Source organism: Macaca fascicularis, chromosome 19 (assembly GCF_037993035.2).
Source record: "Macaca fascicularis isolate 582-1 chromosome 19, T2T-MFA8v1.1".
Taxonomy (NCBI): Eukaryota; Metazoa; Chordata; class Mammalia; order Primates; family Cercopithecidae; genus Macaca; species Macaca fascicularis.
Window position 1 is genome coordinate 22374547 of NC_088393.1, and position 72089 is coordinate 22446635.

Genomic DNA, 72089 nt, shown 5'->3' on the forward strand with positions numbered 1-72089 from the left:
TCCTGCCTCAGGTTTCTGAGTCGCCGGGACCACAGGCGCCTGCCACCACGCCCAGCTAATTTTTTTTTTTTTTTTTGTATTTTTAGTAGAGACAGGTTTCACCGTGTTAGTCAGGATGGTCTCGATTTCCTGACCTTGTGATCCACCCACCTCAGCCTCCCAAAGTGCTGGGATTCTAGGCGTGAGCCACCGCACCTGGCCAGAATACTTACTTTTCTTCTAAAAAAGTTATTCTAGATAACCTTAAGGGATTTTTAAAAATTGCTTATTAGCATATAATATAAAATTTGCAGGGCAGTGGCAAAAAAGATTAAAATTATACAAACTCAGACTTAGGTTTACTTAAGTAAGCTTTAAAAAAATGAACTGACAATACCCCCCAGTGGCACAGAGAACTTAATTGTACATCGGCTGTACACTCTGCCCCAGCCCTGTGCATATTCACCCTTTTTAGAGTCCTTATTTATGTTTGGCTCTACCCTGGCTTCTTGCCTCACAGAACTGATTAGAAGAGATCAGAGTTTTGGGTCATGAATCCTGTTGCCTTTTTAGAGCTGCTGCTCAACATTTTCTGCAACCCAACAGATAAATGGGAAATATAAAGTATGTATTATAGGATCTTACTTTTCAAATTTTTTATTAAACCCAGTGCTTGCAGAAACATTATTTAGCAACTTGTTTTCTGTTCCTGCAGATCTAGTAGTTGATTCACAAGTCCCAAGAAAGTAAGTATAAACACAATAAAAATTTATCTAAATTGCATTAAACTCTTTCCATCTGTATCTCTTTCATCTGTCTATATTTACCTTTTATTCTTTGCATTTTTTGAAAAAATCAATGACAGATCAACAGAAATAGAAATAAAAATGCTGGGTCCTTTAAAGCCTTGGAATTATTGAACACGTAGTATCGACTCACAGGGTGTTATTAGGATTAAACCACATAATGTGCTATCACAGTGCTCTGTAACATCCTATTGAGCACATAGTACCTGCTTAATAAACATTGCATTAGTACATGTGCACATGTTGTTTTCCAAATGCAGACTTACTCAGAAATTGCTACCTTCTGTTTTCTCTGTAAACTTTAGAGTCAGCAAAGAGTATAATACTTTAGAATGAAGAATGATTGTCTTCATTTGTACCAGAAGTATTTGTGTTGTGACAAGAGTGCTGGGTTATCAGCCCAGGCTTCTAATGAGTGTCACCTGGCCATTTTGCAGAACTCTCTTTACTTGTGCCCTGTCCGTGGATTCTGTTTATTGTTCTGGTGGAAGCCACCATGTTGTTTTAATTAAGTGGTTCATGTGACTCTAAGGTGAGGTCAGAATCAAGTATGAGGAATTCAAAATACATTCATGAGAGTTAAGTTCCATCTTTGCATTAAAGGGTGGTTCAAGAACCCGTTCTGTTTGGATTTGGTAGGGACAGGACAGCGTGGCCCATATTTCCAGTACTGTAGTGGAAATTGCTGGTGCCTGTGTCAGGGGATGGCTCCTGAGGACAAAATAAAAGTGCATTTTTATCTCTGTGGAGCTACTCATTGTTTCTCAATCTCTTCTCCTATAAAGGACAGAAATGGGTGGAGTTTCTCTGTCTTGGTTCTTCTGCCTGTGGATGTGGTGACAGCAGGTAGACCTGTGGTGCTGACACTTTTAAAGGCATGTTCTCAAGATGCAGGTATAATTTGCCCAGAGAATTTTATCTGAGAAATAATCCTAGAGAAGGAGGAGAAAGAGGAAAAAATGGCCTTTTTTTTTTTTTTTTTCAGCTAAATATGTCTCAGATCAAGATCTGTGTCCACTCTGCTTCCTCCAGGAAACAAGTTTGGTACTTGCAAACCTGTACTTCTCTACTTGTGTTTTTCCTCCCTAATGAGTTTGTCTTAACTACTTTAAAAAATTCTTACAATAATCAAAGTCTCTGAAAAATATATTTTTCTATATACCAGAGCCTTCTCTACATTATGGCTTCTTATATGCCATGCAGAAATCTCACTATGAATTTATAATCTGCAATATTAAAAATGTCCCTTTGTGGCTGTTGAACATGGGAAGGTGTAGATACTCCAAATTCCTGTTGGGGAAAACCTGGGGTTTTTAGTGAAGACAGAGAACATGTAATGTTGAGGTTTCATCTGTGTTCTTTATTATGTCTATGCAGTACAGGATTAAGAAAATACCCATTGAAGCAGTATGGTATTTATTACCCAGAAAATTATAAAAAATTTGATAGGAGATAACTGCTCTTTACAGTGCTAAAGAAAGACTATTTAAAATCACTATTAAAAATTACAGAACATGGGAGATACCTGTATCTTGAACTTTCCATAAAACTAATGTTTCCTTATGGTTAAATTCAGACTATAATTTACCTTTCAGGGGGCAGTATCTCAGCAGTAATGCTGTGTCCTTCTGGGTGCATCAGGACATTATAAAAGTTTGTTCTAGTGTAGTTGATGTTAATAAATCACTTAGTTGATAAGCTCTCTGATACATGTTTTACTATAGAATTAATTATTTTTCTCTTCATTGTTAAGTATCTTTATGCAGCTGATGGGAACAAACCACCACATTTAATCTGGCAGCTGCCCTTCTTTCTTAGGTTTCCTTTGCATTTGTCTGTTTTTGGAAAATGAAGGCTCTCATCTTTATTTACAAACCAGAAAAACACAGGGTCATTCAATTACTGGATATTTGACAAAATAGTCTTTTTGGGCCAAAAACATTGGCATACTGATGAGCTTGTTAAAAATTCAGCAACTCAGACTTTATCCCTGATCTTCTGAAAAAAAAAAAAAAATCTGCATTAACAGGATCTCCAGCTTATTGTACACATTAAAATTTGAGTGATAGCTTCTAACTCAACATGTCTATTCCATCTGAATAATATACAAAAGTATGTCCATCTGAAAAATACACACAATTAATTCTTTTTTTTTTTTTTTTTTTGAGATAGAGTTTCACTCTTGTTGTCCAGGCTGGGGGGCAATGGTGCGATCTCAGCTCACCGCAACCTCCGCCTCCTGGATTCAAACGATTTTCCTGCCTCAGCCTCCCAAGTAGCTAGAATTACAAGCAGAAAGCACCATGCCCAGCTAATTTTGTGTTTTTAGTAGGGACGGGGTTTCTCCATGTTGGTCAGACTGGTCTCAAACTCCCGACCTCAGGTGATCTGCCCGCCTCTGCCTCCCAAAGTGCTGGGATTACAGGCATGAGCTACCATGCCCGGCACACGATTAATTCTGTATGATGTAAATGTAGCACTCAAAATTGTACATGTTAGTGTTTATGCCCTCAATTTTATACTTTATTATCCAGAAAAATACTATATATACACTGGTGTTATGGATCTTATAACACTTTGTTTTCTCAGAGTTAGAGAATACATTAGAGAATATTTCTAGTTGAAAACTATTTTATTGAATTATTTCAGTCACTCTTAGAAGTCAGAACCAGCTCTGTTTACTCTCTCCATTTTACGTTGAGTCAAAGTAAAAATTATGCCCATGACCACTTGGTAAATAAATGTGTTTGTGTGTGTTTTCCAGGGATCATTGACATTTCGGGATGTGGCCATAGAATTCTCTGTGGAGGAGTGGCAATGCCTGGACACTGCACAGCAGAATTTATATAGGAATGTGATGTTAGAGAACTACAGAAACCTGGTCTTCCTGGGTGAGAATAACTTTAATACGCAATTCCTAGTATACGCTATAGGTTTCATTTTGCTGCGGACTTTATTGGCCTGAACAAAGGAGGTTGAATGCAGGAATAAAGACAAAGACGGCACCAGGGGACTCCTTGCTTCTAGTGAACAAGGGCCGTGAACTTCTATAGCTCTTCATATTTATTGAGTAAAGGAGATAGGGAGAAGGGGGAGGTTGTGGTCAGCTGCTTGACTTAGTGACTGTATTCTTTGAACAGTACTCTCCAGATGTTCCAGTAGTTAACCTCAAGGAGCATGGCACCAGGGAGTGACTGTCCTCAGTGTACCTTCTGGCTGCATGAGCAGAAGCAAGTTTGCCCACATTCTGCATTCATGATAAACAATTTGCCGTTTGATTCATTCAAGTCCAGTGGAATGCTGAGTTGGTCACAGCCCTCAGGCTTTCGACTCCCAACAGCATTGCTCTTTTGTATAATTTCTTTTTGGTAATTTATGCTTCAGATTTCTGTTTTCAAGAAAATCATAGGGAGTTTTCCATAGAGAAAAAAATTTCAAGATGTTTCATCTTGACCTGAACTCACCACATTCTTGAGCTCCTCTCTGTCCTTCACTTTAGATTAATGGTAATTTCAAAATTTTACTGGCATAAAATATTATTGCTCACACTTTAAAATCTAATTACCACCACCAATTTTTAATTCAGTAGTACCAGGTGATAAAAGTAAGAACCCACAAAATTAGAGTATTTTCTAAATATTTAGAAATTTCTGTTGTAATTTAGTATTTTGGGATAAATGTATTAGAATATTGTGTTAAATCCTCTTTACTGAGCACATTATTAAGTTGTTAATTGGAGAATATGAGCAAGAGGCATGTTACTTATTTTTAATAAAACAGGTATTGCTGTCCCTAAGCCAGACCTGATCATTTTTCTGGAGCAAGGAAAAGAGCCCTGGAATATGAAGAGACATGAGATGGCGGAAGAACCCCCAGGTAGGTGAGAGTGAATACAACAGACAACGTGGATGACAGGTCCAAAGTCAAGAAGAAAGCAAGTCCCTAAAGTGATATGGGAAGCAGTGTTCCAAAAGAAATAGTTTCTGGAAAGCCTAATTTTTATTTTTATTTTTAAATTTTCTCTCACACAGGGGCATCTTCTCTCTTTTGCTTTTAAAATATCAAAGAATTCTTCTTTCCCTTCAGTAATCTTCCTTCAAGTTTACAGTGACAGCCAAAGTACTGTTCATGGCATACAAGAGAGTGTGCAATCTGAGTGTTTTCGTTTTTGTTTTTGTGGACACACAGATGTTTGCATAATTTTAAGACACTCCACGTTAGACTATCTTTTAAGTTCTCTTTTTCCATCATCTCTGAAATGTGTGAGAGTAGTGATTTCTGTATTATTGGGTGTTTTTTGTTCATTTTTCTGCACATTTCATCCGGTTTTTATTATAGTCTTGAAATATAGTTTGAAATTATAAAGTATGGTGTCCTTCTGCTTTTTTCTTTTTCTTCAAGATTGCTTTAGCTATTCACAGTTTCTTGTAGTTTCATGTAAATTTTATGATTGTATTTTTCATTACTGTGAAAAAAAAACACTGGAATATTGATAGAAAGTTTATTGAATCTAGAGATCACTTTGGATAATATGGTGTTTTAGCGTTTATTCTTTGAATCGATAGAGAAAATGTATTTAAATTTATTTGTGTTTTCTTATTTTTCATTGATAAATCTTTCACTTGAAAAGTTTTTCAGTTCCTCGGTTAAATTTGTCCTCGGATATTTATTATTTTAGTGCTATTTTAAATAAGATTGTTTTCTTCCTCTATTTTATCAGATAGTTTAAGTGTATGGAATCATAACTTGTATGTTAATTTTATATTTTGCTAATTTACTGAGTGTATTTGTTAGTTTTAAAAGGTTTTAATGTACTATTTATGGTTTTATTATAGAGAGCATTGCATGATCTACAAGCAGCAATGTTTTACTTGTCTTCAATTTCAATGACTTTAAAAATTTTTTGACTAATTTTTCTTCCACATACATCAAGTGCTGTGTTAAAATAGAAGCTTTGACGATGGGCACAATATACTTTTGCTTGGTGTCTCAATTTGAAGGAGCAAACACCTCAAAGTTTTGATAAACTGGTTTCAGAGGGTAAAAATCTTCCTTTCTTGGGCCCCCAGGGTGATAGAATGCCCTCTGGGTTTGTAGTAGAGCGGGGTTGTAGCTTGGTCACAAAGCTGCTGGCTCTGCACTAGGGTCAGCTTATCATAAAGGACTTGGGTAGTTGTAATTCCCATTTTACTTTTGGACACAGTAAATATCCTTCAGGACTTTGCTCAGTAGGATAGATGCTAGGGCAGGTTTCTGCAGTCAGGTCTGCATATGGTGGGCTTTATATTAGGATGTGGATTAGTATGGCTTGTACTGAGTACCAGAGAGGATTTCTGAGGTCACTGTGGGTTTCTACATAGGCAGAACTGGCGATGAACTGTGGCTTAGGAAGCTGGAACTGAGTCATGGAACTGTTATTGGGACCAAGGTCTGCAGGCCTGCCAGCTTGGCTCTAAATGGGTATCTCTCCAGGCTTCTGGAAGACCAAGACCTCTCACAGACTGTGGCTGGGAGAAGTTTGGGATGCTTACAGAGTAAGTACAAAATTCTCAGTGGGATGGAGTTGGGTGGGACATTTTCTGGTCTGTAGTCAAGAGCAGGGGTCCTGTAGTTTGCCACCTAAATGAAAGCTTGCCTTCTGAAAAGGGTGCTCCTCAATCTTGGGCTCAGCAAAGTTTCACAATTCCCTCCCTGGATCTCAAAGCTCTCTTAAAGGCACTTATTTCCGAGATGGGGTCTCACTGCATAACCCAGGTTGGTCGTAATATTTTGGCCTGAAGCAATTCTCCAACCTTACTGTACCATGTAGCTGTCATTACAGATACTAACCATGATGCCTGATTCTCTCATTAACACATTTTTGTCATGGATGACTGACAAACTTACTTGCTGTTGGGGGTTAAGCAAATAGGGCACCTTTTTCTTTTTATCTGCTTCTAAGAGTGTAAATGCTTTCTATCTATCTCTTACAATCTTTGTCTTTTTGTGGCTGACATTTCATTTTGCATAACGTTATCAAGATTTATCTTTATAATTGGTAGACTGTTTTCTGCTTTTTGAAAACTGAGTGATATTCCAGTATTTTTATATTTCAAATTGTATTTACTGAATGATTTGGTGACGGAAATTTGCATTGCCTTTACCTGTTAGCTTACAGTAATAATTATTGCTATGTAAATGACTCCTCATATGACCATACATGTTAAAGTATATATATATGGGTTGCATTCTATTTCATTAGTTTAATTTTCATCCTTATACCAGATTGTTTTAATTCTGTAGCTTTGTAATGTCTTTTGAAATCAGGAACTTTAATGCCTGCAGCATTCCTTTATTATTATTATTATTATTTTAAGATTGATGGGAACTCTTTTGCCTTTGGGGTTCGATATACTTTTGGGGTTGCTGTTTCTGTTTCTTCAAAAATACAATGAGAAATTTGAAAAACATTTCATTAAATTTGTAGATTACATTGACCAGGATTGACCAGGATGAACATCTTTACAATATTAACTATTACAACCTTTACATAAGAGCGTGCTCGAGTGTTTTGTTAAATTCCTATGTGTGTGTATATATATATATGGTTTTTTTTTTTTTTTTTTTGAGACGGAGTCTTGCTCTATCTCCAGGCTGGAGTGCAGTGGCACGATCTCGGCTCACTGCAACCTCTGCCTCCTGGGTTCAACCGATTCCTTTGCCTCAGCCTCCTGAGTAGCTGGGACTACAGATGTGTGCCACCAAGCCTGGCTAGTTTTTCACATTTTAGTAGAGACAGGGTTTCACTATGTTGGTCAGAATGGTCTTGATCTCCTGACCTCGTGATCCACCTGCCTCGGCCTCCCAAAGTGCTGGGATAACAGACGTGAGCCACCATGCCTCACGTTTTTTTTTTTTTTTTTCCAGTTTCTGTCTATTATTGTTGTATACTTGCATTTGAGTTTAGTCATATAAAATAATTCATAAAATTTGTTTTAAAAAATTTGGTAAGACTTCTTTTTTGGCCTAAGAGGTGGTCCATCAAGAAATATGTTGTATGAGCTATTGAGAAGGGTGTGTATCCTGATGTTGAGGAGTGCTCTCTATACCTCTGTCAGAAATATTTGTTTTATACCACCTTTAAGTAGTCTGTTTCCTTATTAATATTCTGTTTTGATTTTTTTTAAATTATACTTTAAATTCTGGGGTACATGTGCAGAGCGTACAGGTTTGTTACATAGGTATGCACGTGCTCTGGTGGTTTGCTGTACCTATCAACCTGTTATCTACATTAGGTATTTTTCCTAATGTTATTCATCCACTAGCCTCCCACCCCACCACAGGCCCCGGTGTGTGATGTTCCCCTTCCTGTGTCCCTGTGTTGTCATTGTTCAACTCCCACTTATGAGTGAGAACATGCTGTGTTTGGTTTTCTGTTCTTGTGTTAGTTTGCTGAGAATGATGGTTTCCAGCTTTATCCATGTCTCTGCAAAGGACATGAACTCATCCTTTTTTATGGCTGCATACTGTTACGTGGTGTGTATGTGCCACATTTTCTTTATCCAGTCTATTACTAATGGGCATTTGGGTGGGTTCCAAATCTTTGCTATTGTGAATAGTGCTGCAATAAATGTATGTGTGCATGTGTCTTTATAGTAGAATGATTTATAATTTTTTGGGTACCCAGTAATAGAATTGCTAAGTCAAATGGTATTTCTAGTTCTGGATCCTTGAGGAATTGCCACATTGTCTTCCACAATCGCCGAACTAATTTACACTCCAACCAACAGTGTAAAAGCATTCGTACTTCTCCACATCTTCTCGAGCATCTGTTATTTCCTGACATTTTAGTGATCACCATTCTAACTGGGATGAAATGGTATCTCATTGTGGTTTTCATTTGCATTTCTCTAATGACCCGTGATGATGAGCTTTTTTTCATGTTTGTTGGCCACATAAATATCTTTTTTTGAGAAGTATCTGTTCATATCCTTTGCCCACTTTTTGATTTTTTTTTTTTCTTGTAAATTTGTTTAAGTTCTTTATAGATCCTGGATATTAGCCCTTTGTCAGATGGATATATTGGAAAATCTTTCTCCCATTCTGTAGGTTGCCTGTTCAATCTGATAGTTTCTTTTGCTGTGCAGAAGCTCTTTAGTTTAATTAGGTCCCATTTGTCAATTTGGCTTTTGTTGCCATTGCTTTTGGTGTTTTAGTTATGAAGTCTTTGCCCATGCCTGTGTCCTGAATGGCGTTGTCTAGGTTTTCTTTTAGGGTTTTTATGGTTTGAGGTGTTACATTTAAGTCTGTAATCCATCTTGAGTTAATTTTTCTATAAGGTATAAGGAAGGGGTCCAGTTTCAGGTTTCTGAATATGGCTAGCCAGTTTTTTCAACACGATTTATTAAATAGGGAATTCTTTCCCCATTGCTTGTTTTTTTCAGGTTTGTCAAAGATCAGATGGTTGTAGATGTGTGATGTTATTTCTGAGGCCTCTGTTCTGTTGCATTGATCTGTATATCTGTTTTGATACCAGTACCATACTGTTTTGGTTACTGTAGCCTTGTAATATAGTTTGAAGTCAGGTAGCATGATGCCTCCAGCTTTGTTCTTTTTGCTTAGGATTGTCTTGGCTATATGAGCTTTTTTTCTGGTTCCATATTAAATTCAGTTTTTTCAAAATCTGTGAAGAAAGTTAGTGGTAGCTTGATGGGGATAGCATTGAATCTATAAATCACTTTGGGCAGTATGGCCATTTTCACGACATCAGTTCTTCCTATCCATGAGCATGGAATGGTCTTCCATTTGTTTGTGTCCTCTCTTACTTTCTTGAGCAGTGGTTTGTAGTTGTCCCTGAAGAGGTCCTTCACATCCCTTGGTAGTTGTATTTCTAGGTATTTTATTCTCTTTGTAGCAATTGTGAATGGGAGCTCAGTCATGATTTGTCTCTCTCTCTATTATTGGTGTATAGGAATGCTTGTGATTTTTGCACATTGATTTTATATCTTGAGAGTTTGCTGAAGTTGCTTATCAGCTTAAAGAGATTTTGGGCTGAGACAATGGGGTTTTCTAAATATACAATCATGTCATTTGCAAACAGAGAGAATTTGGCTTCCTCTTTTCCTATTTGAATACCCATTATTTCTTTTTCTTGCCTGATTGCCCTCATGAGAACTTCTAATACTATGCTGAATGGGAGTGGTGAGATTTAATTTAACATCCAAGTTAAATTAATCCTCCTCACCACGGATACCCCCCTCACTTAGGTGTCCCTTGTTCACCATCCTCCATGAAATCAATATCCCGCACAAGAGTGCTACTCTCCTCGCTCCGGGCCCATAAATCGTGGGGGTAGCTATAATGAACTGTATCCGGCATCTGGTTCTTTACCTCAGGGCCATATAACTAAGATCGCCCACACGTTCCCCTTAAATAAGACATCTCGATGGATCACGGGTCTATCACCCTATTAACCAGTCACGGGAGCTCTCCATGCATTTGGTATCTTTTATCTCTGGTCTGCACGCGACCCCATCGCAGAAAGCTGGTCCCGCCACAACACGTCCCGCAGAACCTGTCTTTGATTCCTAGTCCATGCCATTATTAATCGCACCTACGTTCAATATCCTAGCCCCACATAAGTTTTACAAGGTGTTATTTAATTCATGCTTGTAGGACATACCAATAATTACCATGTAATCCATTTTCAATCACACTGCAAATAACGCAGGAAACTATCAACAACCCCCCCACACCCCCATCTCTGACTTCTTCTCCAAAAATTTACTCTTGCCAAACCCCAAAAACAAAAGCTTTCACACACCTAGCCAGAGATCGCGTTTTCATCTTTTAGGTGTGCACAACTTCAACTGCCATTTCCTCAACTAACACAAAATTACTTCACTTTACCCCTCTTAACTTCATCCCACTCCTTCTCTTTCCTACTTCCTTGCTCTCATGCACTTGTTCACTACTAAATATGGGCCCTCATTGTCACAACCCGAAAGACAGCACCTCACAACTATACTTCTCTCCGTGCTTATGTAGCTTAATTCACCTAAAGCAAGACACTGAAAATGTCTAGACGGACTTGCACACCCCATGAGCAAATAGGTTTGGTCCTGGCCTTTCTATTAGCTCTTAGCAAGATTACACATGCAAGCATCCCTGCCCCAGTGAAGACACCCGAGAAATCACTACGATCATATGGAGTAAGTATCAAGCACGCACAATGCAGCTCAAGACACTTTGCTCAGCCACACCCCCACGGGAGACAGCAGTGACAAACCTTTAGCAATAAATGAAAGTTTAACTAAGCTATGCTACAATCTAGGGTTGGTCAATTTCGTGCCAGCCACCGCGGCCATACGATTAACCCAAGCTAATAAAAACCGGCATAAAGGGTGTTTTAGATCTAGTCAAATAAAGCTAAACTCCATCTAAATTGTAAAACCTTAGCTGATGTAAAATAAACTACAAAAGTGGCTTTAAAATTTCTGAACACACAATAGCTAAGACTCAAACTGGGATTAGAGACCCCACTATGCTTAGCCCTAAACTTCAATAGTTAGAACAACAAAACTACTCGCCAGAATACTACAAGCAACAGCTTAAAACTCAAAGAACTTGGCGGTGCTTCACATCCCCCTAGAGGAGCCTGTTCCGTAATCGATAAACCCCGATCCACCCCACCATCTCTTGCTTAGCCTATATACCGCCATCTTCAGCAAACCATAACAAGGTCACAAAGTCAGCATTAACTGTCCCCGCAAAAACGTTAGGTCAAGGTGTAGCCCATGAGATGGTAAAAAATGGGCTACATTTTCTACCCCAGAAAACCCTACGATAACTCTTAGGAAACCTAAGAGTCCAAGGAGGATTTGGCAGTAAATTAAGAATAGAGTGCTTAATTGAACCAGGCCATAAAGCACGTACACACCGCCCGTCACTCTCCTCAAGTGTATTTAAGGACTAACTTAACTAAACACCCCAACATTTATATAGAGGAGATAAGTCGTAACACGGTAAGTGTACTGGAAGGTGCACTTGGATAAATGAAAGCATAGCTTAACACTAAAGCATCCGGCTTACACCCGGAAGATCTCAATATCATTTGATTGCCTTGAGCTAATACTAGCCCTAAACCAATCTAAAACTAATACCAAACTAACATACACCAAACCATTTACCAACTCAAAAGTATAGGCGATAGAAATTCTATCCTGGTGCTATAGACACAGTACCGTAAGGGAAATAAAAAACATCAAACAAGCACAAAATAGCAAAGTTTCACCCCTGTACCTTTTGCATAATGAATCAGCTAGAAACAATCTCACAAAGAGAACTAAAGCCAGACTCCCTGAAACCAGATGAGCTACCCAAAAACAGCTGAAAGAGCGCACCCGTCTATGTAGCAAAATAGTGGGAAGATTTATGGGTAGAGGTGACAAGCCTACCGAGTCTGGTGATAGCTGGTTATCCAAGATAGAATTTTAGTTCAACCTTAAGTTTACCTGCAGAACTACCCAATTCCCCTGTAAACTTTATTGTTAGTCTAAAGAGGGACAGCTCTTCAGACATCAGGAAAAAACCTTGTATAGAGAGTAAAAAATCTGACCTCCATAGTTGGCCCAAAAGCAGCCATCAATTAAGAAAGCGTTCAAGCTCAACATCAATTATATAAAAATTCCAAACACACCACTAAACTCCTTATTCCACATTGGATTAATCTATCATTTCATAGAAGCAACAATGCTAATATAAGTAACATGAACATTTTCTCCGCCGCATAAGCCTAAATCAGACCGAAAAACTTCACCGATGCTTAACAGCCTAACACTAACAAACAGAAACAAGTCAGTATTACTCACACTGTTAACCTGACACAGGCAAGCTTTAAGGAAAGGTTAAAAAAAGTAAAAGGAACTCAGCAAACTTAACCCCGCCTGTTTACCAAAAACATCACCTCTAGCATTACCAGTATTAGAGGCACTGCTTGCCCGGTGACACATGTTCAACGGCCGTGGTACCCTGACCGTGCAAAGGTAGCATAATCACTTGTTCCTTAAATGGTGACTCGCATGAATGGCATCACGAGGGTTCAACTGTCTCTTACTTTCAACCAGTGAAATTGACCTGTCTGTGAAGAGGCAGACATGAAACAATAAGACGAGAAGACCCTATGGAGCTTTAACTTATTAATGCAATCAAACCTATACAAATCCACGGACCCTTACACCACCACACCTGCATTAAAAATTTTGGTTGGGGTGACCTCGGAGCATAACTAAACCTCCGAACAGCCCACGCTAAGACTACACAAGCCAAAGCGAACCAGCACCTGTAATTGACCCAATGACTTGACCAACGGAACAAGTTACCCTAGGGATTACAGTGCAATCCTATTCCAGAGTCCATATCGACAATAGGGTTTACGACCTCGATGTTGGATCAGGACATCCTAATGGTGCAGCAGCTATCAAGGGTTCGTTTGTTCAACGATTAAAGTCCTACGTGATCTGAGTTCAGACTGGAGCAATCCAGGTCAGTTTCTATCTATTCTATATTTCTCCCTGTACGAAAGGACAAGAGAAATAAGGCCCACTTCATAAAGTGCCCTCATTTCATAGATGACCTAATCTCAATCTAACAAAATAACACCAACCCAACCCAAAAAGAAGGGTTTGTTAAGATGGCAGAGCCCGGCAATTGCATAAAACTTAAAACTTTACAATCAGAGGTTCAACTCCTCTTCTTAACACCATGTCAATAGCAAATCTCCTACTCCTTTTTATGTCCGTAATGGCCGCCATAGCATTCCTCACACTCATTGAACGAAAATTACTGGGCCACATACAACTACGCAAAGGACCAAACACCATTGGCCCCTGCGGGTTGCTACAACCTTTCGCTGACGCCATAAAACTATTCACCGAAGAACCCTTAAAACCTTCAACATCTACCACCATTCTCTACATTACCGCACCAGCCTTGGCCTTTTCCATTGCTCTTCTCCTATGAACTCCCCTTCCCATACCCCATCCACTAATTAACTTCAATCTAGGACTTTTATTTATTCTAGCCACATCTAGTCTAACTGTCTACTCCATTTTATGATCAGGATGGGCATCAAACTCAAACTATGCACTTATCGGAGCACTACGAGCCATCACCCAAACAATCTCATATGAAGTCACTCTTGCTATTATTCTCTTATCAGTCTTACTAATAAGCGGTTCATTTAATCTTCACATACTTATCACAACACAAGAACACCTCTGACTCCTTCTACCATCATGACCCCTAGCCATAATATGATTCACCTCCACATTAGCTGAAACAAACCGAGCTCCTTTCGACCGCATAGAAGGAGAATCGGAACTAGTCTCCGGCTTTAACATTGAATATGCCGCAGGCCCATTCGCCCTGTTCTTCATGGCTGAGTACATAAATATAATTGTAATAAATGCCCTAATAACCACAATCTTCCTAGGCACATTATACTCTATTCATTCCCTAGAACTATTTACAACGTGCTTTACCACCAAAACACTTCTTCTAACCTCATTATTTTTATGAATCCGAACGGCATATCCTCGATTCCGCCATGATCAACTTACACACTTACTATGAAAAAATTTCCTCCCACTTACACTAGCTCTTCTCATATGGTATATCTCAGCACCTATTGCAATCTCCAGTATTCCTCCGCAAACCTAGAAATATGTCTGACAAAAGAGTTACTTTGATAGATTAAATGATAGAGGCCCTAATCCTCTTATTTCTAGGATTATAGGTATCGAACCTACCCCTGAGAACCCAAATTTCTCCGTGCTACCTACCACACTCCATCCTAAGTAAGGTCAGCTAAATAAGCTATCAGGCCCATACCCCGAAAATGTTGGTTATACCCTTCCCGTACTAATTAACCCACTAGCCCAACTTATTATCTACCTCACCATAATCACAGGCACTCTCATTACAACGCTAAGTTCACACTGATTCCTCGCCTGAGCAGGCCTAGAAATAAATATACTAGCTTTCATCCCAATTCTAATCAAAAAAACAAACCCCCGTTCTACAGAAGCCGCTATTAAATATTTCCTAATACAATCCACCGCATCTATAATCCTCATAATAGCAATTATCTCCAACAACCTACTCTCCAGATGCTGAACCACAACAGACAACATCAACCAACTTTCATCTCTAGCCATGACAACAGCCCTAGCCATAAAATTAGGAATAGCCCCCTTCCGCTTTTGAATCCCAGAAGTCACCCAAGGGACATCTTTAATTTCTGGCCTGCTCCTCCTCACATGACAAAAACTAGCTCCCATCTCAATTATATACCAAATACATTCTTCAACCAATACAAATATTCTCCTGACCCTCTCTACTCTATCTAATAGGCAGCTGAGGAGGCCTTAACCAAACACAACTACGCAAAATCATGGCATATTCTTCAATTACTCACACAGGCTGAGTAATAACACTAACCTACAACCCAAATATCACAATCTATTACCTAACCATATACACTATTATGACAACTACCGCATTCCTAACTCTCAACCTAAACTCAAATACCACAACTCTTATACTATCCTGCACTTGAAACAAACTAACCTGACTAATACCATTAATATCAATCACCCTCCTATCCATGGGAGGCTTACCCCCACTAACCTGTTTCCTACCCAAATGAATTACCATTCAAGAACTTACAAAAAGCAATAACTTCATCATCCCCTCCATTAAAATTACCATAACCCTACTCAACTTATACTTTTACATACGCCTAATTTATACCACCTCCATAGCAATACTCCCTACATCCAACAATACAAAAATAAAATGACAATTCGAAAATACAAAACCCATACTCCTCATCCCCCCACTCATTATCCTCACCACCCTCCTCTTACCAATTTCTCCACTAACCCTAGTCATCCTCTAGAAATTTAGGTGAAGTAAGACCAAGGACCTTCAAAGCCCTCAGTAAGTTAAGCCACGCTTAATTTCTGAAATATATAAGGACTGCAGATTCTACTCCACATCAAATGAATGCAAATCAATTACTTTAATTAAGCTAAGCCCTTACTAGATTAATTGGACTCAAACCCATAAAATTTTAGTTAACAGCTAAATACCCTAATCACTGGCTTTAATCTACTTCTCCCGCCGCAGGGAAAAAAGGCGGGAGAAGCCCCGGCAGAAATTAACTGCTCCCTTGAATTTGCAATTCAACATGAAAATCACCTCGGAGCTGGTAAAAAGAGAACTTTAATCTCTGTCTCTAGGTTTACAGCCTAATGCTTACTCAGCCATTCTACCCCCCTCCCCCACCTATGTTCGCCTACCGTTGGCTGTTCTCAACAAACCACAAAGATATTGGAACCCTTTACCTACTGTTCGGCACATGGGCCGGGATCATAGGCACAGCTCGAAGCCTTCTTGTTCGAGCTGAACTGGGTCAACCAGGCAGCCTATTAGGCAACGACCATATCTACAATGTTATCGTTACAGCCCATGCGTTTGTCATAATTCTCTTTATAGTTATACCCATCATAATCGGAGGTTTCGGAAACTGATTAGTACCACTAATAATTGGTGCCCCCGACATGGCTTTCCCCCGCCTAAACAATATGAGTTTTTGACTTCTCCCCCCTTCCTTTCTACTGTTACTGGCATCTGCGGCAGTAGAAGCCAGTGCTGGGACAGGTTGAAGAGTTTATCCTCCTTTAGCAGGAAATTTCTCCCACCCAGGAGCTTCCGTAGATCTAACTATCTTCTCACTTCACCTAGCAGGCATCTCCTCCATCCTAGGGGCTATAAACTTCATTACCACTATTATCAACATAAAAGCCCCTGCAATATCTCAATATCAAACCCCCTTATTCATCTGGTCAGTGTTAATCACAGCCATCCTTTTACTCCTCTCTCTACCAGTACTAGCTGCCGGCATTAGTATATTACTAACAGACCGTAATCTAAATACCACTTTCTTTGATCCTGCCGGAGGGGGGGGATCCTATCTTGTATCAACATCTATTCTGATTTTTCGGCCATCCCGAAGTCTATATCCTCATTCTACCTGGATTTGGGATAATCTCTCGTATTGTGACATATTACTCCAGAAAAAAAGAGCCATTTGGCTACATAGGTATAGTTTGAGCTATAATGTCAATCGGGTTTTTAGGCTTTATTGTATGAGCCTATCATATATTTGCAGTAGGAACAGATAGACACACGAGCCTACTTCACTTCCGCCACTATAATTATTGCAATTCCCACTGGCATTAAAGTCTTCAGCTGACTTTCCACGCTTCACGGAGGCAATATCAAATGATCTCCCGCAATACTTTGAGCTCTAGGCTTTATTTTTCTCTTTACCATAGGGGGCTTAACCGGTATCATGTTAGCAAACTCATCATTAGACATTGTACTACACGATACGTACTATGTTGTTGCACACTTTCACTATGTACTATCAATAGGAGCTGTATTTCCTCTCATAGGAGGCTTCATTCATTGATTCCCCTTATTTTCAGGCTATACTCTAGACCAAACTTATGCCAAAGCCCACTTCACCATCATATTTGTAGGTGTAAATTTAACCTTCCCACAACATTTCCTCGCCTTATCCGGAATACCCCGACGCTACTCTGACTACCCCGATGCCTATACCAGATGAAATATCTCATCCATAGGCTCTTTCATTTCCCTAGTAGCAGTAATACTAATAATCTACATAACCTGAGAAGCCTTCGCCTCAAAACGTAAAGTCTCATTAATTGAAGAGCCTCTACCAACCTAGAGTGACTGCATGGTTGCCCTCCACCCTACCATACATTTGAAGAACCAACCTACATTAAACTAAACGAAAAAGGAAAGAATTGAACCTCCTAAAACTGGTTTCAAGCCAGCCCTGTGACCTCCACAACTTTTTCAATAAGATATTAGAAAAACTATTTCATAGCTTTGTCAAAGCTAAATCATAGGTTAAACCCTATATATCTTATATGGCTCACTCAGTTCAACTAGGCCTACAAGATGCTATATCCCCTATCATAGAAGAATTAATTGCTTTTCATGACCACACTTTTATAATTGTATCCTTAATTAGCTTTCTACTCCTATATGCCCTGTCTTCAGCTCTCACAACAAAACTAACCAACACCAATATCACGGACGCCCAAGAAATAGAAACCAATTTGAACCATCTTACCCGCAATCATTTTAATCTTAATTGCTCTTCCATCCCTGCACATCCTATATCTAACAGACGAGATCAACTACCCCTCTTTTACTATTAAATCAATTGGACACCAATGATACTGAACCTACGAATACACAGATTACGGAGGATTAATCTTTAACTCTTATATACTCCCCCCATTGTTCTTAAACCCAAGAGACCTTCGACTTCTAGAAGTTGACAACCGAGTAGTTCTCCCAATTGAAGCCCCTGTCCGAATAATAATTACATCTCAAGACGTCCTACACTCATGAACAATTCCTACTCTAGGCCTAAAAACAGATGCAGTTCCTGGACGCCTGAATCAAACCACCTTCACCGCTACACGACCAGGTGTATACTACGGACAATGCTCAGAAATCTGCGGTGCTAACCACAGCTTCATACCCATTGTCACAGAATTGATTCCACTAAAAATTTTTGAGATAGGGCCTATATTTACCCTATAGACCCCCCCTCCACATCTCACTCCATAACTCTCTGCAAAATATTCTTATAATACACTGTACAGCTATCCTAGCATTAACCTTTTAAGTTAAAGATCGAGAGAAATACCCTGTCTGCAGTGAAATGCCTCAACTAGATACATCCGTATGGTTTACTATCATCATAACTATACTCCCCACACTATTTCTTATTATACAATTAAAACTACTAAACACAAACTACTACCCACCTCCCCTACAAAAGAATCCCAATACACAAACCTACAATAACCCCTGACAATTGAAATGAACGAAAATCTATTTGCCCCATTTACCTCTCCAACAATCCTAGGCCAACCTGCTGCAGTACTCATCATTTTACTCCCCGTACTATTTCCAACCTCCAAACACCTTATTAATAATCGACTAATTACCATCCAACAAAACCTAATCCAACTAACCCTAAAACAAATAATATCCCATAATACCAAAGGACAAACCTGGTCCCTAATACTAACATCTTTAATTATTTTTATCTCAATAACCAATCTTCTCGGACTTCTACCCTACTCATTTACACTCACCACCCAACTATCTATAAACCTAGCCATAGCAATTCCCCTATGAGCAGGGACAGTAATCATAGGCCTTCACTTCAAAACTAAAAGCTCTCTGGCCCACTTCCTACCACAAGGCACACCCACTCCCCTTATTCCTATACTAGTAATTATTGAAACAATCAGTCTATTCATGCAACCAGTTGCCCTAGCCGTACGCTTAACCGCCAGTATCACAGCTGGCCATCTACTAATGCACCTAATAGGAAGTGCTGCACTAACATTATCAACCATCAACCTCCCTATCACCTCACTAATCTATGCACTTCTAGTACTATTGACCATTCTAGAAATCGCAGTGGCCCTAATCCAAGCCTATGTCTTCACACTATTAATCATCCTTTATCTACGTGATAACACTTAATGACCCACCAATCTCATGCCTATCACATAGTTAAACCTAGCCCCTGACCACTAACAGGGGCTCTCTCAGCCCTGTTAACAACATCAGGCTTAATTATATGATTTCACTTTTACTCCACCACTCTACTAATGCTAGGCCTACTAACCAACGTGTTAACCATATACCAATGATGGCGTGACATTATTCGAGAAAGCACCTACCAAGGCCAACATACAATACCTGTCCAAAAAAGCCTTCGTTATGGAATAGTCCTTTTTATCATCTCAGAAATCCTCTTCTTCACCGGTTTCTTCTGAGCATTCTACCACTCGAGCCTTGCTCCCACCCCACACCTAGGAGGACACTGACCACCAACAGGAATTACTCCCCTAAATCCCCTAGAAATGCCCCTTTTAAACACCTCCGTACTACTTGCATCAGGAGTTACAATCACCTGGGCCCACCACAGCCTAATAGAAAGTAATCGAAAACAAACAATCCAAGCTTTACTCATTACAATCCTACTAGGCATCTACTTCACCCTACTACAAATTTCAGAGTACTTTGAAGCGCCCTTCACTATTTCCGATGGTATCTATGGCTCAGCATTCTTTATCACCACAGGCTTCCACGGACTTCACGTCATCATCGGATCTACATTCCTTATTACCTGCCTTATCTGTCAACTATTATACCACTTCACATCAAACCACCATTTTGGATTCGAAGCCGCTGCTTGATATTGACACTTTGTAGATGTGGTCTGATTATTCCTTTATATCTCTATCTACTGATGAGGATCCTACTCTTTTAGTATAATTAGTACAGTTGACTTCCAATCAACTAGTTTCGATACTATTCGAAAAAGAGTAATTAACCTAGCATTAGCACTGACAATTAATACCCTTCTGACCCTCCTACTAATAATTATCATATTCTGACTACCCCAGCTGAACTCTTATGCAGAAAAAACCGATCCTTACGAATGTGGCTTTGACCCACTAAACCCTGCCCGCATTCCCTTCTCCATAAAATTTTTCTTAGTCGCCATTACCTTCCTACTATTTGACCTAGAAATTGCCCTACTACTACCCCTACCATGAGCTCTCCAAACAACAGATCTTCCAACCATGCCTAAATCATCAATTACACTAATTATTGTCCTAACCCTAAGCCTAGCCTACGAATGAACTCAAAAAGGACTGGATTGAACTGAATTGGTAGGTAGTTTAAACAAAACAAATGATTTCGACTCATTAGATTATGATAACCATACTAACCAAATGCCTTTCATCTATATAAGTGTTACACTAGCATTTATAATCTCACTCCTAGGTATGTTAACCTATCGCTCACATCTAATATCCTCCCTATTATGCCTAGAAGGAATATTATCATCACTGTTTATTATAAGTACTCTTATAGCTTTAAACATGCACTCCTTACTAGCTAACATTATACCCATCGCCCTACTAGTATTTGCTGCTTGCGAAGCAGCAGTCGGTCTTGCCCTACTAATCTCAATCTCTAACACATATGGTCTAGACTATATCCACAACCTAAATTTACTTCATTGTTAAAAATAGTTATCCCCACAATTATACTACTACCAACAACGTGATTTTCCAAAAATAGCATAATCTGAATTAACCTTACCGTACATAGCCTAACCATCAGTATTATCCCCTTATTATTTTTCAACCAAACCAGCAACAATCTCCTCAACTACTCAATCCATTTATCTTCCGACCCTCTAACGACACCTCTCCTAATATTAACTGCCTGACTCCTGCCCCTTATAATTACAGCAAGCCAATATCACTTACATAATGAATCCCCCTCACGAAAAAATTCTCTCTCTCCATGTTAATTTTCCTACAAATCTCTCTAATTCTAACATTCATAGCCACAGAACTATTCATATTTTATATTCCATTCGAAACCAGTCTCATTCCTACCCTAATCATCATCACCGGATGAGGCAGCCAAGCAGAACGCCTTAACGCAGGCACATATTTCCTATTCTATACACTAACTGGCTCTCTCCCCCTACTCATTATGTTAATCTATACCTATAATAGTTTGGGTTCACTAAACATCATGCTACTCACGCTCATGGCTCAAAAACTAACAACCACTTGATCCCACAATCTTACCTGACTAGCATGCATAATAGCCTTCATAGTAAAAATACCCCTGTACGGCTTACACTTATGACTCCCCAAAGCCCATGTTGAAGCCCCCATTGCTGGATCAATAGTCCTTGCCGCAGTACTCCTAAAACTAGGTGGCTACGGCATGATACGACTCACCTCTATCCTTAACCCTACAACAGAACATATAACCTACCCCTTCCTTATACTATCCCTATGGGGCATAATCATAACAAGCTCTACCTGTCTTCGACAGACAGACCTAAAATCACTCATCGCATACTCCTCCATAAGCCACATAGCCCTAGTAATCATAGCCTCCCTCATTCAAACCCCCTGAAGCTTCATTGGTGCAACTGTTCTTATAATCACCCACGGACTCACCTCATCCATATTATTTTGCCTAGCAAACTCAAACTATGAACGAACCCACAGCCGCATTATACTACTTTCCCGAGGACTCCAAATACTATTTCCATTAATAACCTTTTGATGATTTGCAGCAAACCTTACCAACATCGCCCTACCCCCTACTATTAACCTAGTAGGAGAACTCCTTGTAATAATAACCTCATTCTCCTGATCATACATCACCATTACGCTTACAGGACTTAATATGCTAATTACAGCCCTCTACCCCCTCTATATATTTACCACAACACAACGAGGAATACTTACATATCACACTACTAATATAAAACCTTCCTTTACACGAGAAAACATACTAATATTCATACACCTTTCCCCTATTATACTCCTGTCCCTTAACCCTAATGTTATTCTAGTTTTCACCTCCTGTAAATATAGTTTAGCCAAAACATTAGGTTGTGGATCTAACCATAGAGGCCTGCCACTTCTTATTTACCGAGAAAGCTAGCAAGGGCTGCTAACCCATGTCTCCGTTTTTAATAAATACGGCTTTCCCAACTTTTGAAGGATTACAGTTATCCATTGGCCTTAGGAACCAAAAACATCGGTGCAACTCCAAATAAAAGTAACAACCATGTACACCTCCATTACCATAACAATCCTAACCACTCTAATTCTACCAATTGCTATTACCTTTATTAATCCCAACAAAAAGCACCTATACCCATACTACGTAAAAACAACTATGATATATTCTTTCACCATTAGCCATCTCCCCATAATCTTGTATATTCTCCTGGACCAAGAAGCAATTATCTCAAACTGACATTGAATAACAATCCAAACAGAATTAACACTAAGCTTCAAATTTGATTACTTCTCCATAATATTTATCCCAATTGCACTATTCATTACTTGATCTATTATAGAATTCTCACTATGATATATAAGTTCAGACCCAAACATTAATCAATTCTTTAAGTACCTTCTCACATTTCTCGTCACCATACTAATTTTAATCACTGCCAACAACCTCTTTCAACTTTTCATTGGCTGAGAAGGCATAGGAATTATATCCTTCTTATTAATTAGCTGATGGTACACTCGAATAGAAGCCAACACAGCAGCCACTCAGGCAATCTTATACAACCGTATTGGCGATATCGGCTTTATCCTAAGCATAACATGGTTCATCCTACATTACAACTCATGAGACTTTCAACAAATGTTTATCCTAAACCCCAACCCAAGTCTTCTCCCACTAATAGGTATTCTCCTGGCAGCAACAGGAAAATCAGCCCAATTTGGTCTTCACTCTTGACTACCTTCCACCATAGAAGGCCCAACACCAGTCTCAGCTCTACTCCACTCCAGCACGATAGTTGTCGCCGGAGTATTCCTGCTCATCCGTTCCACCCTCTAATAGAAAATAATACGTTAATCCAAAGCCTTACATTGTGCCTAGGAGCCATTACCACCATATTCATAGCAGTTTGCGCCCTAACACAAAACGATATTAAAAAAATCGTAGCCTTTTCCACCTCAAGCCAACTGGGCCTCATAATAGTTACTATCAGCATCAACCAACCATACCTAGCGTTTCTACATATCTGCACCCATGCCTTCTTCAAAGCTATATTATTCATCTGCTCTGGATCCATTATTCATAACCTAAACAACGAACAAGACATTTGAAAAATAGGAGGGTTATTTAAAACAATACCCCTTACTTCAACCTCCCTATTTATTGGCAACTTAGCACTTGCAGGCATACCCTACCTCACAGGCTTCTACTCCAAAGACCTCATCATCAAAACCGCAAACATGTCGTATACCAACGCCTGAGCCCTATCTATCACTCTCATTGCCACATCCCTAACTAGCGCTTACAGCACCCAAACTATCTTTATAACCCTAACAGGACAACCCCGCTTCCCAACCTCAATCTATATTAACGAGAACGACCCCACCTTATTAAAACCAATCAAACGCCTCACTATCGGCAATATACTAGCAGGATTTCTTATCACCAACAATATCTCCCCTACTTCACTCCCCCAACCAACAATACCTCACCATCTAAAACTCTCAGCCCTATATCTAACCACTCTGGGCTTTCTAGTAGCCCTAGACCTTGCCCTTATAACCAACAAACTTAAAATAAACATGCCATCACACACATTTAAATTCTCCAACATATTAGGATATTACCCTATCACAATTCACCATATAACCTCCTACCAAAATCTACTTATAAGCCAAAACCTATCCTTCCTCTTACTAGACTTAACCTGACTGGAAAAATCTATAACCAAAACAATTTCACATATCCACACTACCATCTCCACCATCACAACCACCCAAAAAGGCATAATCAAACTTTACTCCCTCTCCTTTCTTATTCCCCTCATTCTAACTTTATTCCTAATAACATAATCTATTACCCCGAGTAATCTCAATAATAATGTATACACCAACAAACAACGTTCAACCAGTAACCACTACCAATCAACGTCCATAGTCATACAAAGCACCTGCACCAATAGAATCCCCTCGAACTAACCCCGACCCCTCACCCTCAAAAATCACCCAATCCCCCATACTATTAAAGTTAACCACCACCACTAAATCATCAAAATCTGTAACTCATAAAATTAAGCCCACCTCCATCGCTAATCGTACCAGAAAACTCACAAAAACCTCAAGCCCCGATCCCCATGTTTCAGGATACTCCTTAATAGCCATCGCCATAGTATACCCCAAAACAACTATCATACCCCCCAAATAAACTAAAAACATCATTAAACCCATATACGCTCCCCCACAATTCAAAATAATCACACAACCAACTATACCACTAACAATTAATGCCAACCCTCCATAAATAGGAGAGGGTTTAGAAGAAAACCCCACAAACCCCATAACTAATGATACGTTTAACAAAAATAAAATATATGTCATTGTTCTCACGTGGACTCCAACCATGACCAATGATATGAAAAACCATCGTTGTACTTCAACTACAAAAACATTAATGACCCCAATACGCAAATCCCACCCAATCCTAAAAATAATTAACCACACCTTCATTGACCTACCCACCCCACCTAACATTTCTATATGATGAAACTTCGGCTCACTTCTTGCAACCTGCCTAATTCTACAAATTATTACAGGACTATTCCTAGCAATACACTACTCACCAGACACTTCCTCCGCCTTCTCCTCAATCGCACACATCGTCCGAGAGGTAAATAACGGCTGAATCCTTCGCTACCTCCACGCCAACTGCGCCTCCATACTCTTCATCTGCCTTTTTCTACATGTAGGCCGAGGCCTCTACTACGGCTCCTTTCTTCCCACAGAAACTTGAAACACTGGCATCACACTTCTACTCATAACCATAGCAACAGCCTTCATGGGCTATGTACTCCCATGAGGCCAAATATCATTCTGAGGCACCACCGTAATTACAAACCTACTATCAGCAATCCCAATACATCGGAACCAATCTCGTCCAATGAGTTTGAGGTGGATATTCTATTGAAAACCCCACCCTCACACGATTCTTTACCCTTCACTTTATCCTACCTTTCATTATCACAGCCTTTACTACTCTACACCTATTATTTCTACACGAAACAGAATCAAATAATCCCTGCGGAATTTCCTCTCACTCCGATAAAATCGACTTCCACCCCTATTACACAATTAAGGACATCCTAGGCCTAGCCCTCTTTTTCACAACCTTAATAACATTAGTATTATTCACGCCTGACCTTCTAAGCGATCCAAACAACTACATCCCAGCCAACCCCCTAAGCACGCCTCCACACATTAAACCAGAATGATACTTCTTATTCGCATATGCAATTCTACGATCCATTCCTAATAAACTAGGAGGGGTGTTAGCACTCCTCCTATCAATCCTTATCTTATTATTCATACCCACTCTCCACAAATCCAAACAACAAAGTATGGCATTCCGCCCACTCAGCCAGTTCCTATTTTGACTCCTAATCACAATTCTACTAACTCTTACCTGAATCGGAAGTCAACCAATAAGCCAACCCTTTATGACTATTGGACAAGTAGCATCCGTAATACATTTCACCACAATTCTAGTCTTAATACCACTTGCCTCCCTAATTGAAAACAACCTGCTCAAATGAACCTGCCCCCGTAGTATAAATAAATACACCAGTCTTGTAAACTGAAAATGGAAAACTTCTCCCTAGGGCAACTCAGAAAGAAAGTACTTAACTTCACCACCAACACCCAAAACTGGCATTCTAACTTGAACCACTTTCTGTCTTTTATGGTATGCAAGCTTTAAATGCAACTTAAGTATTAAACATTTCAATAAACTTTTATGTAAATCGTGCATTACTGTTAGCCAACATGAATACTATATAGTACTCTATATGTTTAACTGTACATAGCACATATTCTTACATACTTACTAAACACAGTCCCACAACATGCTTACAAGCAAGCACTCTAATAGATCAATCAACTGTAACACATAACAACAAGACTCAAAGCTCAAGCATCACAACCCGAATATCAACTAACCTATTGTTCATTTACAGTACATAGTACATTAAATCGTTCACCGGACATAGCACTTCCAAGTTAAATTAATCCTCCTCACCTCCTTGTCTTGTGCAGGTTTTCAAAGGGAATGCTTCTGGTTTTTGCCCATTCAGTATGATATTGTCTGTAGGTTTGTCATAAATAGCCCTTATTATTTTGAGATACGTTCCATCAATACCTAGTTTATTGAGTTTTTAGGACGAATGGGGTGTTGAAATTTATCGAAGGCCTTTTCTGCATCTATTGAGATAATCATGTGGTTTTTGTCATTGGTTCTGTTTATGTGATGGATTATGTTTATTGATTTGCCTATGTTGAACCACCCTTGCATCCCAGGGATGAAGCCAACTTGATCATGGTAGATAAGCTTTTTGATGTGCTGCTGTATTCAGTTTGCCAGTATTTTATTGAGGATTTTTACATCCATGTTCATCAGGGATATTGGCTTGAAATTTTTTTGCTGTTGTTGTGTCTCTGCCAGGTTTTTGTATCAGGATGATGCTGGCCTCATAAAATGAGTTAGGGAGGCTTCCCTCTTTTTCTATTGCTTGGAATAGTTTCAGAAAGAATAGGTCAGCTCGTCTTTGTACCTCTGGCAGAGTTCAGCTGTGAATCCATCAGGTTCTGGACATTTTCTATTGGTAGGCTAATAATTACTGCCTCAGTTTCAGAACTTGTTATTGGCCTCTTCAGGATTTATTTTATTTGTATTTTTTGAGGGTTTTTTTTTTTTTTTTTTTTTTGTCACTCTCTCCTTCTGTTCTGCTCTTAGTTATTTGTTATCTTCTGCTAGGGTTTGAATTTGTTTGTTCTTGCTTCTCTAGTTCTTTTAATTGTGATTTTAGCATGTCTATTTTAGATCTTTCTTGCTTTCTCTTGTGGGCATTTAGTGCTGTAAATTTTCCTCTAGACATTGCTTTGTCATAGTCCCAGAGATTCTGGTATTTTGTGTCTTTGTTCTCATTGGTTTCAAAGAACTTTTTAAGTTCTACTTTCATTTAATTATTGACCCTGTAGTCATTCAGGAGCAGGTTGTTAAGTTTCCATGTAGTTGTGCGATTTTTAGTGAGTTTCTTAATCCTGAGTTCTAATTTGATTGCAGTGGTCTGAGAGACTGTTATGATTTCCATTCTTTTACATTTGCTGAGGAGTGTTTTCCTTCCAATTATGTGGTCAGTTTTAGAATAAGTGCGATGTGGTGCTGAGAAGAATGTGTATTCTGTTGATTTGTGGCAAAGAGTTCTGTAGATGTCTATTAGGTCTGCTTGGTCCAGAGTTGAGTTCACATCGTGAATATCCTTGTTAGTTTTCTGTCTCATTGATCAGGCTAATATTGACAGTGGGATGTTAAAGTCTCCCACTGTTTTTTTTTTTTTTTTTTTTTTTTTTTGAGACAGAGTCTCGCTCTGCCGCCCAGGCTGGAGTGCAGTGGCCCGATCTCAGCTCACTGCAAGCTCCGCCTCCCGGGTTCACGCCATTCTCCTGCCTCCGCCTCCCGAGTAGCTGGGACTACAGGCGCCCGCCACCGCGCCCGGCTAGTTTTTTGTATTTTTTAGTAGAGACGGGGTTTCACCGGGTTAGCCAGGATGGTCTCGATCTCCTGACCTTGTGATCCGCCCGTCTCGGCCTCCCAAAGTGCTGGGATTACAGGCTTGAGCCACCGCGCCCGGCCTGTCTCCCACTGTTATAGTGTGGGAATCTATGTCTCTTTGTAGGTCCCTAAGAACTTGCTTTATGATTCTAGGTGCTCCTGTATTGGGTGCATATATATTTAGGATAGTTATCTCTTGTTGTTGCATTGACCCCTTTACCATTATGTAATGCCCATCTTTGTCTCTTTTGATCTTTATTGGTTTAACGTCTGTTTTATCAGAGACTGGGATTGCAACCCCGGATTTTTTTTTTTTTTTCTTTCCATTTGCTTGGTAAATATTCCTCCATCCATTTATTTTGAGTCTATATGTGTCTTTGCACATATAGACTCAAATACAGCACTTAGATGGATCTTGACTCTTTATTCAATTTGCCAGTCTGTGTCTTTTAATTGGAGCATTTAGCCCTTGTATTTAAGGTTAATATTGTTATGTCATTATGATGCTAGCTGGTTATTTTGCCCATTAGTTGATGCAGTTTCTTCATAGTGTCGATGGTCTTTACAATTTGGTATGTTTTTGCAGGGGCTGGTACCAGTTGTTCCTTTGTGTGTTTAGTGCTTCCTTCAGGAGTTGTTGTAAGGCAGGCCTGGTGGTGACAAAGTCTCTCAGCATTTGCTTGTCTGTAAAGGATTTTATTTCTCCTTCACTTATGAAACTTAGTTTGACTGGATATGAAATTCTGGGTTGAAAATTCCTTTCTTTAAGAATGCTGAATATTGGCTCCCCACTCTCTTCTGGCTTGTAGGGTTTCTACAGAGAGATCCACTGTTAGTCTGATGGGCTTCCATTTGTGGATAACCCGACCTTTCTCTCTGGCTGCCCTCAACATTTTTTTCATTTCAACCTTGGTGAATCTGGCAATTATGTGCCTTGGGGTTGCTCTTCTCAAGGAGTATCTTTGTGGTGTTCTCTGTATTTCCTGAATTTGAATGTTGGCTTGTCTTGCTAGGTTGGGGACATTCTCCTGGATGATATTTTGAAGAGTGTTTTCCAACTTGATTCCATTCTCCCTGTCACTTTCAGGTACCCTAATCAAACGTAGATTTGGTCTTTTCACATAGTCCCATATTTCTTGGAGGCTTTGTTCATTTCTTTTTATTCTTTTTTCTCTAATCTTGTCTTCTTGCTTTATTTCATTCAGTTGATCTTCAATCTCTGATCTCCTTTCTTCTGCTTTATCGATTCAGCTATTGATGCTTGTGCATGCTTCACGAAGTTCTCATGCTGTGTTATTCATCTCCATCAGGTCATTTATGTTCTTCTCTAAACTGGTTCCTCCTGTTAGCAATTCGTCTAATCATGTCATAAGACTGTTTGCAAATCACTTTTCTCTTGCAGCTCCCAAAATTCTCTTTTTGTCTGTAACTATTGAAATTGTGATTATAAATATGTTTTTGTTATAAATGTATTTGTGTGTATTGTAATTTGCTTTTTGAGCTTTTTAGTTTTTACATAGTTTTTCTTAATTTTAGAATCTTTCAATTATTTATTTTTGTATTTTTATCACCACAATTTAGATATTTTTGTTCTTATCCTCATTTTTCTAACTTTTTATAGTCTTTTGTGTTCTTGTTTCATGCATTGTTATTCCATTTTTAAAATTAGTATATAAATTTTTAGTGGTTTCTTTCTGAAATTTTAATAATATTTTTGGTGGGATTATGTTGCCCTATTTTGTATAGATTGTATGTAATCTTTGAGATTTGGACATTTAAAAAGGTTACCTGTCACAAAATTTATTAATGTAGCTTTGTCCTGGCATAGTCAGAAAGCAATGGTCTTGACTAGAGATTGTGTGGGTCTGTCAAACATGTTCTTCAGATTTGTGTTGTCTGAAATTTTGTGCTTACTTTTAGTTTAAAGAGATTATGTTTCTCCTGAAAAGTAATTACCTGGTACACCTGTTCTCTCTCTGCAGCACTGCAGTGCTCTGCTGCAGTGTATTTACCTTTGGTCTCAGCAGACTCAAAATGAAAGTATACCATCATTGATTTCAGCAATTTATGTCATGGGAGACAGAAACCAGTGTGTGGAAAGGCCAGTAGAAGACAGAAATTAAATTGTACATGCCAATATTTTACTTTCCTTTAAAAAAAAGCCAGAAGTTACAATTTACTTCTGAAGGGACTAGGTAATACTGAGGAGCAGAAAGAGTTGTAATGGGTAAATGTAACAAACTTTTGTTTTTTTCTATGTGGTTCTTTGCATTGGGTTTAATTCAGACACTGTACACACTTAACTCATGTATAAATTATCCACATATGTATTTTGGTCTGTATGTTTTCGTTACATTTATATGTCTGTGAAGAATTAGGGCCTGTGTCATATTGCAATGTAATCTTACTTATGTAGTTTGAATAATTTTATAGGTTAGATTTGGAAACTGTATTTATCTAATAAGTGGACTAATTTGTTATTTTTATTTCTTTTCAGTTATATGTTCTCATTTTGCTCAACACCTTTGTCCAGAGCAGGGCATAGAAGATTCTCTCCGAAAAGTGATATTGAGAAGATGTGAAAAATGTGGACCTGAGAATTTACAGTTAAAAATTGGTTGTACCAATGTGGATGAGTGTAAGGTGCACAAAAAAGGTTATAATAAGCTTAACCAGAGTTTGACAACTACACAGAGCAAAGTATTTCAATGTGGCAAATATGTAAACGTCTTTCATAAATGTTCAAATTCAAAAAGACATAAGATAAGGCATACTAGAAAGAAGCTTTTGAAATGTAAGGAATATGTCAGATCATTTTGCATGCGTTCACACCTATGTCAACATAAAAGAATTTATACCAGAGAGAATTCCTACAAATGTGAAGAAGATGGCAAAGCCTTTAACTGGTCCTCAACCCTTACTTATTATAAGAGAATTCATACTGGAGAGAAACCTTACAAATGTGAAGAATGTGGCAAAGCCTTTAGTAAGGCCTCAACCCTTACCAGGCATAAGGTAATTCATGCTGCAGAGAAACCCTACAAATGTGAAGAATGTGGCAAAGCTTTCAATCGGTCCTCAAGTCTTATGGAACATAAGAGAATTCATACTGGAGAGAAACCCTACAAATGTGAAGAATGTGGCAAAGCTTTCAACCGGTCCTCAAGTCTTACGGTACATAAGAAAATTCATACTGGAGAGAAACCCTACAAATGTGAAGAATGTGGCAAAGCCTATGGTAACTTCTCAACCCTTACTAAACATAAGGTAATTCATACTAGAGAGAGACCCTACAAATGTGAAGAATGTGGAAAAGCCTTCAGTTGGCCCTCAAGTCTTATTGAACATAAGAGAAGTCATGCTGGAGAGAAACCCTACAAATGTGAAGAATGTGGCAAAGCTTTCAACCGGTCCTCAAGACTTAGTGAACATAAGAGAATTCATACTGGAGAGAAACCCTACAAATGTGAAGAATGTGGCAAAGCTTTCAACCGGTCCTCAAACCTTATGGAACATAAGAGAATTCATACTAGAGAGAAACCCTACAAATGTGAAGAATGTGGCAAAGCCTATGGTAACTTCTCAACCCTTACTAAACATAAGGTAATTCATACTGGAGAGAAACCCTACAAATGTGAAGAATGTGGAAAAGCCTTCAGCTGTCCCTCAAGCCTTATTGAACATAAGAGAATTCATGCTGGAGAGAAACCCTACAAATGTGAAGAATGTGGCACAGCCTATGTTAACTTCTCAGCCCTTACTAAACATAAGATAATTCATACTGGAGAGAAACCCTACAAATGTGAAGAATGTGGCAAAGCCTATGGTAACTTCTCAACCCTTACTAAACATAAGGTAATTCATACTGGAGAGAAACCCTACAAATGTGAAGAATGTGGCAAAGCCTTCATCTGGTCCTGAAGACTTAGTGAACATAAGAGAATTCATACTGGAGAGAAACCCTACAAATGTGAAGAATGTGGCACAGCCTATGTTAACTTCTCAGCCCTTACTAAACATAAGAGAATTCATACTGGAGAGAAACCCTACAAATGTGAAGAATGTGGCAAAGCCTTTAGTAAGGCCTCAACCCTTACTGCACACAAGACAATTCATACTGGATAGAAACCCTACAAATGTGAAGAATGTGGCAAAGCTTTCAACCGGTCCTCAACCCTTATGGAACATAAGAGAATTCATACTGGAGAGAAACCCTACAAATGTGAAGAATGTGGCAAAGCCTATGGTAACTTCTCAACCCTTACTAAACATAAGGTAATTCATACTGGAGAGAAACCCTACAAATGTGAAGAATGTGGAAAAGCCTTCAGCTGGCCCTCAAGCCTTAGTGAACACAAGAGAATTCATGCTGGAGAGAAACCCTACAAATGTGAAGAATGTGGCAAAGCCTTTAGCTGGGTCTCAGTCTTCAATAAACATAAGAAAATTCATACTGGAAAGAAATTCTATAAATGTGAAGAATGTGGTAAAGAGTTCAACCAATCCTCACACCTTACTACTCATAATTCATACGGGAGGAAAAACCCTAGAAATGTGAAAAATGTGGCAAAGCTTTCAATTAGTTCTCAACCCTTACTGAACATCAGGGAATTTATCCAGAAGGGAAACCCTACAAATGTGAAGAACGTGGCAGATTTTTTAACTCTTCCTCAATCCTTACTAAACATAAGGTAATTCATACTGGAGGGAATTCCTACAATTGCGTGGAATGTGGCAAAGCCTTTAACCAGTCCTTAAGGCTTACCACATATAAGACAACTCATACTGGACAGAAACCATACACATGTGAAGAATGTGGGAAAGCCTCTAACAGATCCTCAATTCTTAACAGACACAGGCTAATTCATACTAGAGAGAAACTACAAACCTGTAAGATGTGACAATGCTTTTGGCAGCACCTGAAACTTTTCTGAGTATAAAAGAAATCATACTGGTGAGAAATCCTAGAAATGTGAAGAATGTGACAAAGCCTTTAAATGGCTGTCACACTTGATTGTAGGTAAGATAACTCATATTGGAGAAAACTAGTGTGAACAATGTGGCAAAACATTTAACCAATGCTCATGCCTTTTTGCAAAGGAAAGCATTTATACTAGCCTGGGCAACAGAGGGAAACTCTGTCTGGAAAAAAAAATCATTAATATCTTCTCACATCTTAGTCAATATCAGAGAGTTCATACTAAATAAAAGCGTTAAAAGTGCAATTGGTGTCAATAGATCTTTCGGAAAATATAAGCCCTTAAATTACAGAAGAATATTTATTTTGAGGAAACACATTACAAATATAAAGAGGATTGTAGTACCTTTACTTGTATCACAGGTTTTATTGTACACATTTTGTACTACAGGAAAACCCTGAGGTAGTTGTTCCAACTTTGCTCAACATCAGGGAATTTATATTGAAGAATAACCCTGCAAATTTAATGAATTTGGAAAAACATTTTTTAAAAAACTACAGATTATAAAACACAAAAGTTTATACTAAAATATATTTTTGCAGAAACAGTAAATATTTTAAAAATTTAATCCAAAATTAAGTAGAGAGAATCCACAGTAGAAATACCTGTCTCTCAAACTTCAGACATTACACTTACTCAGATTGCTGAGTATAGGAAAAAATTCAAAACTAAAGTTGGTAAAAAGAAAAATTATTTGTAAGTAACTTTAAAAGAAGTAGATCTTTGAAGAGTTATAATCTCATTTAAAGTATACTTTTGTCTTGAAACTGGAGATTTTTTTTTTGCCAGACACAGTGGCTTACACCTGTAAGGCCAACACTTTGGGATGCTGAGGTGGGCAGATCACCTGAGTTGAAGACCAGCCTGGCCAACATGGTGAAATCCCATTTCTACTAAAAAGAAATACAAATATTAGCGAAGCATGGTAGTGCACACCTGTAGTCCCAGCTACTTGGGAGGCTGATGCATGAGAATCACTTGAACCTGGGAGCCAGAGGTTGCAGTGAGCTGAGATGTTGCCACTGCATTGCAGCCTGGGTGACAGAGCGAGACTCTGTCTCAAAAGACAAAAAAAAAAAAAAAACAAAAAAAAAAAACAGCTTATTTGGAAACTGAATACTGATGGAATTCAACTCTTTAATTACTTCATGCTATTTCTTCGTTTCTGTTGTTTTCACATGTAAAAGCCTGTGATCAATTCTTTCTGCATCAAAGATTTGGGAGACTTTTATTAGGTGGTCATTATTTATTACCTTTCTTATGGATGACTGAGGACATTAAAATGTAAGATGCATGATGAAAATCTAAGTAGAAAAGCTATTTGTGGTTAACTTATAGAATTGAGTGATGTATGAGGTAGGCGTTCAGAGTAATATTCTTTTTTTTTTTTTTTTTTTTTGAGAGGGAATCTCGTTCTGTTGCCCAGGCTGGAGTGCAGTGGCATAATCTCGGCTCATTATAAGCTCCTCCTCCCAGGTTCAAGCTATGCTCCTGTCTCTGCCTCCCAAGTAGCTGAGATTACAGGTACCCATGACCACATCCAACTAATTTTTGTGTTTTAGTAAAGGAAGGTTTCACCATGTTGACCAGGCTGGTCTTGAACTTTTGACCTCAAGTGATCTGCCTGCTTTGGCTTCCCAAAGTGCTGTGATTATAGGTGTTAGCCACTGCACCCAGCCCTAAGTAATATTCTAATACATTATTATGAGAGAAAATCGTTCTTATAGTTTTTTTTTTTTTTTTTTTTGAGACGGAGTCTCGCTCTGTGGCCCAGGCTGGAGTGCAGTGGCCGGATCTCAGCTCACTGCAAGCTCCGCCTCCCGGGTTTACGCCATTCTCCTGCCTCAGCCTCCCGAGTAGCTGAGACTACAGGCGCCCGCCACCTCGCCCGGCTAGTTTTTTGTATTTTTTAGTAGAGACGGGGTTTCACCGGGTTAGCCAGGATGGTCTCGATCTCCTGACCTCGTGATCCGCCCGTCTCGGCCTCCCAAAGTGCTGGGATTACAGGCTTGAGCCACCGCACCCGGCCATTACTTATAGTTAAAATTAAATCAAAATAATTAGTATGTCATTTTACTAATTGTACTTTTATGTGATAAAACTACAGTTTTAAAGTTTTAAATTGTGTGTTAATTTTTTAATTGAACATTGATGACATGTTAAACACTGTTATACATTGAGCAAAGTGTTATTATGCCACTAATTTTAACCTATTCCACCTTACTCAAGGGTGTATTTAAAAGATGGTAACAATACACTATTTGGTAACATAATAGACTAACATTTCTAGTATTCTTCTTTTTCAGTGGCTTTAAACTGCAAATAAGTGAAAGAATATGGTTCCTGTGGGTTAATTTTTTTTATATTTAAATTTATTTTTCTTAGTTTTTGTGTGTACATAATATGTGTATATATTTTTGTCATATATGGTATATTTTGGTACAGTCATACAATGTATAATAATCACATTATGATAAGGTACCTATAACCTCTGGCTTTTCTGTTTTGTATTACAAACAATTCAATTCTACAGTCTTAGTTACTCTAAATTGTACAGTTAAATTGTTATTGACTACATGGTTGTTTTTATGGTATCATAAACATTATATATAAACACAAATAAAATCAATATATTTCTGAGTCCTGAATAATTTTCGAAACTTTATTATGTATTTTTTGAACATGTGGCCTCTGCCTGAGAGCACATAATGGAGTTTTAGTTTTGACTTACATACAGTTAAATATACACATCTATTAGTCTAAAGATATAACTTAGGTTTAAGGAGCAAGGGTGTTTGAGTATAAGTTTGTAACTGTTTTCAGAAGAAAAGGGCAATATTGAAACAAAGCAAAGCATTTTAACAAGATGTCTAATTTACTAGAAAACAAAAATCCTCAAAAATGCTAAAAGCAAATGTATACTCTGCTTTGTATTCAGTTTATTACACTATCTTATAGCTTATGATTTAGAATCTTTCCATGCAAATTTTCTGTTTTTACTTGCATGATACTCATTCTACACCCATAATCTTTTTTTTTTTTTTTTTTTTTTTTTTTCTGAGACCAAGTTTCCTTCTTGTTGCCCAGGCTCGAGTGCGATAGCATGGTCTTGGGTCACTGCAACCTCCGCCTCCTGGGCTCAAATGATTCTCCTGCCTCAGCCTCCCGAGTAACTTGGATTACAGGCATGTGCCACCACGCCTGGCTAATTTTTGCATTTTGCGTAGAGATGGGGTTTCACCATGTTGGCCAGGTTTGTCTCGAACTCCTGACCTCAGGTGATCCAGCCATCTCAGCCTCCCAAAGTGCTGGGATTACAGGTGTGAGCCACCATGCCCGGCCTAGACCCATAATCTTTTTGTTTCCTGTTTTTTTTTTTTTTATAGTTTATGAAGTATTTATTATCTGAGCTCATTTGTAGTTATAAGAATAATTTTTATAAAATTTCATCATGCACACAAAATTATTTTTAGAAGGAATTCCACAATTTGTGTATTATTACATTTTATTTAGTTAAAACATTCCATTAGCTTCTAGAACCCTATATAAGCTTACTTTTCTTTAATTATTCCCTTAACTTTTTATAAGTGACATAAGTAAATTTTATTTATTGAGTCAATTTGTTTCAGTAAGTACTAGGAAGCTTCATAAGTCATGTGGATGCTTTTATATATAAATGTAGCAAACAAACATGATGGTGTTCAGTGTATAACAGATGCTCCATAATTAGTCATAAATATTCCTGCTAAAGTTAGTTTGTAACTTCAAGTCAGAGATGGAAAATACCAATTGTAAAGAAATAACATTTATTCTTCATTTGAGAACATTTTTTCCAGGCTGCAAAGCTGAATCTTGCTGAATTTAAAGAGAAATGCTTCATTCATGTCCTAATTATCTAAGTTTTATCCTTTTATGTGCATTCAAACCATATATGCATCACAGACCTTCTTTTTCTGTGTTACGACTACAGTTTTCTCACTGTTGTTTTCCTGCCATGTGGTTTCACACGGTATGTTGTAGGTTTTAAGGAGGACATTGGTATTTTTTAATGCACTGAAAAATTGGTTTTGACTGGAAAGTTTGCTTATAAATATAACTTTCAGATTGGCTAATTAACATAAAAGACATACATTGTCTACCGAAGAGAGGATTAAATCATCATGGTGTTTCTTTGTAAAAGAAAAATGTTAGGCTTTTATACAAAGTGTGGCAAATATGTAATTTGCTAGAACATACATATAAAAATTAAATTTTCAAGAGAATTAATAGTGAGCAATTTTAAATTTAGTTATTTAGGATGTACTTACAGAACAACTTACATTTCCATGCAAAATCCTCTATTTAAAGTGTGAATGTTAAAGACTGCAAAACAATAAAATAACTGCTGTAAATTTGGAATAATACTTATTTTCTATATTGATACTACAATTTGGAGAAATTTATCACTCATTTTTTAAAGAAATGTTTTAGTGGTTGAAGTTTAGTCTACAGTTTATATTCTTAGTCACCTAACTGTAGTGATCTCCTAGATGATTTTCTCTGAAAACGTTTGGAGATAATGGCAGCTTTTGGATTAAAACATTTCCTGTTAGTTTGCATGCAAACCAGTTTACTGTGATCACACAGTGGCCAATCATGTGAGCATAAGCAAGCCTGCCCTTTTCGTGTCTTTCATACTATTCCCATAAGCACCAATAACTTCAGGTGCCCCAAGCTTAAAATAAAAGTCCTAAAGTCTTTGACTTCTCCCATGTACTGTGCTGGGTTCAGAACATACTGTTAAACATCAAAGTTCCTGTGGTTATGACTGACAAATGAGAAAACAGCAAAGAGACAGACAGTATTTGAAACACTGTTATTCTTAACTTGACAAATAAAATGTGTATTTCATTAAACAACATTTTGAAGTATATATATACATTGTCAAATGCTTAGAACTAGGTAATTAATACTTTATCTTATATTGTTAACATTTTTATGGTTAGACAACATGAAATTTTAAACATTTTTCAAAAATACAAATACATTATGAACTATAGTCATCATGCTGTACAATAAGTCTCTTGAAATTATTTCTTTTATCCAAGTATAATTATGTATTATTTGACAGGCATCTTTCAATCCCCCCATTTCTTCTAAATACCTTGGCATTTGGTGGTCACCAGTTTACTCTACATCGATGAGATTAACTTTTTTAGAATCCATGTGTAAGTGAAATCATGAGACATTAATCTTTCTGTGCTTCCCTTATTTCAACTAATATAATGTCCTCCAGGGTAATCCATGTGATTGAAAATAATAGAATTTTTGTTGTTTAAAGGTGAATATTATTCCATTGTGTATATCTACCACATTGCCTTTATTTACTCATTAGATGTTGAACTGTTGATTTTATATATTTTACATGTGAAGAGTGCTGCAAACAACCTAGAAGTGCAAATGTTTCTTCATTCTAATTTCATTTGTTTTGGATATACAGTGGTGCAATTGTTATATGGTAGTTTGATTTTTAAGTTTTTTAAGAAAACTATTTTGTTTTTCATAATGGCTGTCCTCACTTACATTCAAACAAATAGTGTGCAAGCATTTTCTTTTCTTCAGAATTCTACCAACACTTTTTCTTCTTAGATTCCTTCTAACAGAAGTGAGTTGGTATCTCATAGTTCTTTTTTTTGCTTGCCTTTCCCTGATAATAATTGACGTTGAGCATGTTTTTAATATATCTGTTGGCCGTGTGTATGTCTTTTTCTGAAAAATATTTAAGCCTTTTTCTCATTTTTAATAGTTATTTGTTTTTTGTGGTATAGTCATTTGATTTTGTTATATAGTTTTGATATTAATCCCTTATCACATTTATGATTTGCAAACATTTTCTTCCATTTTTTGGTTTCCTCATCCTGTTGATTGTATTATATTCCGTGCAGCAGTTTTTAAATTTAAAATAATCTGATTCATCTATGTTTTCAATTTGCTCCTTGGGATTTGAAGTCAAATTTTAAAAGTCACTGCCCAACCAGTGTTACAGGGCTTTCAATCTATGTTGTTTATAGTAGTTTCAGAGTTTTAGATCTTATATTTAAGTATCTAATTTATTTTGTGTTTTTATTTTAAGTATCTAATTTATTTTGTGTTTTTATTTTATTTAAGTATCTAATTTATTTATATATGGTATTAGTTGAGGGTCTTATTATATTCTTGTATATGTGGATATAAAGTTTCTCAACACCATTTATTGAAGATGCTGCCTTTTCCCTAAGAAATTGCCACCATTATTTAAAAATCAGATGGCTGTAAATACATCAATATATTTCTGGTTTCCTTTTTCTTCTCTACTCGCTTTTGTGTTTTAATTCAAGTACCACACTTTTTTTTTTTTTTTTTTTTTTTTTTTACTATACCTTTTTAGTATATCTCAAAATCAGATACCTTCACTTTTTCTATTGCTTGATTACTTTGGCTATTCAGGGCCTTTTGTGGTACCCTATAAATTTTAGATGTATTTTTAAAAATTTGTTAATTATGTCACTGGTATTTCGGTAGAGGTTGCATTATAGCCGTACATCATTTTGTATAATACAGATGTTTAACAATATTAGTAACGCCAATTTATGATTAATATTTTTCCAATTGTGTTTAATTTCTTTAATTTCATTTAATGATAGTTGTCAGTGTATAGAAATTCTACTGACACTTGTATGTTGCTTTTGTATTCTGCAAGTTTAATACATTTATTAGTCCTACTAATTTTTAGTAATGTCTTAGGCTTTCATTTACTTAAAATTATGTATAGAAATAAAAATTACACCGGAATAATTTAACATTTTTTCTAATCTCAGTGCTTTGATTTTTATTTTCTAATTTTTCTTTCTTGGATAGTTAGTACTATGTTTAATAAGACTGAAGAAAGTGGGCATTTTTGTCTGCTCTTAGAGTAAAAGCTTACAAGATTTCCCTGTTTAGTATGTTATTAGCTGTGCTTTTTGTGTGTATGTGTGTGTTATATGTGGCAATTATTGGCTTGAGGTTCATTTGTCCTATACCTCCTTTTTTCAGAAATTTATGAAGAAATGTCGAATTTTGTTAAACTCTTATTCGGCATTTATTTAAATGTTAGAGATGAGAAATTACATCTGATTATACATAGATTTAAAAATATCTTCAGAGACTTCTGTGAACATGCATGCAAAGTAGAAAATTTAGAGAAAATAGATAAACTCCTGGATATACAAAACTTCCCAATATTGACAGAAAATAACAGAAGTCTTTAACAGAGCAAAAATGTAAAATGTGTAATGACATTGAATAAGTAATAATAAAACTACTAACCATAAAAAGCCCTGGATCATATGAAACCACAGCCATATTTTACTACATATACAAAGATAAGCTGGTCCTAATCCTACTGAGTATTCCAAAAAATCAAGGTGGCATTTCAACCTAATTGCATGAAATCAGTGAATTGTGTGAAACTAAAATCTAGTGAAAACATAACGAAGGAAACTACAGGTCAATATTCTGGGTGAACATTGGAACAATAATCCTCCATGAAATACTAGCAAACTGAATTCAAAAGCAAATCAAAGTTATTTTGCTACTATCATGTGAGCTTTATTCCATAAATACAAAGATGTTTCATCATATGCAAGTCAGTAAGTGTGATTCACCATGTAAAGATAATTAAAAGAAAAAATATTTAATTAACACAGTAGGGGCAGAGAAAGCATTCAAGAAAATCCAATATTGACTCAAAAATATTCTCAACACACTAGAGATTGATGAGACATACCTCAAAAGAATGAGAGTCATCTATGACAAATCCTTAACAAACATACTAAAAAAGCAAAAAGTAGATGCATTCTCCATAAGAATAAAAATAAGATGAGAATATCCATCCTAAACAGTCCTACTGAACATAGTAATGGAGTCTTAGCCAGAAAAATAAAAGGAATCCAAATAGCAAAGGAAGTCAAATTATCTTTATTGATGATATATTTCTCTACCTAGAATATTTTAAGGATTTCACCAAAAGACTCCTAAGCCTAAAGACTTCAAAAAAATCTCAGAATACAAAATCAACACAAATACATAGAATTTTATACGCCAATAATAAACTGAGAACAAAATTAAAAAAAAGAGCTCTATTTACAATAGCCACACACAAAAAAATTACCTAGAAATACATTAAGTCAAGGGTGTAAAATATCTCTACAAAGAACTGCAATGCTGAAAGAAATGAGAGAGAATGCAAATAAATAGAAAAATACTGGATGCTCATGGATTCAAATAATATAGTTAAAATGGTCATTCTGCCTAAAGCAACCTACAGATTAAGTGCTGTTTTTATCAAGACTATCCATGATGCTTTTTTATAGAATTAGAAAAACTATTCTAAATATATATACAAAAGAATTAAAGAGTTCAAATAGCCAAGACAACTTCAGACTAAAAGAATAAATCTGGGCCAAGTGTGGTGGCTCACGCCTGTCATCTCAGTCCTTTGGGAGGCTGAAGAGGATGGATCACCTGAGGTCAGGAGTTTGAGACCAACCTGGCCAACAAGGTGAAACCGTTGTCAACTAAATACAAAAAATCAACCAGGTTTATCACCGAAACAAGTGCTCTTCATCATCATAAAAGTAAGAAGAGCATTGCCTGCTTTCTTGGAAGCAGCTGACCTGTTTTCTACTGATACAAAGTGGAGAAGGCATTGAAATAGTGAAAGAGGATGATATAACATGAATACTTATATGAAATACAGTTTATAATAAAAAATAGCATTTGGTGTTGTACAACTTTAGATGAGACTATTAACATGAGGTCATATTCTTATTTCTATTGACAAATTACCTTCATTTACAATATTCTTGTTTCAGAAATATTCTTTTTTCTGCTCTATATTTGCTAGCTTTTGGTAAAATCTTATCTGAACTCAACAGAAATAAAATAAATCCATTCTACCACAAGCATTTTATTATTGCTGCATATGCTTATTTTGCTTAAAATACGTTAGCTTTTGTTGAAAGATTTATAGTTTTGTTTCCGAGTGTTGTTTATTTCTGAGAAGTTGCTTTCATGATAGAAAACTGCTATTCTCAGCTCAAATCACCTTAACCAATAGCAAGTGAATGTGATGTGTGGGTGAGAAGAAAATGTGTCTTCTCTGCATCTCTTTTTTAATCAATTGGCTGAAGAAAGAGAATGCAGATAGAAGGTGAACAAAAATATAATCCCTGAAAGACCATGAAAAAGTCCTCTTAATCAGGAAAAAAAAAAAGGAAATGGTGATTTGAGCAGAATATATATTATTTTGCAAAGCCTCTGAAATTTTAGTATACAACCTTCATTGCTTTAATAAATATGTTATTCTTTCAGTTGTAATTCTTCAGGAAATAATTCAATTCCCTGGTGATTTAAAAAAGAGGAGAATAACTTATTTGTTAAGGTAAGAGATGTAGGAAAGACTCATTACTTTTGACCAACATCTCCTCCACCTCCAGCTTCAGGCAATCATCATTCTATTCTTTGCTTTTATGAGTTTGAGTTTTTTTTTATTTTCCAATTTAAAACTTTTAGTTAAGAAGTAGACTTTAATGTCGAAAATACAAACTTGGGGAGGGCAGAAAGATCACACACAAGGCCGCCACTTCACACCTGGAGTGAGTTTGAATTTTTTAATACTCTATATAGAAATGAGATAATTTTTTATTATTTTGTGTGTGTGCTGGCTTATTTCACTTAACCTAATGTCTTCCAGGTTCATCAATGTTGTTGAAAATAAAAAGACTTTTTAAAAAAATTTTTCTTCTTTGAAATATATTTTTAAAATGACCAAATAAAGTCTAAGTGAATTAAGTATACCTCCTAGCATAACTCACAGTTAATTTTAATTGACTGTCGTCTCTGTAGAAATATTTTTTATCAGTTTTTTTTAACATACAACTAGAACTCAACTAACAGTCATTGTGTGTCACAAAAATGAATCAGTTTAGAAGCTATGTTAATAATGAGACAATTGACTTCTGGTACCCAATTCAGAACAACTACAAAAGGAGTGGAGAACAGATTTCAACTGTGATGCACAATCTTATTCATTGGCTTGGTAGCTGAGTGCAGTGTTAAGGATTGTAAAGTCACTATTAAGTGGAAGTAGATCATCATAAAAGTCTTCATTCTCATCATCATCTCACTGAGTAAGGTTGCTTTCTTTTCTGCAATTGTGTTTAAAACTGTCCAAAGAGACTTTCCAAATGCTTGGTTTCTGTCTGGAATTTTCAAATGAGGCTTTTGGGTGTGCATCTTTTTCTAGTTTTGCACAGCTACAGAGGCTTCAGGAAACTTACCATCGTGGTGGAAGGCAAAGGGGAAGCAAAGACTTTCTGGTTGTGGCTGGAGAAAGAGCTACAATATGCTAACTGGTCTCACTCGGGATGTTCCTCACTTTCAGGATAGGTGGGGTGACCCAGCAATCATATGGACACTATCCTTTGCAGTGTCCCTCAAACTTTGGTTGCATCAGAATATCTGCAAGGCTTGCTAAGGCACAGACTGCTGAGCCCACCTCCAAGACTTCTTTCTTTTTAAGAAATAAATAGCATTCCCTTGTGTAAATATATCACTTTTTAAAATTCATTCACCTGTTGATGGACACTTAGGTTGATTTCATACCTTAGCTATTGTGAGTAATCCACTTTTTTTCTTTTCTTATTTATTTATATATCTCTTTTTTTATTTCTAGAAACATTTTAATTTTATACTATATAAGTTTTTAAAAATTTTTTTGGATCAAGGCCATTACTTTGTTATTAACATAATTTGAGACAAAATAACAATAAAAATCAACATTGATTAGTGAAAACAATTTTGTAGCCCTTAGTAATCATTTTCTCTCCCAGCTGACATAAAAGTTGAATCTTTGTGTCATTTCTCACAGTTGTAACAAAGTAGCTTCTGATTAAATTGGTCTGCATATAATTTTGTAAAATTTTACTTTTTTAAACTAAAAATTAAACTTCTCTATTACCAGAAAAGTTATTTTTAATAGGTATTATTTTACTCTATTATATTTAAATTCTTCAGGAAAACTAAGCTGACAAGGAATGCACTCAAATTTTTTTGAAAATTAAAAATGCTTAAGAAACGTTTATTACAGAATCTAAAACTGAAAATATTTTTACATTCTTAGAGAACATCTCTCAAATACTTCAAGTTACCTTCTTCTGACAGTAGATATATATTTTTCTGTATTGCTATAATACAGCATTGGCTGTCCTTTGTGGTCAACTCCATCATTTTTATTCTATTGCGCAGTATTTATGTTATGCATTTTATATTTTATTATTTTTTCTTTTTTAATTATACCTTATGTTCTAGGGTACATGTGCACAACGTGCAGATTTGTTACATATGTATACATGTGCCATGTTGGTGTGCTGCACCCATTAACTCATCATTTACATTAGGTATGTCTCCTAATGCTATCCCTCCCCCCTCTCCCCACCCCACGACAGGCCCTGGTGTGTGATGTTCCCCTTCCTGTGTCCAAGTGTTCTCATTGTTCAATTCCCATCTATGAGTGAGAACATGCAGTGTTTGGTTTTCTGTTCTTGTGATAGTTTGCTGAGAATGATGGTTTCCAACTGCATCCATGTCTTTACAAAGGAATGAACTCATTCTTTTTTATGGCTACATAGTATTCCATAGTGTATATGTGCCACATTTTCTTAATCCAGTCTGTCATTGATGGACATTTGTGTCGGTTCCAAGTCTTGCCATTGTGAATAGTGCTGCAATAAACATACGTGTGCATGTGTCTTTATAGCAGCATGATTTATAATCCTTTGTGTATATACCCAGTAATGGGATGGCTGGGTCAAATGGTATTTCTAGTTCTAGATCCTTGAGGAATCACCACACTGTCTTCCCCAATGGTTGAACTAGTTTACAGTCCCACCGACAGTGTAAAAGTGTTCCTATTTCTCCACATCCTCTCCAGCACCTGTTGTTTCCTGACTTTTTAATGATTGTCATTCTAACTGGTGTGAGATGGTATCTCTTTGTGATTTTGATTTCCTTTTCTCTGATGGCTAGGGATGATGAGCATTTTTTCATGTGTCTGTTGGCTGCATAAATGTCTTCTTTTGAGAAGTGTCTGCTCATATCCTTTGCCCACTTTTTTATGGGGTTGTTTGTTTTTTCCTTGTAAATTTGTTTGAATTCTTTGTAGGTTCTGGATATTATCCCTTTGTCAGATGAGTAGATTGCAAAATTTTTCTCCTATTCTGTAGGTTGCCTGTTCACTTTGATGGTAGTTTTTTGTTTTGTTTTGTTTTTTTTTTTTTGGCTGTGCAGAAGCTCTTTAATTAGATCCCATTTGTCAATTGTGGCTTTTGTTGCCATTGCTTTTGGTGTTTTAGACATGAAGTCCTTGCCCATGCCTATGTCCTGAATGGTATTACCTAGGTTTTCTTCTAGGCTTTTTATGGTTTTAGGTCTAACATTTAAGTCTCCAGTCCATCTTGAATTAATTTTTGTATAAGGCATAAGGAAGGGATCCAGTATCAGCTTTCTACTTATGGCTAGCCAGTTTTCCCAGCACCATTTATTAAATAGGGAATCCTTTCCCCATTTCTCGTTTTTGTCAGCTTTGTCAAAGATCACATGGTTGTAGATGTGTGGTATTATTTCTGAGGGTTCTGTTCTGTTCCACTGTTCTATGTCTCTGTTTTGGTACCAGCACCATGCTGTTTTGGTTACTGTAGCCTTGTAGTATAGTTTGAAGTCAGGTATTGTGATGCTTCCAGCTTTGTTCTTTTGGCTTAGGATTGTTTTGGCAATACGGGCTCTTTTTTGGTTCCATATGAACTTTAAAGTAGTTTTTTCCAATTCTGTGAAGAAAATCATTTGTAGCTTAATGGGGATGGCATTGAATCTATAAATTACCTTGGGCAGTATGGCCATTTTCATGATATTGATACATGAGCATGGAATATTCTTCCATTTGTTTGTGTCTTCTTTTATTTCATTGAGCAGTGGTTTGTAGTTCTCCTTGAAGAGGTCCTTCACATCCCTTGTAAATTGGATTCCTAGGTATTTTATTCTATTTGAAGCAATTGTGAATGGGAGTTCACTCATGACTTGGCTCTGTTTCTCTGATACTAGTCTGTAAGAAAGCTTGCAATTTTTGCACATTGATTTTGTATCCTGATACTCTGCTGAAGTTGCTTATCAGCTTAAGGAGATTTTGGGCTGAGACGATGGGGTTTTCTAAATATACAATCATGTCATCTGCAAACAGGGACAATTTGACTTCCTCTTTTCCTAAGTGAATACTCCTTTTTTTTTTCTCCTGGCTGATTGCCCTGGCCAGAACTTCCAACACTATGTTGAATAGGAGTGCTGAGAGGGCATCCCTGTCTTGTGCCAGTTTTCAAAGGGAATGCTTCCAGTTTTTGCCCATTGAGTATGATATTGGCTGTAGGTTTGTCATAAATAGCTCTTATTATTTTGAAATACGTTACATCAATGTCAAATTTATTGAGAGTTTTTAGCATGAAGGGCTGTTGAATTTTGTCAAAGGCCTTTTCTGCATCTATTGAGATAATCATGTGGTTTTTGTCTTTGGTTCTGTTTATATGCTGGATTACGTTTACTGATTTGCATATATTGAACCAGCCTTACATTTCAGGGATGGATGAAGCCCACTTGATCATGGTGGATAAGACTTCTGATGTGCTGCTGGGTTCGGTTTGCCAGTATTTTATTGAGGATTTTTGTATTGATGTTCATCAGGGATATTGGTCTAAAATTCTCTTTTTTTGTTGTGCCTCTGCCAGGCTTTGGTATCAGGATGATGTTGGCCTCATAAAATGAGTTAGGGAGGATTCCCTCTTTTTCTATTGATTGGAATAGTTTCAGAAGGAATGGTACCATTTTGTACCTCTGGTAGAATTTGGCTGTGAATCCGTCTGGTCCTGGACTTTTTTTGATTGGTAGGCTATTAATTACTGCCTCAATTTCAGAGTCTGTTATTGGTCTTTTCAGGGATTCAACTTCTTCCTGGTTTAGTCTTGGGAGAGTGTATGTGTCCAGGAATTTATCCATTTCTTCTAGGTTTTCTAGTTTGTTTGCTTAGGCGTGTTTATAGTATTGTCTGATGGTAGTTTGTATTTCCATGGGATTGGTCGTGATATCCCCTTTATCATTTTTTATTGCATCTATTTGATTCTTCTCTCTTTTCTTTCTTATTAGTCTTGCTAGCGGTCTATCAATTTTGTTGATCTTTTCAAAAAACCAGCTCCTGGATTCATTGACTTTTTTTGAAGGATTTTTATGTCTCTATCTCCTTCAGTTCTGCTCTGATCTTAGTTATTTCTTGCCTTCTGCTAGCTTTGGAATGTGTTTGCTCTTGCTTCTCTAATTCTTTTAATTGTGGTGTTAGTGTGTCAATTTTAGATCTTTCCAGCTTTCTCTTATGGGAATTTGTGCTATAAATTTCCCTCTACACACTGCTTTAAATGTGTCCCAGAGATTCTGGTATGTTGTATCTTTGTTCTCATTGGTTTCAAAGAACATCTTTATTTCTGCCTTCATTTCCTTATGTACCCAGTAGTCATTCAGGAGCAGGTTGTTCAGTTTCCATGTAGTTGAGTGGTTTTTATTGAATTTCTTAATCCTGAGTTCCAGTTTGATTGCACTGTGGTCTGAGAGACAGTTTGTTATAATTTCTGTTCTTTTCCATTTGCTGAGGAGTGCTTTACTTCCAACTATGTGGTCAATTTTGGAATAAGTGTGATATGGTGCTGAGAAGAGTGTATATTCTGTTGATTTGGGGTGGAGAGTTCTGTAGATGTCTATTAGGTCCACTTGGTGCAGAGCTGAGTTCAATTCTTGGATATCCTTGTTAACTTTCTGTCTCATTGATCTGTCTAATGTTGACAGTGGGATGTTAAATTCTCCCATTATTATTGTGTGGGAGTCTAAGTCTCTTTGTAAGTCTCTAAGGACTTGCTTTATGAATCTGGGTGCTCCTGTATTGGGTGCATATATATTTAGGATAATTCGCTCTTCTTGTTGAATTGATCCCTTTACCATTATGTAATGGCCTTCTTTGTCTCTTTTGATCTTTGTTGGTTTAAAGTCTGTTTTATCAGAGACTAGGATTGCAACCCCTGCTCTTTTTTTGTTTTCCATTTGCTTGGTAGATCTTCCTCCATCCCTTTGTTTTGAAACTATGTGTGTCTCTGCAGGGGTACTCTGTCCTGAGTACAGCAAACTGAGGGTCTTGACTCTTTATCTAATTTGCCAGTCTGTGTATTTTAATTGAAGCATTTAGCCCATTTACTTTTAATGTTAATATTGTTATGTGTTAACTTGATCCTGTTATTATGATATTAGCTGGTTATTTTGCTCATTAGGTGATGCAGTTTCTTCCTAGCATCAATGGTCTTTACATTTTGGCATGTTTTTGCAGTGGTTGGTACCTGTTGTTCTTTTCCATGTTTAGTGCTTCCTTCAGGATCTCTTGTAGGGCAGGCCTGGTGGTGACAAAATCTCTCAGCATTTGCTTGTCTGTAAAGGATTTTATTTCTCCTTCACTTGTGAAACTTAGTTTGGCTGGTTATGAAATTCTGGGTTGAAAATTCTTTTCTTTAAGAATGTTGAATATTGGCCCCCACTCTCTTCTGGCTTGGAGAGTTTCTGCTGAGAGATCTGCTGTTATTCTGATGGGCTTCCCTTTGTGGGTAACCTGACCTTTCTCTCTGGCTGCTTTTAACATTTTTTACTTCATTTAGACTTTGGTGAATCTGACAATTGTGTCTGGAGTTGCTCTTCTCGAGGAGTATCTTTGTGGTGTTCTCTGTATTTCCTGAATTTGAATGTTGGCCTGCTTTACTAGGTTGGGGAAGTTCTCGTGGATAATATCCTGCAGTGTTTTCCAACTTGGTTCCATTCTCCCCGTCACTTTCAGGTACACCAATCAGACGTAGATTTGGTCTTTTCACATAGTCTCATATTTCCTGGAGGCTTTGCTCATTTCCTTTTACTCTTCTTTCTCTACACTTCTCGTTTCATTTCATTCATTTGATCCTCAATCACTGATACCATTTCTTCCAGTCAATAGAATCGGTTACTGAAGCTTGTGCATTTGTCACATACTGAAGCTTGTGCATTTGTGACATGGCTTTCAGCTCTATCTGATCATTTAAGGAGTTCTCTACATTGGTTATTCTAGTTAGCCATTCATCAAATCTTTTTTCCAGGTTTTTAGCTTCTTTGAGATGGGTTGAAACTTCGTCCTGTAGCTCGGAGAAGTTTGATTGTCTGAAGCCTTCTTCTCTCAACTCGTCAAAGTCATTCTCCATCCAGCTTTGTTCTGTTGCTGGCGAGGAGCTGCATTCCTTTGGAGGGGGAGAGGCACTCATGATTTTCAAAATTTCCAGCTTTTCTGCTCTGTTTTTTCCCCATCTTTGTGGTTTTATCTACCTTTGGTCTTTGATGGTGGTGATGTACAGATGGGGTTTTGGTGTGGATGTCCTTTCTGTTTGTTAGTTTTCCTTCTAACATTCAGGACCCTCAACTGCAGGTCTCTTGGAGTTTGCTGGAGCTCCACTCCAGACCCTGTTTGCCTGGGTATCAGCAGCGGAGACTGCAGAAGAGTGAATATTGCTGAGCAGCAAATGTTGCTGCCTGATTGTTCCTCTGGAAGCTTCATCTTAGAGGGGTACCTGGCCATGTGAGGTGTCAGGTGTCTGTCTGCCTGTGGTGGGGGTTGTCTCCCAGTTAGGCTACTTGGGGGTCAGGGACCCACTTGAGGAGGCAGTCTGTCTGTTCTCAGATCTCATACTCCATGCTGGGAGAACCACTACTCTCTTCAAAGCTGTCAGACAGGGACATTTAAATCTTCAGATGTTTCTGCTGCCTTTTGTTTGGCTATGACCTGTCCCCAGAGGTAGAGTCTACAGAGGCAGGCAGGCCTCCTTGAGATGCAGTGGGCTCCACCCAGTTCGAGCTCCCAGGCTGCTTTGTTTACCTACGCAAGCCTCAGCAATGGCGGGTGCCCCTCCCCCAGCCTCGCTGCCACTTTGCAGTTAGATCTCAGACTGCTGTGCTAGCAATGAGGGAGGTTCTGTGGGCGTGGGACCCTCTGAACCAAGCACAGGATATAATCTCCTGGTGTGCCATTTGCTAAGACTCTTGGTAAAGTGTAGTATTAGGGTGGGAGTGACCTGATTTTCCAGGTGTTGTGTGTCACAGTTTCCTTTGGCCAGGAAGGAAATTCCCTTCCCCCTTGCACTTCCTGGGTGAGACGATGCCTCACCCTGCTTTGGCTCTCGCTTGGTGGGCTGCACCCACTGTCCTGCACCCACTGTCCAACACGCCCCAGTGAGATGAACCCAGTACCTCAGTTGGAAATGCAGAAATCACCTGTCTTCTGTGTCACTCACGCTAGGAGCTGGAGGCTGGAGCTGTTCCTATTCGGCCATCTTGGAACCCCATTTTATATTTTAAGTTGCAGACCATGCAATGTAATCTTCAAACAATTGACAAATGTTTTTCCGTTTATGACTCTCTGCTTAATCCGCAGTCACTTTATTTTCACTCCTCAAAGGTATTTTTACTGCCTGAAAAGCAAAGGGATCATTCAAGTGAGTGTGTTGAGCTAATCTTCTCCAGTGTCAGTCTATTCAGATTCAGAAAAGTATTCTGGTGAAAGAGGGTGCATTTCAACAGTATTATAACAGCAATGCAGAAAAGATGTAATAGAATAAAATGTGAATCACAACCTTCTAAGAAAATAAGTTAGCTTTTCTTATTCTTTGTATGTGAGTATGTGCTAGCTCTAAGGTAGGGAATTGAGACTAAAGTGAGAGAGAAGAACTCTTCACATGAGTAGGACAAGAAGGTCCTATGCCAACTTCTTGTTTGTCAAACATACCCAGAATAATTCTATGAAGAATTATTTGTTGTATTTATCAATTATTAGACTCTGATGATCATTTTTTACTTTATAAATTTAAATATCCCTTATCATCATTCAATGTCCTGTCCTTGATGCTTAAGTATTCAGACATAAAACAATTAAAATATTGATAAAAGGTGATTTTTTTTTTTCTTGAGACTGACTTTCACTCTGTTACCCAGGGTGGAGTGCAATGGTGTGATCTCAGTTCACTGCAACCTCCACTTCCCAGGGTCAAGCAATTCTCATGCTTCCTGAGTCACTGGGATTGCAGGTGTGTGCCATTATGCCTGACTTGGTGGGTATGTGATTATGAGGCACTGACTCATGGGTTAGGGGTTCTCCAGGGACCCCTCCCTTGCTGTCTACCTTAGGCTAGCTAGCTAATCCCTCTCAGTCCCCTCTCAGGAGTGGAGACCCTAACTGCTGTTAGGGAGAATAGGCATTGATATCTTTGGCTATGCCTCGGTGGAGAGTGGTGCTGTGTAGAAAACAACAGTTAGAATTTCTTCTAGGGCTGGTTTAAGTGTCTCAGAAGAAACATGTGTTTATGCATCATTCCATTTGCATTACCACTTGGAGCTTGGTATTTTTTCGGGAAAAAGAAACAATCTGATTTACCAGAGGACATACATTGAAATGAAACAAGGAGGGTAGGAAAAGCCTAAAAATGTTGAGACTGCTGACACACCCCGATAACTGGTAGCTATACTTATGTTTGCTAAGATTTGGGTGCATAAGGCTTGGCTTTGGTTAGCTCCTTTTATCTTACTTTCTGATAAAAGAAGCCTCTGGGTTATTGGCACCTTATTTATTTTCATCACCCAGCAGGATTTGCAGAATAATTGATTAGAACTAGAATATTGATTTAGATTTTCACATTACCCATTCCTTTCTATTTTTTCTGAGTTGCAGGCAGAGATCACTGGTTGGCTTATAGGAATAAGCAGGGTTAGTTTAAAATATCATCAAAAACTTTAAAACAATGAATGAGACTAGAAGTTCATAAGAAATGTATGGTAAGTTTTGAAAGATAATTTTTTTTTTAAGATTTTGTTTTGTTAAAAACAACTCAGAATAGACTGAATTGTTTGCAAAATAGACTTTAGCATTATACTTGGCCTGACTATTTGATCATAGTACAGCAAGAATAACTACCTCTACATAGGCCTTTTTGATAGGCTTTGGTGAAACTCTGTTCCAAAAGAAATCTTAGATAGGACTTTTTAAACCTGGGCCAAGCCATGGATAAATAACTGAGTTGGGTAAACTTCTGTATTTTTTGAGGTTCCAAGAGCATAGTGTTTCTGAGTCTGTTAGAAAGTGACATGTTTTACTCACCACAGGCCAGGAACTCTGTATGAGGACTGTGTAGACAAGGTATGAGACCAGCTTTCCCAAGAGACTGTTACTGGCTTTGCAACTTAAACTTGATTTCTTAAAGGAAAACACACCCTTCCAGTTAAAGCCTTGGTAAAACAACTAGCATTTTTCTATTGTGTTTCATTGCGTAAGAAAATGGATTTTTTAGCTGGGCGGGGTGGCTCATGCCTGTCATCCCAGCACTCTCGGAGACTGAGGTGGGAAGATCAGGAAGTCAAGAGATTCAGACCATCCTGGCCAACATGGTGAAACACCATCTATACTAAAAATATAACAATTAGCTGGCCGTGGTGTTGCACGCCTGTAGTCCCAGCTACTCAGAAGACTGAAGCAGGAGACTCACTTGAACCCGGGAGACAAGGTTGCAGTGAGCTGAGATTTTGCCACTGCATGCCAGCCACAGACAGAGCGAGACTGTGTCTCAAAAAAAAAAAAAAAAAAAAAAAAAAAGGAAAGAAAAGAAAATTGATTTTTGTTTCACTGCTGCAAATAACTATATTGTAAGTTAAGAATACTTAGAACTAGTTTTTGATTTTTAGCAGAACCAGGCAAAGAGAAACAGACAGGGTCCAAATTATGTTTACAGCAGTACACCTTGCTCAATTGTTTAAAACTTCTGAGAGAGTTCTGACTCAGAAAAACAAAATAAGAATTAGCAATGTTTTAAGCGACAGTTAAAAACATTGCTTTAGTTTTCTATTAACTAAATCTATTCTATTAACTTTGTTCTGCTTGATATCCATAAACATTTTCGCTTTTTATGAGTTCTGTACTTTTATCTGTTATCAGAAGCCCGCATTTGAGAGCACCTGTTAAAGTTCCACAGCTGATTAGAAGCCATTTTTTAAGAGGATTAAAACAAGAAAATTGTCTGCCAATGACAAAATGTCCAGGGTTACAGTGAGAAACATGATTGACAAAAAAATTTGGTTATCTGCAGTTTACAATGACCCAACATAACAACGTTAATTTTGATTGAAGCACATATTTAGACATTGGAACCTTGGACACCCCGTATGTTTTGGAACAAATGTTAATATTATACACTCAAATATAAACTGAAAAAAAAAGACATCATTTTGACAATCCCATGTTCCTAAACATATTAAGTAATTCTGTTTGCCTTTCTTTTTAATGCTTTAGGGACTCTTTGTAGCAGCAAAAAGTCAGTAATCAGAAAAGACAACCTTGAGACTGAAGTTTGACTTTGGGGAGCTTGTTAAAGATGTTAGAGGTCTAAAACAGTTAATCTTATGGAATAGAATTTCAGATTACCACAAGTTATTTGTTTTGCCAACATGAAGAATTAAAAATTTGAAAAAGCAAAAACCTTTTATTAGCCCTTACTATTACATAAAAATCCTGTTAAAAAGAGAAAGCCAAATTTTACCCTTGTATTAGTTTACTATTAATGTTAACCCCAATTTTAATGAAATTATAGACAATTATATTTAATCTTAACCAGTTTGACCACGAAGTGAGATTTTTACACATCTTTATTATTATTATTATTATTATTATTATTATTATACTTTAGGGTACATGTGCACAACATGCAGGTTTGATACATAGGTGTACATGTGACATGTTGGTTTGCTGCACCTACCAACTCGTCATTTACATTAGGTATTTCTCCTAATGCTCTCTCTTCCCCAGGGCCCCATCCCCCAACAGGCCTCAGTGTGTGATGTTCCCCACCCTGTGTCCAAGTATTCTCATTGTTCAGGTCCCACCTATGAGTGAGAACATGTGGAGTTTGGTTTTCTGTGTTTGTGCTAGTTTGCTGAGAATGATAGTTTCCAGCTTCATCCATGTCCCTGCAAAGAACATGAACTCATCCTTTTTCATGGCTGGATAGTATTCCATGGTGTATATGTGCCACATTTTATTAATCCAGTCTATCATTGATGGACATTTAGGTTGGTTCCCAGTCTTTGTCATTGTGAATAATGCCACAATAAACATGTGTGTGCGTGTGTCTTTATATTAGCATGATTTATAATCCTTTGGGTACACACCCAGTAATGGGATTGCTGGGTCAAATGGTATTTCTGGTTCTAGATCCTTGAGGAATCACCACAATGTCTTCCACAATGGTTGAACTAATTTACACTCCCACCAACAGTGTAAAAGTATTTCTATTTCTCCACATCCTCTGCAGCATTTGTTGTTTCCTGACTTTTTAATGATCACCATTCTAGTTGGCATGAGATGGTATCTCATTGTGGTTTTGATTTGCATTTCTTTGATGACAAGTGATGATGAGCATTTTTTCATGTGTCTGTTGGCTGCATAAATATCGTCTTTTGAGAAATGTCTGTTCATATCCTCTGCTCACTTTTTGATGGGGTTGTTTTTTTTCTTGTAAATTTGTTAGAGTTCTTTGAAGATTCTGGATATTAGCCCTTTGTCAGATGGGTAGATTGCCAACATTTTCTCCCATTCTGTAGGTTGCCTTTTCACTCTGATGATAGTTTCTTTTGCCATGCAGAAGCTCTTTAGTTTATTAGATCCCATTTTTCCATTTTGGCTTTTGCTGCCATTGCTTTTGGTGTTTTAGTCATGAAGTCCTTGACCATGCCTATGTCCTGAATGGTATTGCCAAGGTTTTCTTCTAGGGTTTTTATGGTTTTAGGTCTAACATTTAAGTCCTTAATTCATCTTGAGTTAATTTTTATGTAAGGTGTAAGGAAGGGATCTGCTTTCAGCTTTCTACATGTGGCTAGCCAGTTTTCCCAACACAATTTATTAAAGAAGGAATCCTTTCCCCATTTCTTGTTTTTGTCAGGTTTGTCAAAGATCAGATGATTGTAGATGTGTGGTGTTATTTCTGAGGCCTCTGTTCTGCTCCATTGGTCTATATATCTGTTTGGTACCAGTGCCATGCTGTTTCGGTTATTGTAGCCTTGTAGTATAGTTTGAAGTCAGGTAGCGTGATACCTCCAGCTTTCTTCTTTTTGGTTAGGTGCAGGGGCCTTTGAAAACAGTATGCTAAGAATAGATAGGGCTCAAGGACAGTCTCTCCAATTGAACTTTTAATGAACTCCCGTAGGCGCCAAGAAGGCGGGCAGATAAAGAATAGCATAAAGACAAGGAACTGAGTAAAAGGTTACATCTGGGTAAAGAAAGTTTGTTTTGCGTTGTGTTCTTTCTGCTGACGTGAGGTTTATGGAATATAAATAAAGTGAGGCAGAGGCTCTGAGTGCAGCCGCCATGTTCTCTGTTTGTCTTTGTCTTTTGTGTCTGTTCATTCTCCACCACCCCCGGCACGGACCCCAATAAGTGGTGCAGCGAGCAGGGTTCGCACGGGTCAGTAGGGGAGAACAAGAAGGGGAAGCCCCTAGGACCGGGTAAAGCCCGGATATTGTTAAGGGGAACCTTCTTAAGCTTTCATTATGGGGAATTCCAGTTCCTTGGCCTCAGAATATTTAAGATTACTACAAGGGCTTTTACTTTCAATTGGAGTTGATACCAAAGAGAGAACTTTACGGAAATTGTTTGCTCATGTGGAACAACATTGCTATTGGTTTCAATATCAAACTAAAGTGCAATTAAATAAACGAGATTGGCAACAGGTTGTTAAGACCCTTCGTCAAGCGCATCAGCGTGGCGATGTAATGTCGGCACCTTTGTGGGCCCTCTGTGCCTCTATTACTCAGGCTTTGGAGCTCTTAGAGACAGACTCTGAAAAAGGGGAAGGTGGAGATGAGGAATCTTTGAAATCTCCAATAGCCATTTCCCCTCCTTTAGATAATCCTGTAACTGATGGGGAAGGTTCTTTGTATAATGATGTGTCTCAGGAAAGGGAATCAGGAATTCAAAAGGAGCTTCAGCCCATTGTTCAATTGTTACAACAAATTTTAAAATTGCAGTTACCTTCCCCTCACCCTTCTCCTCCACCCACTCCTGTTTTTACTTTTGCCATGGCTCATCCACCCCCATCAGCACCCAAGGCGGAGGAGGAGGATAGCTTTCCACCACCACCACCGCCGGTGGAAATGCTGCCTCGTTCAGGCACGGTTTTTACTGTCCCTGCTTCTACTGCTAAAGCTGTAATTGAGGTATTGGATTCTCAAGAGGATGAGGATCCTCTACAATTGTTTCCCATTACTAGGCAACCTATTGGCCTTTATGATCAATTTCCTCAAGGAGGTGTGAATGTGCAGTATAATGTCCTTCAATTTAAGTTCCATAAAGAAATGGAGGCAGCTGTTGCTAATTATGGCCCTCAATCTCCTTTTGTCATGGGGCTTTTAGATTCTTTCTCCTCTGAGAATTTGTTTTTGCCTCTTGATTGGGAGACTTTGGGGAAGGCTGTTTTGGACCGCTCTCAGTGGCTCCAGTTACGCAGTTGGTGGCTGGAAGATGCCAAAGAACAGGCCCGCCACAATGCCGCTAAAAATCCTCCAGGACCAACAGAGGAGCAATGAACAGGTACTGGTCAGTTTGCTACCGTAGCGGCTCAATCTGGGCTCGATGACATAGCATTATCACAAGTTAAAGGACTTTTTTTTAAAAGCTTGGTGTACAGTAGAACCATTGGGAAAAACTGCTTTGTCTTTCGTTAAGATTTTGCAGGGTGCTAATGAACCTTATCCTGGTTTTGTTGCTCGGCTCCAAGATGCTGTAATGAAGACTGTGGGTAATGGGGCAGCAGGCAAAATCCTGATAACCACATTAGCTTTCGAGAATGCTAATCAAGAATGTCAAAGGTTGTTGCGCCCTCTAAAGGCTGCTGGAAACTTACAAATAGAAGATTTTATTAGAGCCTGTGCCAGAGTGGGAGGGGCTGCCTATAACACACAATTGTTTGCTGGAGCTCTATCTAAGGCACTCATGGGAAAAAAGGGGGTTTGCTTTCAATGTGGAAAGACTGGTCATTTTAAAAAGGATTGTCGTTAGTTATCTAGTAAGAATGACTCCCCCAAAATGGGATCTAAAAGGCTTCCCACTGAGCCCTGTCGTTGTTGCGGCAAAGGGCGACACTGGACTAATCAATGTCACTCTAAAGTGGACAAATATGGTAACCCTCTAACCTCCGGATCGGGAAACTTGCAGAGGGGCCCTTCAGCTTGGGGCCCCAGCAACAATACAAGCCCTCTTCATTTGCAATTTCCAAGCAGCTCCGGGGTCCAGCATCAGCAGGCCAATCAGTCAATGTTAACCCCCAATTTTCACTAACTCAACTTTTCTCTGCTACTTCTGGTAGCACCGCTGCTGATGTGTCAATTTTGCAGACCGTCGAACTCACCCCAGAAATGGGAGTTGTTAAATTGCCTACAGGTGTTTTTGGGCCATTACCTCCACATACTGTTGGATTGCTTATAAGACATAGTAGTAGTATTCTAAAGGGTTTACAAATTCATTTGGGTGTTATAGATTCTGATTATAAAGGGGAAATTCAAATTATGGCACAGGCTCATAAACCCATATCCCTTAAAGAGGGGCAACGGATTGCACAATTCCTTTTACTACCCTATTTTCAGTTTCCTTCACGGAGGCAAGAAAGAACTGGAGGTTTTGGAAGCACGGGTAAACATATTTTTTGGGAAACTTTAGTAACCCAACAAAAACCCTTGTTTCCTCTCGAAGTAGAGGACAAATTTTTCAGGGCTTGGTTGATACAGGAGCTAACGTTTCCATTATTGCCTCTGACCAATGGCCTTTAGAATGCCGCCTCAGAGGTGTATCAAAGTTCTCAATCCTTGAGTTGTCGAGGGCCGGATGGTCAAATGGCCCAAGTTCAATTTTATATTGTTCCTATTGCCCTAAATTTATGGGGGCGAGATTTATTGCAACAATTTGGAGCTTTTGTTTCTATTCCTCATGTTTCTAATTCTGCCAAGAATATGATGTTCCACATGGGCTACAATCCCCTTAAAAAGTCTTTAAACATGTAGCCACTGTTCAGCAGCCTCAAGCCCTTCCCTTAAAGTGGAAAACTAATATTCCTGTATGGGTTGAACAGTGGCCTTTAACACGTGAGAAGCTTGAGGCCTTGGAAAACTTAGTTCAGGAACAATTATCCTTAGGTCATCTAGAGCCTAGTACTTCTCCATGGAACTCCCCTGTTTTTGTGATAAAGAAAAAGAACGGTAAATGGAGATTATTAACAGATCTTCGTGCTATTAATGCATGTATTCAACCCATGGGATCCTTACAACCTGGCCTTCCTAATCCTTCTATAATTCCTCAAGATTGGGGGCTCATGGTTATTGATTTAAAGGATTGTTTTTTTTTCTATTCCTTTAGATCAAAGGATTGTGAGCGTTTTGCCTTCTCTGTCCCTGTTTTTAATAATTCTCAGCCACTTTCTCAATACCAATGGAAAGTTTTACCTCAAGGTATGTTAAACAGTCCTACCTTGTGTCAAAAATTTGTCCATCGGGCCTTGGATCCTGTTCAAAAGCGTCATCCTTCTGTTCTTTTATATCATTATATAGGTGACATTCTTCTTGCTGCACCCACCAGAGAAAAGCAGCAAGATGCTTTTGCATCATTACAAACTCAGCTTTCTTTCTACTCACTTAATATTGCCCCAGAAAAAATTCAAGTAGATTTTCCTATTCAATATTTAGGTTATACCTTGAAAGCATGAAATATTCAACCCCCAAAAGTTCAAATTTGACGTGATCATTTAAAAACATTAAATGATTTTCAAAAGCTTTTAGGAGACATTAATTGGATGTGTCCTGTTTTAGGAATACCAACATATCAGTTACAGCATCTTTTTTCTACTCCTGTGCCTTTGTCTACGCCTGTGCCTTTTAATATTTCTCAGAATTGGACCAAAATCCGAAAATTATTAATAGGCCATAAAAATATTAGTTTAGACATCCAAGAGCTCACTCAGAACATTTCTGAAGCATTTCAACAACAATTACATGTGTTGTCCGGACCCACAACCCTACAGTAGCTGGGTCAACGCCTTGCTGCCTTTAACCCATGGAACCCAGTATCAGGATGATACTGGCCTCATAAAATGAGTTAAAACATGGATTTCTACAATCTCTGAAAGTATATTGCTTTGGACACTCGGATTGGGTCTACTTCTCTTGGTGATTCGATGCTCCCTCTGTCGCCTCCAAAAACAAAAAAAACACAGAAACAAATATGGGCTACCTTTTTAGGATTGAGGCAAAACAAACAGGGGGAAATGCAGGGGCCTTTGAAAACAGTATGCTAAGAATAGATAGGGCTCAAGGACAGTCTCTCCAATTGAACTTTTAATGAACTCCCGTAGGCGCCAAGAAGGCGGGCAGATAAAGAAGAGCATAAAGACAAGGAACTGAGTAAAAGGTTACATCTGGGTAAAGAAAGTTTGTTTTGCATTGTGTTCTTTCTGCTGACGTGAGGTTTATGGAATATAAATAAAGTGAGGCAGAGGCTCTGAGTGCAGCCGCCATGTTCTCTGTTTGTCTTTGTCTTTTGTGTCTGTTCATTCTCCACCACCCCCGGCACGGACCCCAATAGTTAGGATTGTCTTGGCAATATGGGCTCTTTTTTTGGTTCCATATGAACTTTAAAGTAGTTTTTTTCAATTCTCTGAAGAAAGTCAATGGTAGCTTGATTGGGATGGCATTGAATCTATAAATTACCTTGAGCAGTATGGCCATTTTCACAATATTGATTCTTCCTATCCATGAGCATGGAATGTTCTTCCATTTGTTTGTGTCCTCTTTTGTTTTGTTGAGCAGTGGTTTGTAGTTATCCTTGAAGAGGTCCTTCACATTCCTTGGCAGTTGTATTCCTGGGTATTTTATTCTATTTGTAGCAATTGTGAATGGGAGTTTACTGATGATTTGGGTTCCTGTTTGTTTGTTATTGGTGTATAGGAATGCTTGTGATTTTGCACATTGATTTTGTATCCTGAGACTTTGCTGAAGTTGCTTATCAGCTTAAGGAGATTTTGGGCTGGGACGATGCGGTTTTCTAAATATACAATCGTGTCATCTGTGAAAAGGGACAATTTGACTTCCTCTTTTCTTAATTGAATACACTTTATTTCTTTCTCTTTCCCGATTGACCTGGCCAGAACGTTCAACATTATGTTGAATAGGAGTGGTGAGAGAGGGCATCCCTGTCTTGTGCCAGTTTTCAAAGGGAATGCTTCCAGTTTTTGCCCATTCAGTATGATATTGGCTGTGGGTTTGTCATAAATGGCTCTTATTATTTTGAGAAACATTCAATCAATACCTAGTTTACTGAGAGTTTTTAGCATGAAGCAGTGTTGAATTTTTTTGAAGGCCTTTGCTGCATCTATTGAGATAATCATGTGGTTTTTGTCATTTTTGTCGATAATCATGTGGTTTATGTGTTTATGTGATGGATTACGTTTATTGATTTGCATATGTTGAACCAGCCTTGCATCCCACGGATGAAGCCGGCTTGGTTGTGGTGGATAAGCTTTTTGATGTGCTGCCGGATTTGGTTTGCCAGTGTTTTATTGAGTATTTTTGCATCAATGTTTATCAGGGTTATTGTTTTAAAATTCTCTTTTTGTGTGTGTGTGTCTCTGCCAAGTTTTGGTATCAGGATGATACTGGCCTCATAAAATGAGTTAGGGAGGCTTCCCTCTTTTTCTATTGATTGGAATAGTTTCAGAAGGAATGGTACCATCTCCTCTTTGTATCTCTGGTAGATTTCAGCTGTACATCCATCTGGTCCTGGACTTTTTTTGGTTGGTAGGCTATTATTGCCTCAATTTCAGAACGTGTTATTGGTCTACTCAGAGATTCAACTTCTTCCTGGTTTAGTCTTGGGAGGGTGTATATGTCCAGGAATTTATCCATTTCTTCTAGATTTCTAGTTTATTTGCATAGAAGTGTTTATAGTGTTCTCTGATGGTAGTTTTTATTTCTGTGGGATTGGTGGTGATATCCTCTTTATCATTTTTTATTGCATCTGTTTGATTCTTCTCTCTTTTTTTTTTATAGATCTATACATTTTATTGATCTTTTCAAAACACAGCTCCTGGATTCACTGATTTTTTGAAGGTTTTTTGTGTCTCCATCTCTTTCAGCTCTGCTCTGATCTTAGTTATTTCTCACCTCTGCTAGTTTATGAATTTGCTTGCTCTTGCTTCTCTAGTTCTTTTAATTTTGATTGTAGGATGTCAATTTTAGATCTTTCCTGCTTTCTCCGTGGGTGTATAGTGCTACAAATTTCTCTCTACATACTGCTTTAAATATGTCCCAGAGATTCTGGTATGTTGTGTCTTTGTTCTCATTGGTTTCAAATAAAATCTTTATTTCTGCCTTCATTTTGTTATTTGCCCAGCAGTCATTCAGGAGCAGGTTGTTTAGTTTCCATATCTTGTGGTTTTGAGTGAGTTTCTTAATCCTGAATTCTAATTTGATTGCACTGTGGTCTGAGAGATAGTTTGTTTTGATTTCTGTTCTTTTACATTTACTGAGGAGTGCTTTACTTCCAATTATGTGGTCAGTTTTAGAATAAGTGCAACGTGAGAAAAATGTATATTCTGTTGATTTGGGGTGGAGAGTTCTGTAGATGTCTATTAGGTCCACTTGATGCAGAGCTAAGTTCAAGTCATGGATATCCTTGTTAACTTTCTGTCTCATTGATCTTTCTGATGTTGACGGTGGGGTGTTAAAGTCTCCCATTATTATTGTATGGGAGTCTAAGTCTCTTTGAAGGTCTCTGATGACTTGCTTTATGAATCTGTGTGCTCCCATATTTCTTGGAGGCTTTATTTGTTTCTTTTTAGTCTTTTTTTCTCTAACCTTGTCTTCTCACTTTATTTCATTAATTTGATCTTCAATCAGTGATACCCTTTCTTCCACTTGATCGAATCAGCTACTGAAGCTTGTGCATGCATCACGAAGTTCTCATGCCATGGTTTTCAGCTCCGTCAGGTCACTTGAGGTCTTTTTTCAAGGTTTTCAGCTTCTTTGTGATGGGTTTGAGCATGCTCTTTTAGCTCTGAGAACTTTGTTATTACCAACCTTCTGAAGCCTACTTCTATCAACTCATCAGAGTCATTCTCCATTCAGCTTTGTTCCATTGCTGGTGAGGAGCTGTGATCCTTTGGAGGAGAAGAGGCACCCTGGTTTTTAGAATTTTCAGCTTTTCTGCTCTAGTTTCTCCCCATCTTTGTGGTTTTATCTACCTTTAGTCTTTGATGTTGGTGACCTACAGAAGGGGTTTTGGTGTATATGTCCTTTTTGTTCATGTTGTTTCTATTCCTTTCTGTTTGTTAGTTTTCTTTGTAACAGTCAGGTCCTTCAGTTGCAGGTCTGTTGGAATTTGCTGGAGATCCACTCCAGACCCTATTTGCCTGGGTATCACCAGTGGAAGCTGCAGAATGGCAATTATGGCAGAACAGCAAATATTGCTGCTCGATCCTTCCTCTGGAAGCTTCATCCCAGAGGAGCACCCACCTATATGAGATGTCTGTCAGCCACTACTGGGAAGTGTCTCCCAGTTAGGCTACAAGGGTATCAGGGATCAACTTGAGGAGGCAGTCTGTCCATTCTCAGAGTTCAAATGCCATCCTTGGAGAAGCACTGCTCTTTTCATAGCTATCAGGCAGGCATGTTTAAGTCTGCAGAAGCTGTCTGCTGCCTTTTGTTTATCTATGCCCTGCCCACAAATGTGAAGTCTATAGAGGCAGTAGGTCTTGCTGAGCTACAGTGGGCTCTGCCTGGTTCGAGCTTCCCAGCCACTTTCTTTAGCTACTCAAGCCTCAGCAATGGTGGACACACCTCCCCCAACCAGGCTGCCAGCTTGCCGTTTGATCTCAGACTCCTGTGCTAGCAGTGGGCAAGGCTTTGTGGGCATGGGACCCACCGAGCCAGGCATGGGAGAGAATCTCATTGTCTGCTGGTTGCTAAGACCTTGAGAAAAGCACAGTATTTGGGCAGGAGTGTCCTGTTTTTCCAAGTACAGTCTGTCCCGGTTTCCCCTGGCTAGGAAAGGGAAATTCCCCAACCCCTTGTGCTTCCTGGGTGAAGCGACACCCTGCCCTGCTTTGGCTTGCCCTCCATGGGCTGCTCCCACTGTCCAACAAGTCCCAGTTAGATCAGCCAGGTACCTCAGTTGGAAATGCAGAAATCATCCGTCTTCTGCCTCAATCACGCTGGGAGCTGCAGACCAGAGTTTTTCCTATTCGGCCATCTTGGAATGGATTTCTGATTTTTACAAATCTTTTATAATCTTCTAGAATTTTTGATATAGAGCAGATTAGCATCTTAAGAAAACCTTGTTGTGCTTTCATTTAAACACTTAAAGAAAAATCATATGATATTCCTTTGAATTTAGCTAATATGTTTACACAGAGTTTTCTTTCACAAAATTAATTTATGTGGTATTTTTAAAATTTGCTTAAAAATTTCACTTTTTAATTTAAGACAATCTTTTATTCCTAGGGAAAAATGTAGAATTTTGTACCTTATAATATTTTATTAAAAAATTTTACTGTTTTTACACACATTGCTTGCAAATACATTTTTAGTAGTCTCAATTACATGTTATAATGGTAGCTTTTCATAATTTTAACATTAATGTAAAATCTGGTAAGTTGTTTTAATTATGTGCTAGGAGCAGATAAAGTCTGACTTCTACCAGTACAGTTAGAGGCATGGTTAGTTTTATATGTCACCAGGCCTTACTAATTGTGAAACTGGCAGGTTGACAGTTCTTAAAGGCTAAAGAAGCAGTTTACAACATTAAAACATTTAGTAAACCTACTATTTGACCTGCATAATTTAGACCACCTATTTACATTTGTAAGATATTTGTATTCTACAAGAATGCTTTTATTTCTTAAAGTTACATGAACCAAGAGGCATTAGAGCCTTTAATTTTGTCTTAATATTTTATCTAAGTGCTTATTTGTAGACCAATTAATTAGTGGATTTTTTTATAGACATCACACAAAACACGTATATAACCATCTAGACGGACAGAAGAAGATCAGTAACTATAAGATTTTTTGTTTGCCAATTTTCTAATTGGATTATTGGTCTCTGGTTGAGGACTTTTATGAACAGGGCTAGGGGCCAGGTATGGTGGCTCATGCCTGTAATCCCAGCACTTTGGGGGGCCGAGGCAGGTGGGTCACGAGGTCAGGAGATCGAGACCATCCTGGCTAACACGGTGAAACCCCATCTCTACTAAAAATAGAGTGAGACTCTGCCCCAATTAAAAAAAAAAAAAGAATAGCGCTAGGAATACGGTTTCCAGGGCCTAATAAGCAAGCATACCTAGAAGAAAAAGACATATTTTGAAAGGACTTATTTACTTTTAATTCTAGGGCTTTCATAAAAAAAAAAAAAAAGCCGAATTTCTTTTAAAATGTAATTTGTGGTGGCTTTTTTGTTTTCTTGAGGAGTCCCAGGCCTCCAGACATTATTTTAGGGCCTTCTATGCTTGCATCAACAGTGACAAATAAAAGTGGAGAAAAGTAATTAAGTGAGAAAAAAAATCCTCTTCCAGGAAAACAGGTTTTTTAAAGATAAAAATAGAAAGGCTTTTTGAATATATTGATAGGTTGTATATTCACTTTTCATTTAGGCAAGTGCACTTGAAAAAAGGTGTTTTTAATTAATCAAAACTTTACAGAGTATATAAACAGTGATTCTTATTATTTCCTTTACCAGTTTACACCACTACCTGTTTACAATCCTGTTTAGGCTTCTTAGTTTCCTCTGGGAGAAAGTGTCTGAGTTCAGGCAAGGGCAGGTTTTCAACTGGAATGCAGATAACTTTAGCAACAAAGCTTGATATTTGAAGAGGTGATTATTAGCCAGAGGCTTCCCTTAGAGGACAGCAGTCCAATGTGGGAATGCAAACAGTTATTTCCCATTGTTAGCTTCATGGCCTTTGGTACCAACAAGCCACCACTAAAACTGCTCAGAGGCAGGCTGGCCATCTTCTATCCATCAAGTCAAGTTTCTTGCTTAGATAACCCATTGGTTGTTTAGCTGGACCTTGAGCCTTAGTTAAAACTCCCATGGTCATTCACTTCGTTTTTGATACATAGAGATTAAATTCCTTTGTTATGAAAGAACTGAGGGTTGGTGCTTTAAGTAAGACTGGCTTCAGTTGGTTAAAGGCTTTTTAGTATTAGGTTCCCAAGTTAGCAAGTGAGTTTTAGGTGCTTCAGGGTTTTTTTAATATGATGGTATAAAAGATTAGCTATTTCACCATTCCTAGGTGGCCAGAGTTTGCAAAAACCAGTAATGTCTAAGACCCCTCCAACTGTTTAAGAGTTTTGGGAAAGGAAATGGAGAAAATGAGTTTAATTATTTCCTTACCTGGTGTGAGTTTAATTCTTTCCTTACCCGATGTTCTGGTACCTTCTGACTACACCTATCTACTTTACTGCATTTTGACAGAGCTGAGCTTTAAATTTTGAGAGCCTATATTTCCTTTCAGCTAAAAAATTGAGGAAAACCTTAGTGCCTTCCTGAGACCTCCTCAGTTGGGGCACAGAGAACAGTGTTATTTAAATACTGCAAAGTTTCAACTTGAGGATAAGAAAACCTAGAAAGATGTTTGAACAGGGCCTGTTTTAGCAACTTCCTTCTGATATTAGAGTCTGCCTAAGTAATAAACCTTTTTTATTGAATTAGAACACAGGGAGGTGTGTTTTCCTAAAGTTTTTCTCAGTCTTTTCAAAATGTCCTTGGGATTTTGATCTGGTTTCTGATTTAACAAGGACAGGTTAGAGTAATTAACATGCTTGATTATGGTTCTTTGCAAGCTTTCTAATATGCACATCAGACAGTCTTTTATTTTCCACTTCTCTATAGGATCACAAGGGCTCCAATTAGGATATTTAAGGGGCTTTGTTTTTATTCTTATTGCAAATGGGGATTCTGTCACTTTATTTTCCCCTTTCGACTGAGTTTCTTTTCTGACTGGCTATAGGAAAACTACTGTTTGTTTTTCAGTTTTTTTTTGCTGCCCGTAAGCCTGCCTGTTTCTTAACAGTTAGGGTTTGGCTTAAAAGCAGCATAGCATCTCTCCACGTAACATTAAACACTTGGGTTAAATTTTGGAAAGACTCTATATATGTATCGGGGTTATCACAGAACTTGCCTGGGGCTCATTTTATTTTTTTAAGGTCCTGCAATGAGAAGGAAACTTGAATCCTAGGAACACCATGTCTATTGGGCATTTTCTGTAGGGGAAACAGTGATGTTGTGGGTTTCTTGAGTGGCATTACCAGAGGAGCTGATGATATATGGGTATTGAGGGTCCAAAATATGGGAGGCTGGTAGGGCACCCAGAAGTTGCATTTGAGGGTTCCCCAAGGGTTTGTACCTCAACTTTTAGGAATTATATTTTGTAGGCTTGTCTGATATGGCTGCCAAGAGGGCAGATTTAATTTTACGATGCTTACAAAGATCTGGGTTTTCTCACAGAGCAAAGAAAGATCTATTTGTTGGATAGTGTTGAAATTAATGTTTCCTATAGAAAGCCAGGCCTCCTGTCTCTAAGATGGTCATGGATTTGTGCAATAGAATATAAGCCATTTTTTCTTTCGAGTTTCAGGGTTAAAGAAGTTCCAGTGTTTCAGAATGCACTAGAGGGGAATGCAGACTGTAGATGGTTTGTTACCTATCTAGAGAAATAGGGGAGACAAGGCATTCCTCAGTCCCCTTTCTCTTTTCAGTGTGGCCTATGGTGGAAGGAAATAGAAAAAGGGCATACCACTTCTCAACTTTCCTTTTACTCCTCTGGGTCCCAGCAACCATCATAGACGTTACCCACATATGCAAGCGTGACCTTCACCCAAGGGTCCGGAGGAGTTCGTCGGCAGGACACGTTATGTTCACCTTCTCACCTAGCTTTCCATGCTGCTGGTTTTCTAGGCCCACTCAGCCCAAAAGGCTCTCAAGGTACTCCAGAGGCTGAGGAGAGATTATGCAGTTGTTGGATTTGGGCACTATACTTTTATAGAGGGAATGCCCTAATACCATTTTTGGCTTCCCTTGCTATGGCCCCAGGAAGACATCAGAATCCCAGAGAGTGGGACCGATTTACTTTCAAACATAAAATTCCTTTTCTGTTTAAATTCGAATGTAGTTTGATGAGGAACAAGTGCCTTAAAAATCTGCGAAAATTGAAGATTTGTTTTGCTAGCATGGCTTTCTTCCATCTGTTGAAAGTTGAGTTTTTCTGTTTACAAATAGGGCATGAGGCCTTATTACTGATAAAGGGATGTAAAAGGGAAAATAATTGGGGAACTGTAAGTTTTGGACAGAGCATTGACAAGGCTTCCCATGGAGAATAATCCCATTCCACTAGGGATGCTGTAAAATTAGAAATGCTAGGTAAAAACTCCAACTTTATATTTTTAGGCAAAAGTTAGAATGAGGATTGGGGTTTGATAGGCTGTTCCTACAGCATAAGCTCCAGAACAAAAAAATGAACTTGTCTCATAAAGGAACTGTTTAGATTCATTGGACAGTGCTGAGCTTTCACATGGAGAGAAAAAACAAACCAAATGCAAAGAAGGGTATTTACTCAGGGCGAAATATTATTTCATACAGTGCCATGAATGTTTATTACTGGGGGACAGGAAGGCCCTTATTAAGTAAAAATTTAAAGGGATTTTGAAATCTCCCTGTTGCTAGGAAATTACAAAAAATAACTCTGAGTTACATATCTGATTACCAAGACACTGACTGACTTTGGTCAGCTTGATTATATCCATACGCTGTAAAAATGTTCACAACATTGCATACAAAGAATGGATAGGAGAAATGATATCCACAAAAAAAAAGAAGAATAAAATGAAATGGAAAAAAATGACTAGAAGTTCTTGCGCCAACGCCCTCATTGGCTATTGGGGACTGGAGTCAGTCCAAGGGCTTTTAGATAACACTGAGGTATAGACTCAGCCAGAAACCTTCAGTTGCCCTAAGACCTCCTTTCAATTCCAAACAATGGGTAGGCCCTTCGTGGAAGGAACTGAATTAGAACAGAGTCAATGTTTCCAAGGTTGCTTTGGAGAGAAAAAAAACTTAGGACAAGAAGCCTCAGAAAGTAATCGAGGACAAGGAGCCTGACTCCTAATCACCCTTTTGATGAATTCCTTTCTCCCTGGCCAACACACCAAAATATGTTGTAGTTTTACCAATGCACCAAGATGTAACAACCTCTGTTGTTTGAGATAATACCCAGAAGTCTTTGTGCTACATTCAAGAAGATTAAGGAGTGTGGACACAAGGGTGACGTTGGAGCAAAAGTTTAATATGCAAAGAGAAGAAAGCCCTACTCCAGCAGAGAGGGAGGGAGGCCTCAATGAGTTGCCCACTAGAAGGCTGGGATCCATGGTTTTTATAAACTGGAATGGGAAAAAATTGTGCTTAGTTTGTGGGCTGTCTTAGAGAATGTGTGACTCAGCTTGGCCTGGGGCCTTGGCCTGGGACCAATCAGGGGCTGAAATAATGATTCATAAAGGCTGCTCAGGTTGGCCCAGAACCTGTTAGAAGCTGAAGCCAAAGCTTGGCCTAAGACCTTTGCCCATGACCAATCAAGGGCTCAAGTAATAATTTATAAAGACCAGACTCCTCACAGTTAAAAAAGAAAAGAACATGTCCACTGGAACCCATCAAAACCCACTGTGTTCATGCCCACAAAAAAAGAAAAAAACTTTTTTCTGGGAGCCCACTATACAAAGAACAAAGACATTTCTATGTCAGGCCTTGTTCCCTTATCTAAGTAAGCCAGAAGTGTGTGCAAATTTTTATCTAAATGGGCTTTAGGTTCTCCTACTTGTGCATCCGAGGGCATGAGTCCAGGCACAACCCCCTGTACTAGTTCCCTTAATAGTGCCTGGAGCTTATTTTTTTTCCAAGCTGCTTTTTATGTTATGTGGGGATAAGGCACTAACCTGCGGGTTGGGGGCTCTCCATAAACCCTTCCCTTGCTATCTACCTAAGGCACACTAGCTAACTTCTCTCAGTGCTAGTAAGGTTAAGTTCCTTAAATCTTTGAAAACATGTTTTAGTTTTACCTTAGTTTGGAAAGCCAAATTTGGTCAAAAGTAAATATAACAACATTCTTCCATATAAATCATTTCAGAATTGAATGTTCAGAACGTTAAATTTGATATATGTATTTGACTGTCAAATTTTTTTAAAAGTTGATTAGATAGAAAGTGTAGTGAAGGTGAAACACGAGAGATATACATGCTTTTATGATAAATTATTTTGTGGTCATTTAAATTTTCAATTTAGCAGTGTTGACTGTGTTCAAAATGTGAATATTGACATATCAGAGAAAAAATGTTAACAATAAAAAATACAAAACAAAGCCTGATACTGTTAATGGCTTTTGTGAAACCTCAGTTGTTGTCTTAGTTTGAAAAAAATTTAAACAAGATACAAACAAAAAAGAAGATGCAGCATAGAGTAATTTATTGCAAAGGAGTAGGACTATTTTTAAGGTTAGGTGCAGAATACCCAGTACACCTTGAGAGAGAAGGGATTCAGGGCGGGTTGTTTACAGGAATGAGAAAACGAAGACTGGAATGAGGGACTTTATGGGAGTCTTATGTAATTATTTATAAAGAGGTGAAAAGTAGTGTTATTAGTAAGCATGTTTTGGGTGGCCCTCTTGATACACAGACACAGTAGCTGTACCTGCTTGTTCATATTTCAGATCTCACTAGCATCTTAAATCTCCATTCACAGGTTTGCTTTTACTATTATAATGAGTAAAAGGTCAGTTTGAGGAAAGGTGAAATCAAAATGTTCATGCTCTTTACAGGGGAGTTTCTCTATTGGAGAGAGCTTTGCTTGAATAAGCTGGAATACAATGCAAATGCTGGGGTTTATTGGGTTGGCAATATGCAACCACTGTACAATGGCCATGTTTGCTGCATCCCAAAGACATAGTCACTTTCTTGACTACTCATCCTTCCTCAATAGTACTTATCTTGATTTATTCCATACTACCAGCTCTGAGACTAAGATTTAGCTGTTATATCAACATTGTCAACAGTGGGAAAATTAAAATTTTTAAATCAATCATATTTGAGCTTGATTTGGGTAATTAGCTGTGTGCCCAGGAAAAAATTCTTTACATCATTGGAGCTTCGATCTTCATTATTAACCAAAAATATTATTTTCCCACAGCTGTTTTAATTCATACACGGTAGCTGTAAGTATTTTTTACTGAAAGTCTTGTCTAAATAATATGTATTTCAGAATAAGAATAAAACCATATATATTTCAAAATATTTTATTATAAGAGAGTGGGTATCTTTTGTCATATGTAATGTATTTATTTTTTCTAAAAATGCCAAAATAAGAATTTGATGATTTGTTCTGAATAACAGGTTAAGGGTTTCTACATCGTGACTTTGCTAATTTTTGCACATGGTTTTGACAACTACTGTTGAATTGAGGTTGAATTTTAAAACCACTGTTGTTTAGCTTGTGTGGTTTTTGGTTCATTTGGGGAACCAAATATATTAGGCATGGACTGTTTGGGTAACTTGGCTTCATTTCTGCTCTCTTTCTATTATTACATAGGGAGCTTTACAAATGACTAGGATTCAAAGAAGGTTGGTTTGGAAACAAGCAACAGAAAATCCCAGAAAAGACTGAGGGAAATAGCTACTGAATAGTGCCTTTTAGTGAGATTTATACATGAAACAGAGTTTAATGAAATTCATAAAATTATTGCAAGTTGTTAAATTTAGAAACTAACTGCAAACAACATATTAGACACTTGCTTAGTTTGTCTATGGCATGTGTAGCTTGGGGAAGCTGACATTACAGACAAGAGTACTGCTACTGTAACAAGATATGGAACAAATACTAATGTGTTTGTAAATATTCCCTTTCATTCTGGCTCAATACTTTCAGCACAACTATGTATAATTCCAGAGACTCTGTTCCACCAAATCAAAGTCATGGTGTTTTCAGCTTTTTATGTTCATTTTTACCCAGAAAGATTCCTAGTAGATATCGTTATATTGAGGTACCCCAGGCAACTGCTGATTCTTAGAAATGACCACCCTATCTCATTTTTTTTTGTTTCACATGTTCTGTTATTGAGTCCCTCTCACTCCATATTTAAGCCTTAATCAGGCTTCATTTTGGAAGAAACAGAGGAATGGGTTGCCGTATATGTTTAGTTGAGAATCAGGATCCTCTTGAGTATAAGGACTTTTACATTTATTATTCGTAGTACAAAGCAGTATTTATAAGATGTGGACATGTTCATTCAAATTAAAGATAGTTTTTATTAGTATGCCAGTGTGGCAAAATAACTGTATAAAGTTCACACAATGGTCTGTTTCATACTCTCCCAAAACAAGGATCAATATGTATGCACTGCTGGATCTTAGTTTTTTTGGGGGGGTGGGGAGGTGTAGGCTTTTTGTTTATTTACATTTTTAAAGTTGTTTTTTCCTAATTATGATAATGTTAAGCTACAGAAAGCTTACCAAAAGCTCTATTTTACTACATTTTTTAAACCAAAAGTCCAAATACTAAAGCATTGAAAGTGACATTCTCGATTGCCATTTTTCATTTGATGTGTCTACACTTATTACTACTGCCTATCTTTTACCAACTCTTAGAATTGCTAGACATAATTTTTTGACAAAATGGTTAATTAGAAAGACATATTATTTATAGTTTTATTTCATAGTTACTAACGAAG

General features: G+C 37.9%; 1 protein-coding gene across 1 annotated transcript; it reads left to right on the plus strand.

The window, feature by feature from the left end:
• Positions 1-1149: 1149 nt before the first annotated feature.
• On the plus strand, positions 1150-32187 carry LOC107128169 (uncharacterized). Its single transcript, XM_065535546.1, has 6 exons — positions 1150-1679; positions 1771-1829; positions 3550-3676; positions 4566-4661; positions 6146-6319; positions 30616-32187. Exons 1-6 carry the CDS (start codon positions 1358-1360, stop codon positions 32037-32039), a joined length of 2202 nt encoding a protein of 733 aa, XP_065391618.1. The 5' UTR covers positions 1150-1357; the 3' UTR covers positions 32040-32187.
• Positions 32188-72089: the final 39902 nt, after the last annotated feature.

What these genes read in the sequence shown, in the direction of transcription:
- LOC107128169 (XM_065535546.1), top strand. Translation starts at nt 1,358, where the DNA reads ATGAGAGTTAAGTTCCATCTTTGCATTAAAGGGTGGTTCAAGAACCCG. An exon ending in TCCTCCAGGAAACAAGTTTG is followed by an intron (nt 1,830 to 3,549) that starts GTACTTGCAAAC and finishes TGTGTTTTCCAG; the next exon opens with GGATCATTGACATTTCGGGA. An exon ending in CAGAAACCTGGTCTTCCTGG is followed by an intron (nt 3,677 to 4,565) that starts GTGAGAATAACT and finishes TTAATAAAACAG; the next exon opens with GTATTGCTGTCCCTAAGCCA.